This window comes from Coptis chinensis, chromosome 6, assembly GCF_015680905.1.
Source record: "Coptis chinensis isolate HL-2020 chromosome 6, ASM1568090v1, whole genome shotgun sequence".
NCBI lineage: Eukaryota > Viridiplantae > Streptophyta > Magnoliopsida > Ranunculales > Ranunculaceae > Coptis > Coptis chinensis.
Genome location: NC_141461.1, coordinates 85,538,766 through 85,610,854, shown reverse-complemented (window position 1 = coordinate 85,610,854; position 72,089 = coordinate 85,538,766). Strand labels below are relative to the sequence as shown.

The 72,089-nt window shown below is 37.7% G+C and overlaps 3 protein-coding genes, 3 long non-coding RNA genes, 1 other non-coding gene and 1 pseudogene across 22 annotated transcripts in view; 4 read left to right on the top strand and 4 right to left on the bottom strand.

Moving 5' to 3' along the window:
• The window catches only part of LOC147495026 (puromycin-sensitive aminopeptidase-like), an 8,945-nt gene extending 4,998 nt beyond the window's left edge, over window positions 1-3,947 (top strand). The window contains 9 exon segments of the mRNA XM_086569517.1: window positions 314-462; window positions 559-697; window positions 815-961; window positions 1,077-1,158; window positions 1,258-1,433; window positions 2,120-2,230; window positions 2,509-2,625; window positions 3,416-3,487; window positions 3,673-3,947. Coding sequence (XP_086425643.1) covers window positions 314-462; window positions 559-697; window positions 815-961; window positions 1,077-1,158; window positions 1,258-1,433; window positions 2,120-2,230; window positions 2,509-2,625; window positions 3,416-3,487; window positions 3,673-3,753 — 1,074 coding nt within the window. The 3' untranslated portion in view covers window positions 3,754-3,947.
• An 8,561-nt stretch (window positions 3,948-12,508) lies between these two features.
• LOC147495025 (Calcium-dependent lipid-binding (CaLB domain) family protein) lies at window positions 12,509-13,922 on the bottom strand. Its single transcript, XM_086569516.1, has one exon. It carries the CDS (start codon window positions 13,606-13,608, stop codon window positions 12,700-12,702), a length of 909 nt encoding a protein of 302 aa, XP_086425642.1. The 5' UTR covers window positions 13,609-13,922; the 3' UTR covers window positions 12,509-12,699.
• Window positions 13,923-16,326: 2,404 nt separating this feature from the next.
• LOC147495024 (small nucleolar RNA snoR60) lies at window positions 16,327-16,397 on the top strand. The gene has a single exon (XR_015200491.1). It is a non-coding gene; the product is annotated as a small nucleolar RNA snoR60 (small nucleolar RNA).
• Window positions 16,398-19,959: 3,562 nt separating this feature from the next.
• On the bottom strand, window positions 19,960-22,264 carry LOC147495023 (flavonoid 3'-monooxygenase CYP75B137-like). Its single transcript, XM_086569515.1, has 2 exons — window positions 21,054-22,264; window positions 19,960-20,747 (listed from the first exon to the last, which is right to left on the bottom strand). The coding sequence occupies exons 1-2, from the start codon at window positions 21,984-21,986 to the stop codon at window positions 20,121-20,123; spliced, it is 1,560 nt and encodes a 519-aa protein (XP_086425641.1). The 5' UTR covers window positions 21,987-22,264; the 3' UTR covers window positions 19,960-20,120.
• Window positions 22,265-43,817: 21,553 nt separating this feature from the next.
• Window positions 43,818-44,565, top strand: LOC147495022 (cytochrome P450 76C2 pseudogene; annotated as a pseudogene).
• A 412-nt stretch (window positions 44,566-44,977) lies between these two features.
• On the bottom strand, window positions 44,978-46,169 carry LOC147495021 (uncharacterized). Of its 2 annotated transcripts, none has more exons than XR_015198827.1 (2): window positions 45,555-46,169; window positions 44,978-45,458 (listed from the first exon to the last, which is right to left on the bottom strand). It is a non-coding gene; the product is annotated as an uncharacterized LOC147495021 (long non-coding RNA). The 2 variants fall into 2 exon arrangements; XR_015198828.1 differs by having other exon boundaries at window positions 44,978-45,434.
• Window positions 46,170-53,223: 7,054 nt separating this feature from the next.
• LOC147495020 (uncharacterized) lies at window positions 53,224-59,407 on the bottom strand. 2 transcript variants are annotated; one of them, XR_015200399.1, is made up of 5 exons: window positions 59,065-59,407; window positions 58,521-58,888; window positions 57,710-57,767; window positions 55,499-55,657; window positions 53,224-53,699 (listed from the first exon to the last, which is right to left on the bottom strand). It is a non-coding gene; the product is annotated as an uncharacterized LOC147495020 (long non-coding RNA). The 2 variants fall into 2 exon arrangements; XR_015200398.1 differs by lacking the exon at window positions 57,710-57,767.
• Window positions 59,408-60,263: 856 nt separating this feature from the next.
• Window positions 60,264-70,007, top strand: LOC147495019 (uncharacterized). 14 transcript variants are annotated; one of them, XR_015200395.1, is made up of 11 exons: window positions 60,280-60,536; window positions 60,682-60,813; window positions 60,955-61,347; window positions 61,525-61,683; window positions 63,058-63,110; window positions 64,218-64,409; window positions 64,601-64,825; window positions 64,972-65,065; window positions 65,171-65,292; window positions 65,639-65,709; window positions 69,043-69,575. It is a non-coding gene; the product is annotated as an uncharacterized LOC147495019 (long non-coding RNA). The 14 variants fall into 14 exon arrangements; XR_015200389.1 differs by having other exon boundaries at window positions 64,214-64,409; XR_015200393.1 differs by having other exon boundaries at window positions 63,058-63,114.
• Window positions 70,008-72,089: the final 2,082 nt, after the last annotated feature.

The following is a 72,089-nucleotide window of genomic DNA, read 5'->3' as shown; positions in this document are numbered from 1 at the left end:
TGTAGGAAAATAACTTTGCTTATTGGCGCTTAATGTTTGCAAATCCCTAGAAGAGTGAACTTGGAGTGAATAGGTGGTTAGGGGAGTGGAGTTTCTTTCATCATGCAGTTCTTTTTTCTCCTTAGGTTGATCTTTATTTCTACCTGTGTTATATGCTTTTGATTTCACAATCTAGTTAGCAAGTGGAATGTTTAATAGTCTAATATCTAATAATGAGAGATGACCCCATGTCCTCACTACTGATTTTCGTAGACCAAATAAGAGTTTTTTATTTTTTTTCGTTAATCAAACTTTTCTTTATGATGCAAAGTAGAAGGAAGAAGAGTTCATATTTCCAAATATATTTGAGAGACCAATTCCATCTATCTTAAGGGACTACAGTGCACCTATTTGTCTTGATTCTGATCTCACTCAAAGTGACCTGCTTTTTCTACTTGCGCATGATTCAGATGAATTTAATCGGTATGTCTTGTCTATTACCCTTTTCTTGATATTGTCAGGAAATACATAATATGTTAAAACAAAGCACATTGTGATGGGTATATATGTGTTATATAGTTGGGAGGCAGGACAAGTGCTGGCCAGGAAGCTTATGCTTAACTTAGTCGCTGACTTTCAGCAAAACAAATCACTGGTTTTGAACCCAGAATTTTTACATGGACTCAAAAGTCTTCTATCTGACTCCAGCTTGGATAAAGTCAGAGCTGTAACGATTACTTGAGATTTAATAGAGTTTTTGTCGAACCCATATATATTTATGTCAGAACCAAATACTGTTACTCATTAGTTCTAACTACTACTTGATAATTTTTAGGAATTCATCGCAAAGGTGCTTACTCTTCCTGGAGATGGGGAGATCATGGATATGATGGAGGTTGCAGATCCCGATGTTGTTCATGCTGTCAGCTCTTTCATCAGGAAACTTCTCGCTTCGGAAATGAAAGCTGAATTTCTTAGCACAGTATGACATCTTCAAATATAAATATCTGTTAAATCAAAACAGTATTTGCTTTGATTGTTCTTATTCTCTATTCATTTGATCTTCCTCGCTTCATTTAACGCATCACATGTTCTAGGTTGAAAATAATAGGAGTACTGAGCCTTACATCTTTGACCATGCTAATATCTCCAGACGTGCTTTGAAGAATATTTCTCTTGGTGAGTCTCCAAGGGTTTTGTTTGTGTAAGATGGATGCAGGAAAACTTGTTATGCTATCAAGTACATTATTTGACTGCCTGGTTTTGTTCCTTGTATAGCCTATCTTGCTTCTCTTGAAGATCCAGACATTGTCAAACTATTCTTGCATGAGTACAAGTCTGCTACGAACATGACTGAACAGTTTGCAGCTCTTGAAGCAATAGCCCAGAACCCCGGGAAAACTCGTGATGATGTTCTTGCGGACTTTTATAGAAAATGGGAGCTTGATGCATTGGTTAGTTCGCGACCTTTCAACTGAGTAAACTTGACATTCTTTTATTACTATATCTCTGTCTCATTAAACTCAATTGAGAGTAATACATCATGGTCATCGAAGTTTGAGTCTTCAAGCAAAATTGGCTAAGGTTCAAAAATTATCTTTTAACAGAAAAGTATGGTATATAACAGTGTTTTAAAATTTTCTTTTCATGGCTATTATTCTCATATTTCCATGTCAATCGAAGATCTAGACATTTTAACACTTGTTTTTCAACACCCCCCCCTCCCCGAAAACCCAAAACAAGTATTACCTTAGAGATGTTTGTATCCTGACCTTAACTACATACAGCAGATAAAATGTAATACAATAAATGTAATAACGTATAACGTAAACGTTCAGGTCATTGGGTTGTTTTTAAATTTTCTATAAGACATTTTCTAAACTCATATACTGTATCTGACGCATTGTCTGACACAATCTATTTTATTTCCACCTTTTGGATTGTTTTAAATCAACCTCATTTTCCATTTTCTAAAAGCCATATACTCATCACGTTTCATCTTCAATACTTGGTTAAAGTATTTGGATCATTTATTTATTTTTAAAAATAAGGTTCCTGGATCAAATTTACACTGTTCTCTTTCTTCTTTTCTTAGGCTGTGAAAAGTAGCAATTATCTGACATTTCTGTTAAACGTTCAGGTTGTTAATAAATGGTTTGCTCTTCAAGCCATGTCAAACGTTCCAGGAAATGTGGAGAATGTCCGAAACCTATTGAAGCATCCTGCATTTAGCATGCAAAACTCAAACAAGGTAATCAGTTAAAAGGTCTAGAATTAGCTTATATCTATGTTACACGGACACATTGTATGTGATATACCTCAATTCATGAAATTTCGCCACATCAAACATTTTGTACCTGTGTCCAATACGGACACACGTATCCGTGTCAATGTAACTTAGGCTTATATGTATATATTGGCTTTCCTTTGGCAAAGTTTGCTAGCATTATGTTTTGATAAATAGGATCTATTAATTTGATGGAGAATGTCCTTTGTCCAAGAAATGTTTCATTTCAACCAATGTACCAGGTATCCTCAGTCATCGGAGGGTTTCGTCGATCTCTCGTAAATTTCCATGCAAAGGATGGATCAGGCTACAAATTCTTGGCTGAGATTGTGGTGCAGTTAGATAAAACAAATCCGCAGGTCTGCAAGCAAAACCAGTTCACTACTTTTTCTAAGAAGTTCCATTATTGTTTGATCCGATATAATAGAGAATATCAAAAGATTGCTAAGATCATGATTTTACTTTTCCCAACTCTGTGTTTCCTACCTTCCTATAGTCCAATAACTCAAGTTTTGTATTGATATTGGAGATCTCTAGATTGAATGGGCAGAAGTTGAGACAATGTTTTAAATGATCGCTGTTGTGGGGGCTATTGACTCCAATTGTTTTTCACTTTCACCTTGGTCTAAGCTGGGGTGGATATGAGTTTGCCGCTTTAGACTAAGCACTTGGTGGGTGGCGGTATATAACCTCCCTGAGAGACGACAATTTTTAAATATTAGACTTTTCAAAGGAGCATTTAGACTTGGTCCTTTTAAATGTTTCCTCACATTTACCATAGGGCAACGGTGTAACCGTACCATTAAAAATGTTAGCACCCACAACAGCACTTTTATCTGATCCGAATCTCAGTTCCTGATATTGTTAGATAGTAAGGAAGAAGACTTTGGTAGTTTTTTTTTTAAAATTTATTCAACCATAAATTTATTTTATTGATTATTGGAAAAGATCATACAAAAGTGGTAGTAGACAAGCACATTACAAGTTCAGCTTGCCCTTTCTGAAAAGCAAACCCTAACCTCCTGAAAACACACACACACACACACACACATGTATATGTGTTATGTTATTTCTCTTAAATAATTAACTAATACTAGAGAGAGAGAGAGAGATTCTTCATAATCCATATGTTTATCATGCATCTTGCAGGTTGCCTCCCGCACAGTGTTGGCCTTCACGAGTTGGAAGCGTTATGATAAGGTCAGACAAGCTCTAGCCAAGGTACCGATACATTTTTTTTTTTCTTAATTCTCTTTTTTGTTTTTTTATTTAGTACTATTACTTTAGTTTTTCCTTGATTTTGTAATACAAAAAATATTTTCATCAGATAGTATAGTGTCTGCCATTCTATGTAGAATCCAGTGTTCTATATGTCATGTCCTCAAGATGTATTTGATTATGTACAGGAACAACTCGAGATGCTAATGTCTACGAACGGCCTCTCAGAAAATGTGTTAGAGATTGTCTCAAAAAGCTTAGCAGCATGATCTTGAAGTTGTTCTTATATATCTACATTATTATTAAATTTATATGTTTAAGTAGCTTTCTTAGACCTTGACAACACTGGATTCTCATGTTGCTGATAAGCCTGATATTGTTATTGTGAAAAACTGCGTGTAAATTTATTTTAGCTTGTTTTTTTGTTGGTAAATTAACAAAATAACTTATTTCTTTCCCCAAACTAGTGCTAAGAAAGGAGAAATTTTCAGAGCACCTTAATTGTTTATTTTTCCCCTGCTCGTCCCATACTCCCAGGTAATCTTGAAAACTGGCGGAATCTCGCTCGAATACTTCATATATCATTTTAATAAGTACGATTCCAGTTCAAGTTCATATATCTGTGCATACCAAACATCACAAAGAAATGGTATGCACAAGTGTCAGTGCATGCTACCTCTTGATATGGGAGGTATGCATAGACGTCATTGCATACTAAACATCACAAAGAAAATGGCATGCACAAGTATTAGTGCATACCATCTTTTGGTATGCGAGGCATACAAAATATTACAAAGAAAATGGTATGCACACATGTTGCATATTACCTCTTGGTATGCGAAGTATATACATACCTGTGCATACTAAACATAGAAGGGTAAAATTGGAAAGAGTAAAAAAAAAAAAAAAAAAGTCAAGTTTGTCCTTATTAATAATTAAAACGTTAAATCTGGTTTTTCTAGTAGTTATAAGTCAAAAAATGTCTTTATAAATAGTTTTAAAACCCAGTTGTCTTAGACTATGATTAAAATTGGAAATTGGGCATTTTGACTTATTTTTTGCATTAGTTAAGGGGATGGTTATATGAACTCCACTAAAACGAACTCCACCACTAAAAATAATGAATTGGAAGCTGATTTTTGTTGGAGATGTTCTCTATACAATAGAGATCATCTTTTATAACAAAAATAGAGATAGTTATACATCATTGATAATTGATCATTCTGCAAAAGTGAACTTCCATAATTTAGTCTGCATAGGTTTAAAAACATACAAAATAACAAAAAATCTAAAAAATATTTGATGCACATAAACAGCCAAAGCAGCATTGCCAACATAAATAGAGTATCTTAACAAATAAATAGAGTATCTCAACTAAGTAAGACATCCATTACTAAGGTTGGGATTGAGTAAGAGACTCACTGAACACAATGCAAGGTGTAGATTGTCTTAGTGTCGAGGGTGGTTGTGAATCTTCACCCAACCACCAGCTCAAGCCTTTACCACCTCCTTTGCCTGTACCAGTATTTCTTGTTCCATATCTCCTAAAATTTGCAGCTTCAACTCTACTAGTTCTTCCACCTCTCATTGCTTTAGGGACTTGCAGATTCTCAATTTCAGGTTCAAGTTCAGCTTCAGGGACATCAATCACTGGCTGCAAATTCACATGTTGGCCTGCACCTCTCCTACCACCAGCTCTACCAACTCTTCCACCTCTCCTTGCTTTAGGGACATCATTTTGTAGATTCTCAACTTCAGCTTTAGGGACATCAATCACTGGCTGCACATTCACATTATTATCCCCACCTCTTCTTCTACCACCACCTCTTCTACCACTACCTCTAGTTCTTGTAGGGCTATCATGCCCACCTTCTGTCACCACCTCTTCTGCCCGTTCACCTTCATTGTTCTCTGCATTCCCAACTTTAGGTTCAATGTCATTGGCTTCATATGCCTTTTTTAATTTATTTCTTTGATGTTTGATCTTTCCCTAGTGGACATGTCCTCTTATTGTGCCATGGTTCAAGACATTTCTTACACTTTCTCTTACTTGTTGCCTTCTCTTCATCATCACCTCTTATCCTCTATTTTTTAGGTCTACCTGGATGTCTCTCGAGTGGTGGAGGTTGTACAACATCTTCTGGTTTAACCTGTCATATAACAATACATAAGAATCCCAATGGAAAATTGGAAATATGAATGATAAGACAAATCCAAAGTACTTTGCCCTAATCCTCTTCATTGTCAAATGGAAATATATAACCACCATAAGTTGCTCTGAATGCATTCACATGATAAAATGGACTGCAATACCTGTTAACATTCAAATTTCAATTGGTATCTCACTTAAAACTCCATTACCATATCAATATCTTACTAAATAGCAACTAAAAATATACCTTGCCCAACTTTCTTTTTTTGGCCTGAATGGTCTGATCACAGTTATAGCATGCACACATGGAATTCCAGTCATTTGCCAAACTATACAAACACACTCTTGTTTAACTAAATCCACAACAAATTTTTTTTCACTTTTTATGTTGATGTCACAGTATGCAGTTTGTGATACTCTTGAAACCTTATACCTGGTGTGCTTCTTCTCAAGTCTTTCAATCACATCTCTAACAGCTGGTATCAACTCATTATCTGGCATCTCACATACAAACTCTCTTCTCTAATGCAACAAACCCATAACAGCCAAGCTGTATTTGTCCACAAACTAAATTAAGGGTTTGTCCTTAATTTTTAGGATCCAACTATTAAATGACTCACTGAAATTGTTTGTTATAGTATCACATTTTGATGTCAAATCAAAGTGTGATCTAGCCCAACAGTTTAAGGGTTCTCTTTCTAACCACTTCTTTGCATTTGGCTCATCCTCCTCCAACTGATCCATAAATATTACATGCTCATGTACTTTGTATGCCTTTGTTGCACCCTAACTCAAACTTTGCAAGTAATCATCCTTGAATTCTGACTTGAAATTCTTATACATATGTCTAAAACAAAATCTGTGAACAATAAAGGAAACAACTCATTCTTATACATGCAATCTGTAATAGGATAACAACTATAATAATTATACACAAACAAAATTGGTTGTACCTGTGATTTGCAAAAGGAAAGTTGAAATCAACAGCATCTATAAGCCCTTTCTGCCTATCTGATATGAATGTAAGTTTCTCTGGGTGTTTGTTCAAATGAGGTTTCAGATTTTTCAAGAAATCATTCCATGTACACTTATCTTTACCTCTGCATATATATATACCAAGAGGAAATAGCCCATTCATAGCATCTAATCCAATGACACTCAATACATAACTCTCATACTTACCTTTCAGAAAGCATCCATCTAGACCAATTACTGGTCTACATCCTTGAACAAATCCATCAAGTGATACCTTATAGGCCAGGAAAAAACCAATAAACTCACCATCTTGATCCCTATACCACTTTGCCAATGATCTTTCATTCCTCTTAAGTATTTGTGTTTTGAGTTCTGCTATCTTGTGGTAACTAGTTTCATAGTTACCATTGATCCTCTCAAGTACTCTAACTTTAGACTTCCAAACAGTATAATAAGAAATGTCAACCCCAAACTGATCCAACACTTCCAAAATTAGGTCTTTGGGTTTCATCTGTGGATGATATCTTAGAAACCCTTTCAACTTATCAGCTACCCATCCACATGTTGCTTGTGCATTCTTATTTTTTCCATCAGCCTCACAAGTGTGAGTCTCCACATAGTTCTTCAACTTGAAAGTGTGTTTGTCACTCATCACAGTGCAATATACCCTCCATCCACATTCTGGGTCCTTACACTTCAAGTGGATTCTGGTCTTATTATTTCTAACTTGTTCATAACTAAACTTCTGATATATTGTTAGGTTCTTCATAAACTTTCTACACTCTTTAAATGTCCTCCATTCCATTTTGGGCAGCAGTTGCAATCTCACTTCTGTGGTTCCATTTCCTTCTATTCTCTCCTGTTTTTCATCTGCATACAAATTCTTTGGTAACTTCACAAAAGCACTGATGTCATCATCCTCATCATTATTATCCCCATCCAAATCAGGTTGCTCATCTACCAAATTAGGTTCTTCACCTTCACTGTCCTTGTCTATAAGGTTAGGCACAAAATCAATATCTTCCTCATTAGAAGAAGGTTCACTAACATAAGCAGTACTTAACTTAATACTAGGACCATACTCATCTCTCACTTGTATAAACATATCAACCTCATCATCCTCAATGACTCCACCATCACAATCTTCCACTTCATTATCAACCAAGTCCTTAAATGCCACACCACTATCAATCACAGTTGTCCAGTCCTTTAGAACATCTTCTGCAGTGAGTTGAGGTTAAATAGAGTTTTTTGGCTTTCATTGGTGCTGTAGGTGTAGGATGAAGTCTTGGTGACTTTCTTAGCTGAGCAATAGTATGATTTGGAGCTTTTGGTGTTGTTGGGGGTTGTGAAAGGAACATGGTTAAGCCTAGGTGATTTTCTGACTTCAGACATAACCACCCTTTGTTTTTTTTTTTTTGGTGTTGTTGGGACTGTTGGGTTAAGGTTAAGCCTAGATGATTTTCTCACTTCATGGTTGATTTGGTTTGTTGCTTTTGGTGTTGATAGGATTTTGGGCTGTTTGTTGGATGTTGGGGGCTTCAAGGGCTTATTGACACTGGGCTGGGCTTCACTTGGTTGTAGGCTTTCTTCAAAACTTGATGGGGTTACAAACAAATGATACTTCTTATCCCTTTCAGGTTTAATCAAATTCCACATTTTCAACATATCCTTATCATTATTGAAGTAAGTCAGATGTCCCCTAACAATGAATTTGACACATGACACTGGTTTGTCATCCCCAAACTTCTTATGTATCTCCTTGAGCAAATCAAGATAACACATCTCTTCACCATTTACCTCATAGTCACACATATCCACACCCCTATACATAGAGTAATTAACCTTTCCAGGTGCAAAAAGCATCCAAAAACCATCATAGTGCAACTCAAACACCCTATCACCTCTCAGAGTTCTCATAACAGATACAACCACACAATTGGAACATAAAATGAAAATAAACTATATAAATCAGCAATGGAATAATTTGCATTTGATCACACAGAACATATGATAACTTCATTTTAATTTCATAAACTTTATAACATTGATAAACTTCATAACAATCCATAAAACATGACACATTACCGCCATTGTACCAAACATGACACCTTACATAAACATAAAACTAAATATAAAAAGACCCATTAAATGGATAATTTGCATTTGGTCACCAATCGTTTATTAGCGATTGGGCCAAATGACATTGACTTTGCATTGATCTGTGATTTCACCGTTAGGAAAAAAAAAAACATTTTGTATAATGACTAAAACACCCTTTGCTCGTCGTGTCAAATTTTTAAATTAAACATCAAATCTAAGATTTGATAAACATTATATAGTATATCTAGAAGTTGTCTTCTTCTATGCAAGTTCCAACTTTTTCTTCATAATGAAATACGCTTATCTTGCATGACACCTTCACAACCATTGTGACATTTGGGGAGACTATAAGAAAAAAAAAAGTACCTTCTTTGAGAATAAAGATTGTTGCGTGGCATCGTTCCTAAACTTTTGCCCCGAACTCCATCACATTAAGGAAAACGAAAGAATTTGGTAAAAGATTCTTTTAAGGACAAAGTGTCAAACCCCTTGCAACATATAATTATCTTGGTGAAGAATGATCTGTCTACTTATGACATGATTCAAATACTCGAACACACCTTCTTCTGGCTGGGATAACAAGCCCAACAATTCGCTAATTGTGCGTGGTCGTTTTATATACATCGATACGTATTCATTTGTGACTTTGGCGAGCCTATCAATCTGAGAAGGTTGAATTATTATAGATAAAACATTTACATCAAGGGGTTAATATCATCTAGATCGCCAATCATACTTCTATAACATTTGAAACAAACCAGCATTCGAAATCTAGTATTGTTTACGGAAGACCCCAACCAGATTAAGTAATTAAATAACCCGTTCAGTTATGATGTGAGGAAGATGATGTGACATCATCACTTATTAACATTGTTGGGCTTTAACATTTCAATTTTGTTTTGGGCTTTAACATCTCAATCACGTGCATCACATGTGTAAGGGGTAAATATGTCAATTTCTAAAGTATGGACGGATCACTGTCAATTTTGGCCCAATCGCTAATAAACGATCAATTGGTGACCAAACGCAAATTATCCAATTAATAATGGACCTAAAGACTAAATACCCCTAAATATAACAATCAAAAGCATGACATTACAGTCATTGTACCAAACATGACACCTTACATAAACATTAAGACCCTAAGCATAACAATCAAAAGCATGACACCTTACAACCATTGTACCAAACATAACACCATCACATTGAAACAAGAATAACATCAAAGCTTTATACTCCTCTTCTTCCTCTTATTCTTCAGTGTAGTCTTCATATCTTTATACTCCTGGGGACACATCAAAGCCTGCACAACCACTCTAGGTTGTGCTTGACTTCCCCCTCCAGCAGTTTGTGCTTGACTTGAACTTCCCTCACCCTTAACTTTAGCCTGAGCCTCATCCTTAGCCTCACCCTCACTGACCCTCCCAAGCAGCATTTGGATTACTTATTGCATCAAGCCAATCCAGATACTCCAAGTCATACTCAGATAGATCCTGATCATCATCAGAATCTAATGGAGGTAGTCTTACAACAACCCTGTTTGCTTCTTTCTTGTCCCTATATTCACATATGTGATCATGGACTTCTTCACGAGTTACATCATCACCATGTTCATCAACATAAGCTCTAGTAGCCCTAATCTCATCCTCTGCCCAATTGTTATACCCAAATCTACAAACAAACATTAAATAGTCTGGATACTCCTCACCTCTCCTTTGTTTTGGACCCTTGCCCTTGTCCTTTATACTCTTGCCTTTACTTTTTCCCATTTGATAGGTCTGTGAGACAACAACCAACAAGTGAACATTGTGTTATATTTTTTAAACATTGCCCAAAAGGTGCTACATTTTTTAAACAGTAAAATAATGTGGCAACAAACTACTATATAACTCTAATTGATCAATATAAAATATATTAAAAAAATGTACCTATAGTATTCCAGATTACTTAAAAAGCCCTAATTTTTTGTATTAAAAATTAGGGTTTGGGACCGTTGTTGTATTTAAGAATTAGGACTTGGGAACCACAACATAATAAAAAATTAGGGTTTAAGTCAATTTTTAAATTGATAATTAGGGTTTGGTCCAAAAAGACAACCACGTACTTCTTTAAACAAACAAACATTCAAACCATACAAAACAGTATAAACAATCGAACAAACGTAACTAAACTGAAAAAAGGTTTAGTTTTTACTTACAAACTAACTTCCTTAAGCTTGAATGCACAGATCAGATCTACAAGTCCAGTCTATCTTCTCAAAGCTACTACATTTACTACAAACTCTAGTGAAAGTTTATGGGTTTATTCCTAGCGTTTGAAAATGTGTTAAATTGGTTCTTAGTGTTTGAAAAATGCTCGATGATGGTTCTTCTCGCACATAGTAGGATATGTAGTGTTGTCTGAAAGAATGATGTAAGCGAGAAAGTGTTGTCTGAAAGAAGTGAGTGTGAGAGCGCGGTTAATTAGTGTTTTCTCCGCTAATAGGATATGTAGTGGGAGATTAGAACGCGTGTCACAAATAAACGGTCAGGATAAAACGTTATGGTGGCTGTTGATTTGCAAATAACTTTGATCTTAGCCGTTTATTTCAATCACGTGCAATACACGTGCAAGGATAAATGTGTCAATTTAGAAAATATGGATGGATCACCGTCAATTTTGGCCCAATCACTAATAAACAAACAATTGGTGACCAAATGCAAATTATGCATTTATAATGTGGCCCAAAAACTAAATAACAACCCTTATTAATATCATCTATAATAAGCCCTTGGAGTTGAAGTGGGAAGGAAGAAAGCCATGAAATTGGAAAGAGCGCCGTACCACTTTTACATTTGAGAATTTGGAGAAATGGATAAAAATGAGGGTTGAACTGAAAAATGAATGAGTAAGATGAACTGACGAAGAATGAATCTTTAATGTTTTTCAAATAATGCCACATGTTTGAATTTTGTCCTATGCTCTTTAATGTTTTTCAAAAACATCCCTAAAAACCCTACTAACCCTAAAATGTTAAACGTGAATAATAGTTCTATCAATTGTTGAAGCGGTAGCTTCCTTCAAAGTACATCCCTAAAACCCTCTACTAATGGGACTGAATAAAATGACTTTTAACTTACAAATGTTTAAATGATTGTTTAAAAATAAAAATAGTTTTACATATTTTTTTTAACTCAGTTAGTTCTAACTCGGTTTAGCAAAAAAAAGGACTTTTTTACAAAGTTTGTAAAATTTGTCGGTTTATTTAAACCAATACAAATGTTTAAAATTTTATTATTTCAGCTTAGTTCTAACTCCCGGCTACAAAGTTTGCATTGTCCTTATTTTTATTACATTTCGGCTCATTTTAAAAATTGCTTTCGGCTCATATAATTAAATGAGCGAGCTTGAGCAGAGTTTAAATGAGCCGAGCCCTACAAGTTTTGTTATTTTACACTACAAATATCTACAAATATACTATTTGAGCTAAACAAATTGAGTTTCATCAAACTCATTTGTTATGAGAGCTTTAATTTGAACTCAAACTCGAATTCGGCTCATATAGTTAAACAAGCGAGCTAAACAAACCGAGCTCTGAACTGCTCGGCTCAAATTCCACCCTTACAGGCCTACACCACTTGTTTTTGCACATTATGCAAAAAAATTCCTTTAATTCACTCTTGAAATGTGTATTTTTACCCATTAGATTTATTGTATAAATTTCTTTTAAAAACACATGTGACTCCTATGTCGATGTGTAAGTTTAAACAACCCATTGGTAATGCTCTAAATAATAGATATTCGACAGCAACCCATGGGTAATGCTCTAAATAATAGATGTTCGACAATGATGAAGTCACAAAACCATTGAAAATATAACAAAATCGTACCAATGAAAACAATAAACAACATTGACCCATTTCTATAGAACTTCTCAGCAGGATGCCAATATTTGTATTGCCCCACAACATAATGAGATACCGAAAATTGGGCCAATTAGTAATCATCATCCATATCCACCATATCCACCATCATCATAGGCCGAATCCTCCTCAACCTTCTCAGCCGCATCATCAGCAATCTTGTGCTCCACGTGTTCAACTCCCTCAGCTAATACTAGTCCACCCAATACCCCTGCTACTGCACCTATAGCTAGCCCAGTCCCCATTCCAAGCTTTTTATTTTTCTTCTCTTGCTGGACTGCACTATACTCAGGCCCAGGCCCAGAACCATAACCCTGTCCAGTCCCTTGAGGGTATCCACCTTGCACAGAACCATACCCTTGCCCAGTCTCTTGAGGGTATCCACCTTGCCCAGCACCATACGTCCCTTGAGGGTATCCACCGGGTGGATTATATGGGTATCCAGAAGGTGCTGAAGCATATGGGGATGGATTCGGGTTCTGGTTCTGGTATGGGTACGATGAGTGTGCTGATTGATAGTCTCTAGAAGTTGCTGGTGGTGGGACACCATAGGGTGGTGCATAATATGGATCGGGGGCCCGATAACGAGGCCTTCGGACCAAAATGTTGACATTCAATTTACCGTGTGGGCGGCCCGATGGACGTTTGAGTTTTAAGCTACGTTCGGCCCACTCACCAATACCAACATCGTTGACGATTTCGCTTATCGGGATTCGTGCTGATCCGATCAACGGCTTAACATCTTCGGCTGCGTACGCATGTATTATGTCAATCGATAGCGTAGAATCTTCGATTGGAGAGTATAAGGGGATGACAAGGGTCTCGTTCCATACTGGGCATGTGTCACCATCCTGGTCTACCTTGATTGAGAATTTGGACGTGGGGTCGACCCAAACAACAGCATAAGGCTTGAGATCACCATGTCTCCAGTTCACGTTTTTGAGATCTTTGGCTGAAGAAATCGTAACTTCAAGTTCAAAGGGAGAAGCCATTTGAAAAATAGTGTTGAGAAATGAAAAATTGTGTGGGAAGGATAGTATAGTTTGTTAGTATTTATAGGACTTATTAGGAGGAGAAAAATGCCAGTCACGACCTTGAGAATATTTCTAAATTATACCCTCGTTTGGAACATTGTAGAAAATTTTGCATTATGCTTACGCTACATTGTCAGACTTTTTGAGGAAGTGGTTGTATGTGCCCACGGGCGTGCTAGATTCTTCTAGTCGTCCCATTCTCATATGGGTGGGGGAGGGCTTTTAGTGGTCAAAATATTAGGCCCATAAGTTGAAAGTATTTCTTTCTTGGCTGCTATCTAGATTCTAGAACAGTAGCACTTGAGGCCATATTTACAGTAGCGATGCCAATAGTACAATATCAAAATAATTCAATTTATAATACTACTTCAGGACCTGGTCATACTATAATGTTGATATCATGAATAAAATCTGTATCATCCAGTCCAAATTCAGATTGTTCACAGAAAAGAGCAGTTACGAATCCTTAGTGGGATTAAAAAAAAAAAATTTTGACTCGGAAAGTTTTTGTTTAATTATTACTGTTAGCTACTTCTTCGTGGGTGCCTAGGGTGAGGCTAGCCTTAATAGGCCTCTACTCGTCCATTTTTATCTAAGGGAGGGTCTTTTAGTGGCTAAAAGTCAAAACCCAGAACCTTCTTTGATATTCTCGAATGTAGATCTTCTTCATCGAACTACTCGCCTACTCCTACTTAAAATTCAAATTCATCAATTTAACAAGTTTCACTAGTTATGAGTTGAATCCTTTCAGGGATAACTGGATAAGTGCAACTACAAAATTTCAGAACTACTCTTTGTTTATTGGGCTTTTGTTACAATCCTATTGGGCCTTATTATCTCAAATCCAGCCCAAGTCTAAAACCCTATCTATTAATATTCTATTCTTATAAATACTTGTCAAAACCCTGGCCCTTGCCTTCACTCTTCAAACCCTTCCTCATTATTGAACTACACAAGAAACTTGTCATCTTCTTCAACTCTCTCACACATTCATAGGAAGCAAAGTAATGGAAAGAACCCCTTCTAGAGGTAAAAAATCTTGAATGTGTTTATTTAGGTTTCTATTACTAGCAAGAAAGTGTATTATTCAAGTAAATGTTAAAGGTTCTGTAAATCTGTAATGTACTAAATACATGTACATGTGGTGAGAAGTTTGTGTCAAATGTTTGAAATGACGGGTAATGCGGATAAGATTGAAGATAAAGTATTAAATGATACTGATAAAATAAAGGCATTCAGGGGTTTGATCAAATCTTCACAACAAAGTTCCATTGATTTTGCATCATATTTGTTTGTGCATTTGGTTGTTGGACTACTTAATAAGAGACGTACAGTGTTATGAAAACACCTTTTCTCAACTTGCAATTTTTCGGACAAACGTGTTCTGAATTTACCTTTTCCCAAGCATCAGCATTAGCACACAATCATACTCTCTGGATTATCTTCTATTACTGTAGATGGAAATTACTTGTTTCTTGTGCAAGTCGTGTGTATTTTAGAATCTAAGTTGTATCCTATCACTATATGCATATAGTATGTTATAATCTTGACTTTAACTATATCAAATTGTATGTATTAATTGTTCAATTCAAAATGAATGCCAACTTTATGTAAAGAGATCCAAAATAAGCTCAGAATCGTTTTTGATGATCCTTTTTTGTCCTGATATTACGAGGTAAATTGCTTAGTATTGAGCCCCTACATATTGTGACCTTTTTAGTATAATTCTTGCATTGCAGTGCACTGTCTCCACATATTTTATATTATAACATATCAAATCTGCTTATTCAGGTAAACTTTATGTTTGTTTGATCATGTGTCCCATCATTATGTCTAGCTACCATTAGCATTTTTTGTGGTACATTTTTGCTGATATGTATTAGGTTATTATGTTCTACATTTATTTTTTTTTGTTTTTTTTTTGTAATGGTGGATGCAAGAATTTGGATAATCTACTTTTTCATAATGAGGATGGGACAAATGTTGAATACAGGGTATGGAGCCCTTTCCGTTCAAAGCTGGCATCTGCCATTATTGTTGGTGTTGACGCCGTCTGGATTGTGAGTTATTTTTACCGCTTAAGAAGTATTAAAAGAATAAATATTTGTCCCTTTGTCATTGTTGTTCACTTAATTTTTTGATTTCTATTTTTGTGCTATTATTAAAGATTCCCAAATCCCGTTTTCTCTATGTTGGAGCTGCCTCAGGCACTTCAGTCTCTCATGTATCCGACATTGTTGGAACTGTAAGTAGAAAATTAATATTGGAGTATAAGCTTTTTGTTACTTTCTTTCTTCTTTCAGTTTTTAGTATGATACAGACATGTAGTATTTTAATTATCTTGTCCTGTTTTTAGACAGGAGTTGTCTATCCTGTAGAGTTTTCTCATAGAAGTGGCAGGGAAGAAGAGAACTAATGTAATACCTATCATTGAAGATGCTAGACATCCTGCCGAGTATTGAATGTTGGTTAGCATGGTGGATGTTATATTCTCTGATGTTGCTCAGCCCGACCAGGTTTGCCCACATTGCATTATAATTACCAAATTTTCACTCCAATGAGAGCAGACTCAGTTCTATAACTGTTTGTTTGTTTGTATCTTTTTTGATGATCTGTAATTTTAGAATGACCTATGTTTGAACATTCTGTCTTGCATCATACTGTTTCTTGACCATCAAGCAAATGATGAACTACTCGGATTCCCCTTCATGACAGTATGGGTGATGAAAACTTGAGTTTCTGATGCAATAAAGATGTGGAATTATCATGACTAGGTATTTTGAACTTTTTTGTGCACTTCCAACTTACTACCCCTGCTTTGCTTTAGTGATCTCGTCAAGACTCTCAAATGAATGATCCGAGATGAAAATTATCAGATTATTTTCACAATATATCGGCTTATGCCCAATTAATATGTAATCATTTTTAATCCTAATCGTCTGATATATTTACAAGTGCTTTCTTATGTATTTGATCATGTTGTTTGAACATTTTGTAGTGCAATCATGCTTTTTCCTGCCCATCATGACAGTATTGTGATGAAAGCTGGAGGTTTCATTATCTGGCGATATGGATAGCTTGGACCATGGTTGGATCATAAACAGTGTCTTCTGTAGAGCCTGGACAATGAGGAGCTCATTAGTCTGAGATTGTGGAGAAATAGCAACTTTCTTTCCTGAACCTATTGCAATCGTATTCCTATATGATACAATACCAAATTTCATGGTCCCTGGGGTTTTGGGTCCTTTTTGTCGATCGGTTTGATAACTCATGTTAGTAGTTGATGCTTAGCATCATATGCTTTTATAGATTTGTGGATGTGATGAGTTTTTGCGCTTGACTCTGTACTGTATTCCTATCTTAATTTCTTTCATCAACTGCAAAGCGCCATAGAAGCTTTGCGGAGTAGTCTCCCTGTCCATCCTCTTAACGCTAAGCATAGGTGACCTGTGAAGCATACAATTAAGGAAAAAAGTTTGGGCTTTGTGGAAGGATAGGACTGGAAGGGTGTTTAAGAATTTGCAAACTTTAAACTTGGCCTCCGGAATCCAGTGTTTTTTTTTTTTTTTGTGTTATGGCATTCTGTAGTGTGATCTAGTCTTCTTTGTTTTACAGGGGTGCATCACTCTTCTTGGTGCCTTGGCAAAGGATGGATGGGTTGATGGAGATTGTGTAGTTGGGACATTCATTAGTTACGAGGCAGATGCCTACTACCCCCCTCATTCTATAAACACCTCATTCTTTGGAACAACTATGTGCATCCCAAAACCTCAGGCCTTGCATGGAAAATTTTACACAAAATTATTCCAACTGATGACAAGGTCATGAGTAATGGCATTAAGTTGGCGTCTAGATGTCTTGGCAGCAAAGAGGAGGAAGAAACTTATGACCACTTATTCTGGAGCTGTCTCAATTCTCAGTCTTTATGGGAATGGATTCACCACCTGTTCAATCGGAACTCACCCACATCAAGTGAGACTCAACATAAAAGACTTAATGCGAGCATCACCACAACTAAGCCCTCTTATTAGGGAGTTGTGGGCATCAGCAGTTCTTAGCTTGCTGGTGGCTATGTGGAAAATGCGAAACTCTCAACATTTTCACTGCCAGTAATTTCAACCACTACACCATTAGAAAGCAAGTTTGGCAAGGCATACAAACCACGGGCAGACTGAGTAGGAGCTTTATGTTCAACAACACGACAGAGTTAGCCACGTGAAGATAAATTGCGATGGCTGCTCATTGGGAAATCCTGGAAGAGGGGGTGCTGGTCTTACCTTCAGAGATGAACATGCTCAGTTGCTTGGCATTCTAGCCCGAGGACTGGGAATAGTCACCAGCTATGAAGCCGAGGACTGGCAGTTGCAAGAAATTGGAGGAGTATCTGGATAGAAGCAGACTGCCTTGCAGTAGCTCATTCCTTCTCTAATGGTCCCATACCTTGGGTGAGATGGAACAGGGCCACATCTGAGCTGTCATATTACAGGATCACTCATATATGGAGGGAAGCAAACTTCAGCGCGGACTTGGCTGCAAAGCATGGGGCCTCATTAGCTAAGGAGGTTTATGTGTGGTCTGACACAAGACCAACTTTTGTACCAAAACTGGGAAAACCCGGATCAGTTATACTTCAGGTTCACCTAATGTGTACTTAGGTCCTTTTGTTTGTATCTTGTTTTAAACTATGGGTACATAACCTGTACTCGGAGGACTGTACCTCCTTCATGTAACCTATATTATTAATATATAATACACAATTTTCCTGCAAAAAATAAAAATAAATAAACACTACCTCTGCGTTAGTTGATGCTATATAATTTATACCTTCGAGCCATATCAAATATCAGTCTATCGTTTTCAACTGATTTACTGTCAAATTTTTATTTCCAGAAGCTTGGCTTGCTTTAGTTTTCATTATAACCTGAGATACGTTCACCAAGTGTTTTAGTGAAAATTCCTGGATTTATCTTGGTTCTTTCTTTTGTCGAAAGGAACCATCTGCATTTGTTTTGATACACAGATATACATTTCTTCCAATGTGGTTCTTCTCATCTTAGGAAGTTATTTGGCCATAAAGAGCCTGTAATTGTACCATCTCCATGTTTTGGCTCCTCGAATCATTACGCTGAAATTCTCTTGTTTTTCATGATTCCATTGATATATTAGCTTCCCCATTAAAATTTATATATTTTTGAATCCGGATTGTTTCAGAAATTGCGGATATTGTTTGGGAATAGTCGAGACAAGTCAATTTGTACCTTATCTCATACACTAGTTATGATTTACTTCATTGATAGGGCATTTTGTGATTTCAATCAAGGTTCCGTTAGCTTTTTCTAACTGTTGGCCCTGTAATTTTAGTTAGATGCTTTCTTTCTGAAAATCAAAAATCTTTTGTCTGTAGGCTAACTGCATAGATTCTACTGTTCCTGCTGAGGCAGTGTGCCCAAGAACTGGTGAAACTGTGAGCAGACCAGTTTAAGGCATCAGAGCAGATCACGCTTGAGCCCTATGAGTGAGACTATGTTTGCGTTGTTGGTGAGTATCGAATGCCGAAGATGGTTAATCGAGCGCCATAGATGGATAATCGTTCCACTTCCTCCTTCCATGCTGGATTCTAGGGATAATGGCTCATGTTGGTTGGAAATTCCAACTTGGAATACAGCAAAAGTATGTCGAGCAAATTCTGATCATTCTAGCAAATCATTGTTGAGCCTTTGCGGATTAGTGTGGTCTTCACCTATATTAATCTCATTGCAAATGAGTTGGTGGTAAAATCCAAGAACAACCTAGGGTTAGTCATGATATTTGGATATTTGGAAGCTGATCGCCTGCTATGACAATTACTGCTTTTAAAACTCATTTCTTTACTTCTACTTTTTTAATGATATGATGTGACAGTAGGTTGTTTAAATGCCTTCTTAATTTTCTTCCCCTGTAAGTCCGGGTAATTCAGGTTGGACGCTGATATTCACGAGTATTGTGTTTTAGACTCTGGCTCGTTGTCTAGACAACTACACTCACGACGACTGATGCTCAGCGGAAAGCCCTGAGCTACTATACGAAGTGGGAACACAAATTGTTAAGGAACAAACAGTCAATTATCAGAGAAATATAGTGGATGACCCCTCAAAACAGTATGCACCTACTGACTACAATCTTAACCTTGCCTAGTGCCTACCATTCTCTTTCCCGTGAAATTTCGAATCAGATACTTTTAGCTGACCTTCACGAAGCATTATGCAAATCGGTCTCATTCTGATAATCTGATCTTGGTCCCAAATATGAGAAGAAAAAAAGAAGCAGTCAGGTCGAAACTATTACAAGGACTCAATTATTGAAAGCATATATTCCATAATCATACAATGATGCAGAAATACAAATACAGATACGCTTATCTAGCATGGTACAGATTAAAGAATATCCTTGAAGAACTAACATAAAATGCATAGACTGGCACAACATTCCATTCAAATGTATAACTTATGACCGGATAATCTTGGCGTTGGGATGGCGATCAATGGTATTGTTTTCCTTAATTCCAATCCGAAGGTCTCGGACATATCAATCTTCGTGCCATCTGGCAAACTCCAATTAAATGAATGCAAAAGTGATGCTAGTAAAAATGGTACCATCCTCTCTGCCATAGGAATTCCAACACAAACTCTTCTCCCAGAGCCAAAAGGAATATAACTGTGTGTTGTGCCAACAAAATCCCATTCACCATTCGAACCCAAAAATCTCTCTGGTTGAAACTCCAAAGGGCTGTCCCAATATGCAGGATCCCTTTGAATTGCCCAGGCATTCACAAATATTTTAGTACCCTTAGGGACCATATACCCACTTATAATACACGACTCACTTGGACATCTAGGGACTAAGAGAGGACCTACAGGGTGTAAACGTAAGGTTTCTTTGACTATTGCATTTAAATAAGGCAATTTTGGACAATGAGACTCTTCTACTATGTTGTTCATCCCCACAACTTGTTCTACTTCTTGTTGAGCTTTTCTCATCAACTCCGGTTGTCTCAACAACTCTGTCATTGCCCATTCTACGGTGGTTGATGATGATTTGGTCCCAGCTCCCAACATGTCCTGTTTAGAAGACAACTTTATATGTCAGTACAAATTCCTAAAATAAAACTAATGCTCTAAAGAGTAGACACATTTTGTTAACTACGCCATGATCGGTTGGACGCAAAGCAGATTTGAAACTGGATACACAAAGGTCATGTGTACTTAGTTGGACCTGAGATTACTCAAAATACTGTGACATAGATTGTTGGGCCGGGGGGGGGGTGGGTGGAGGGATAGTTACTGAATGATGTCAATAGATTGATATGTAATATTACCTTATTCTATGGATTTTTAAATAATAGTTAAGGGAAGAATAATGCTCACCAAGAACAAGGCCTTGATGTGAGTTGTAGTAAACGGTGTTTTTTGATCTCCATATTCTTTAAACTGCAGCAGAACCTGTAGAAAATCCTTCATGTCCCCTTGATCCTTCATTCCAAGCCTTCGATCGATAACGAAATCAAACTTTTCTCCGAACCACATATTAATTTTCTTCACCCTCCTTGCCAACCCTTGTATATCAAACATGGCAAGAACAGGAAAGATATCAGATATATTAGGTGCCATTATATAAGGAATAAGACTCTCCAGGGTCTCTCTAAACTCAGTTGTGAAACGTTTCATCTCTTCCCCTTGAAGTGTACCACCCCACAGCATGTTGCTCATTACACGGAACATGGTAAGAAAAATGTGATCACCAATATTAATTGATTTGCCAATATTTGAATAGATCTCGTTCACCATGTGGCGGACTTCTCGTCGTCGATGATCATATAGAGCGTCAAGTCGAGGATTGCTTAACAATTCGCGAACACATATTTTACGTAACATTCGCCAGTGTTCACCATGAGGAGACCAAACTAAGTCAGTACAACCCCATGAGCCAGCAGAGGCCACAGCTGAAATATCACGGTTAGCGAAGATTGTGTCATAGTCTTTCAGGACCTCTTTAGCAACTGAAGCGGAGTTTATCACAATACAAAGCCTAGTCCCTATTTTTAGCTTTACGATTGGACCATAAGGTTTGGATAATTTGGCTAAGCAAGAAGGGAGATTAGGTTCAAGAGAGAGGAGATTTCCAATTAGTGGTAAACCCCATGGACCTGGTGGTAATGGTGGGATCTTTGTCTTGGATTTCTTCACCCAATTGAACCATAAGATCACACATAGTGCTAACAAAAGCATGGATATTGTAGTAGTATATTCATCTGCCTGATTGCTTGGTTCCCACAACCTTGACAAGGCCTTAGGAATCATGGTTTATACTAGATGCATTTCCAGGTAGAACTGAGATTACTTATAGGTTGTCGAAATAATTTTCTTTTACCACCTCACAAAAAAGACAATTTCCCCCATGGCATGGATCCTTTGGTGTATCAAGTCCAATGTAGATCCATATCCCGACCAATGAAATTTTTATTTAATTTATTTTTTTACTTTCCACACCTAGGTGGAAAGTCCATATGTAATGCACTCAATCTATAAGTGCACACTCAATCCCATACTTGTTTATTTATTTATTTTTCACTTTCCACACTTGGCATAAGTGCATAAAGTCCATATGTAGTCATAATTTTTTCATAGGAACACTCAATCTATGTAATGCAGTTATATGCACCAACTCGAATGAGTCTGCCGTCCAAAGTACCAATCTCAATCCTTCCACGAAGAACATGCCAAGATTATCCCTTGATCGAATCTCATGTCAGGCGGTACACCCGCAATTTGTATGTCATGAGCAAAGCATTCTTGGATTAACTTGGACCTTAATGCAATCTGTCCCAGTTTAAAATGCAAATCTATTGGCATAGTCAGGTACTCTAACTATGCCATGATATAGATGTTTACAAAGAGAACAATATTGCAAAACGAAAGAATTGAAGATAGTGTTTGTTTGCATATGCTGCCCTGTATGCCTTGTGGGAAAACCAAGAGAGAATAATCAGTCTTTCTGCTTCCAGGATTGCCCGAAGGATTTGATAAGGAAACGTGAACTGAATTGATTGCATTTGATGGAAGTTTAGGACATGGTGGTATGACCAAAACAACACGTTGCCACATCTTATTCTCGTTTCTCAAGTATATTAAACTGTGTCGGAACTCACTTCTTGGTTACTTAATTAATTTTACATCACATTAGGATTATGCAACATTAAACAAGTCCAGTTTCCCTTTGGCACACAAATTAACATTACAACTCTCTCTAGAGTAATGGAGATGAGCTTGTCAAGAAACTTATAGACAGAGCTATCATCAATTCTGACTCGCGTACCTTATTTCCAAAGGGTTAATGAATATTACCCCCCACTAGATGAGCCAATTAGGATTCCCCTCCCCTCCCCCCCCCCAAGAGATGAGAAATTAGGGTCCCCCAATACACACAAAAAAAAAGGTCAACTCAAGTTAACTTATTTCTTGTGTATTCTTAGGGGGGAGACCCTAATTTCCCCATTTAATAAAGGGGAAATCCTAATTGGCTCATTTGGGCCAAATGCCCGCACTAAAATTTGCCCATCATTAGGTCGGACCATGGCCCTATCATGGTTTATCTACAGCCTCCACCAGCCACTAGCCCAAAGCCGTTTCACTTCCAATCTATGTGGACCTCATCAATGCAAAGTCATCATTAACAACTCTTGGAGAGATGACTTTCGGGGTTCTTGCACTTACCGCATTTCTCAAAAGCTCAAACTGGCCAAGAAAAATCTAAAGAAGTGGAATTGAAATGTATTTGGCAACATCCACTCCGCGAGAAAAAATTTGCGTGAAGAGATCAAAATTGTCAGCAAAATCGAAATTATGATATCAGGATGGAGAACAAGTTACAAGAAGACTTGGAACATGCTCTACAACTTGAAGAGAAACTCTGGAGGGATAAGTCTACATGTCTACTCACGGCTCTACATGTCTACTGTTGTGCGAAGAAATCACATAGGCATTAATAAGATCGAAGACAATAACGGGAACTGGGTTGAAGGAAGAGAGAAAATTAGCTCCACCATTGTGGAGCATTTCAAAAACACTTTAATTTACCTCATCATCAAAACCCGATATACATATCGAGGAGCTACACATCATCGAGCCTGTCACCTTCGAGGCAAATAACCATGACATTACTCGAGAAGTCACTATTGAAGAGATTCGTGATGCCTTATTCTCGATGGACCCGCACAAAGTTCCTGGACCAGATGGCTTTACGCCCCTGTTTTACCAAAAATACCGGGACATCATTCACTTGGACCTCCTACACATGGTGAAGAGTTTTATGAATTCTGACCACCTCCTTAGGGAGCTTAACCATACTAACTTAACCCTCATCCCTAAGATCTAGGGCCCAGAAAATCTTAATCAATTCCGACCTATTAGTCTATGCAATGTTAGTCGTCTTAAAATCATCACTAAGACCTTGGCGAATTGCCTCAAACTTCTTCTTGACAAGATTATCTCTCCTTCCCAGAGTGCTTTTATCAAGGGGCGACAAATTTTTGATAACATTATTTTAGCACATGAGGTCATTTGGACTCTCAAACAGAAAAAAGGAGCCGCTGGATGCATGGCCTGATGGCCATCAAGCTTGATATGAGCAAAGCTTTCGATTGGGTTGAGTGGGTGTTAGGATATATATCAAGTTTCCTATCATATAATTACGTGATAGGAAACTTCCCATAGAATGGTATCAATCCCTTATTCTTCTCCTAGAATTATGGGATTTACTTGTAACAATTAGTCTATATAAACTCATGTAATGGTTACAGTAAATATACAAGAAATAATACTCTTACATGGTATCAGTATAGGTATCGATCCACTCTACAAACCCTAGCCTCCATCTTCTTCGTTCTTTTTCCGATGCCTACACACCATGTCTACACCTGAAAACGCACCCGGTGAGAACCAGTAATGGTTATCGGAAATATTATCCTTGTTTAACCCTTGAACGCCTAGATGGCATGAACTACATTGAGTGGTCCTTAAATGCTCGGAATAAACTTCGAGGCCGGAAGCTACTGGGATTCATCTCCGAACTAAGGTCGCTCCAAATCGACACTTCCTCCCCCGAATATGAGGTTTGGGAGGACGACAACTGTATGATTAAATCATGGTTGCTTGATGCCATGACTAAGGATATTAGATCCTTGTTTCTCGATTATCCATCGCAAAGGAAACGGGATATCGCTAAGCTCACCCTACTGGTCGGTCAAGATGCTTCCAAAGCATACCAATTGCATTGTGAGGTATTATCTATTTGTCAAAATAGTGGCACTGTTATTCAATATTTTGGGAAGTTATGCAATTATGGCAGGAATATGATGCCATTGATGACTGTATTATGGAGTGTCCCACTGATATTGGGCGATATACATCCAAAGTCAATTCCCAACGAGTGTATGCCTTTCTTGCTGGTTTAGACTCTTACTTGGATGGGGTTCGCAGTCGCATTCTTTCCACAGTCCGTCTCCCAAATCTTCAAACGACTTATGCCATGATATGTGCTGAAGCCAACCGGCATGATGCTATGATGGGCAGTGCACCTGTGGATAGCGTCGCTATGGCTGCTCGCAGAAATTTATCTTGGCCTGACTTGAAGAAAGGAGGGCCCAAATGTAGCCATTGTAATGGAGATAATCACATTATTGAAACATGTTTCAAACTCCATGGCTACCCGGACTGGTATCCTAAGGGTAAGAAGGTATCTGGTACAAGTTCTACTTTCAAACATGCTGTTCCTCCAACCCTTCAACCGAGTGAACCTTCTGCAGGTTTGGTGGCATCAACTAGTATGTCCAAATATGTTCTTAGTTTTTCTACTTGTACTACGTCTAGCGATTGGATAATTGACACAGGTGCTACTGATCATATGACATGCAACTCATCTAACTTTAGCCAATTATTTGCTTCTAATTCTAAACATGCCATTACTACTGCCAATGGCGCTTCAGTACCAATTGTTGGTATCGGTACAATTATTTTACCTACTTCATTACCTATCTCTGATGTTCTATATGTTCCTTCTCTTGCATGCAATTTGCTCTTGGTAAATAAATTTATCCAAGCTTATAATTGTGTTGGTTTGTTCTTTCTTACTCATCGCTTTTTCAGAACTTCCATACCAAGGAGAGAGGATTGGCAAAGTGGTAAGTCTAGCGTGATGGATTGTACTATCGGAAGGTGATGCTCCACCGTTAATAAAAGCTTGGCACATGCAGTAAGTTCACAGAAATTGGAAGACAATATAGACCAAATATGGCTGTGGCATAAGAGATTAGGTCATCCGTCACTTGGTTATCTTCGATGGCTTTTTCCTTCATTATTTATTGGCTGTAATATTTCGGATATGGTTTGTGAAACTTGTGCTCTGTCTAAAAGCCATCGTACTCATTTTCCTTCATCAACAACTAGAAGTATAACTCCTTTTTTATTGATACATTCAGATGTGTGGGGGCCATCTCCAGTATCTACCCCCACTGGATTAAAATGGTTTGTTTCATTTGTGGATGATTACACTAGAATGACTTGGGTATATTTGATGAAACATAAAAGTGATGTCTGTATGATATTTCAACGTTTTTATCAAATGATACTCACACAATTTGGTATATCATCAAAGTTGTTCGCACCGATAATGGAGGTGAATTCTTTAAGCAAGAATTGACTGATTTTATGCATTCTAATGGAATCATTCATCATACTTCATGTCCAGAATCTCCTCAACAAAACGGTACTGCAGAACGGAAGAATCGCCACCTTCTGGAAATTTCTCGCTCCTTATTGATTGGAGGTAATACTCCAAAATACTTATGGGGAAGTCCTTAGTATTGCTGTGTATTTGATGAATAGAACACCATCTAGTGTTACGTCTTTTAGACGACCTTTAGATGTCTTTGGCAGAACACTGTACTCTTCCACCTCATGTTCGTTTGCCTCCACGGATTTTTGGATGCGTAGTTTATGTGCACTTATCCTCCAAACATCGCACTAAACTTGATTCACGAGCTATACGATGTACCTTTGTTGGATATGGAACAACTCAGAAAGGATATAGATGTTACGATCCCATTACTCACAAATTTTATATCTCTATGGATGTTGTATTCCATGAATCCGAATTGTATTACTCCACCAAAGAAACCTGCACCGCACGGAATTTCGGAACTTTGATCCCAAACGGTGTTGAGAATACTCTAGAAGGTGTTCCAGAAGTCAGTATTGCCGGTATTGAGAGTGGCCCTAGTGGGGAGAATACTCCAGAAGACAGTATTGCCAGTGTTGACCATGCTACTGATCTACCACCAGATAGTCCAATCCATCATGCAACTTCATCACCACCGCCCTTTTCGGCATTACCTGAGGTATCTCTTTCTCCTTCAACTGAACATATTTTAAATTCTCACTACACCCTTCCACCACGTACTAATCGAGGTATACCACCTATTCAATATGAACCTGACCCCAAAGCCAAGATCAAATACCCAATAGGTAATCATGTTTCCTCATGCAAACTCTCGAACTCATATGCATCTTATGTGTGTCAATTATCATCTGTCGCTACACCTAGTACATTGCAGGAAGCTTTGTGGATACTCAATGGACAAAGGCTATGGATGAGGAAATGGATGCTCTTAAAAGAAATGGCACTTGGAATCTTGTTGCTTTACCATATGGAAAAAAGACTGTTGGTTGCCGATGGATATTTACCATCAAACACAAAGCAGATGGTACTATTGAAAGATTTAAAGCTCGCTTGGTGGCAAAAGGATATACGCAATCCTATGGTGTGGATTATCAAGATACATTCGCACCTGTGGCTAAGCTCAATACAGTGCGAGTTCTCTTATCCTTGGCTGTTAATAAAGACTGGCCTCTTCTACAATTTGACGTTAAAAATGCTTTCTTACATGGCAATCTTACTGAAGATGTGTACATGGATCCCCCTCCGGGAATTTTGGAATTCGAGAATACTTCATTAGTATGCAAGCTCAAGAAGGCCTTGTATGGACTCAAGAAATCTCCACGGGCATGGTTTGGTCGATTCACACAATCTATGGTCAAGTTTGGGTACAAACAAAGCAATGCTAATCACACTTTGTTCTTGAAGCATAAAAATGGTAAAACTCATTTGTGTTGATCATATACGTGGATGACATGATAGTCACAGGTAATGATGCTGATGAAATTTCATGTCTACAATGTCATTTGACTTCTGAATTTGAGATGAAACAACTTGGCAATCTCAAGTATTTTCTCAAAATTGAGGTTGCCCGCTCTCAGCATGGTATATTTCTATCTCAAAGAAAGTACATCTTAGACCTGTTGACCGAAACAGGGTTTCTCGGGTGCAAACCACCTAATACACCCATTGAACAAAGACCACTCACTTTCCCATTGCTTGAGTGATCCAAGTACAGACAAAGGACGCTACCAAAGACTTGTTGGGAGATTGATTTATTTGTCTCATACTTTCGACTGATATTGCCTATGCGAAGAAGTACAAGAAGCCAATTTATGCATGATCCACGCCAGCCACATATGGATGCTGTAGAGCGCATTCTGAGATACTTAAAGTCGACTCCGGGCAAAGGTCTATTATTCTCTAAACATGGACATTTGAATGTGGATGGATTTACAGATGCCGACAAGGTGTTCGTTGATAATCGAAGATCTACCTCTCGGCTATCTAACTTTTGTTGGGGAACCTTGTGACTTAGAGGAGTAAGAAACAATCAAGAGTCTCGAGATCCATCCAAGCAAGTTGAATACCGCGGTATGGCATTAGGAGTGTGTGAGTTACTATGGCTGAAAATATTACTAACTGAATTGGGATTTCCTCCTCTACAAGCAATGAATCTCTATTGTGATAACACGCCCGCCATAGAAATTGCTTATAACCCCCGTTCAACATGATGATGAGAACCAAGCATGTAGAGATAGGCGGGCATTTTATAAAAAAGAGAATCTTGATCTTTGGCATAATCAGATTTCCCTTTGTCCGTCATTTTCAACAACTTGCGAGACATTCTAACTAAAGCTGTGGCAACAAATGTGCTTACCGATTCTCTTATCAAGATGGGCATGAATGACATCCACGCACCACCTTGAGGAGGGGTGTTAGGATATATATCAAGTTTCCTATCATATAATTACGTGATAGTAAACTTCCCATAGATTGGTATCAATCCCTTATTCTTCTCCTAGAATTATGGGATTTACTTGTAACAATTAGTCTATATAAACTCATGTAATGGTTACAGTAAATATACAAGAAATAATACTCTTACAGTTTTCTCCTGAAAACACTCGAAGGCTTTAGTTTTTCCAGAAGTGGAGGAATTGGATACACTAATGCATTTCCACTACATCGTTTTCTTTCAAGCTAAATGGATCTCCAACTGGTTTTCTAAAACTTGAAAGAGGCATTAGACAAGGAGATCTTTTGTCGCCTTTCTTCTTCATTATTTGTGCAGAAGTTCTCTCTAGACTCCTTGCCAAGGCTGAAGCAGAAGATTATATTTACGGTGTTAAAATCAGTCGGACTGGCATCCCTATGTCTCACCTCCTTTTTGCAGGGCCAATATAGTGGAGTCTCACCACTTAAGGGATATCCTTGACATCTTCAAAAAAGTCTCTGGCCAAGAGGTTAATTTTAAAAAATCTGGCATCTTTTTAATAAGAACACTCATCACAAGCACCAAAGGATGGTCAAGAGAATTCTAAAGATCTCCAAATGTATTACTTCTGATAAGTATTTGGGAGCACCTCTCGTCCTAAATAGAGAAAATACACAAGATTTAATTTCAATGAAGTCACAACCAAAGTGCTCAATAGAATGGAAGGATGACGAGTGAAACTTCTTTCTCAAGCAGAAAAGGTGACCCTCGTAAAAGCAGTTACCTCGGCCATACCGTCATACGTTATGTCGATCTTCCCTCTACCAGTTGCAACATGCTCCAGACTGGACTCTTTGAATAGTAATTTTTTCTGGGGGTAGAATGAGATAATAATGCAAACAAGACACTTATTTGTTGGAAAAAGATATGTCAACCCAAGTCCTTGGGAGGACTAGGTACTAGACTTGCGTCTAACCACAACGTAGCTTTGCTAGCCAAACTCCTTTGGAGGCTCATCAAAGAACCGGAGAAACAATGGGCTTCTAGCTTAATCAAGAAATACTCGCCAAGAACCCCCATTTTGAGAGCAAAATGTCCAAGAAATGCCTCAAAAATATGGAAAGGCATTATAAAGGCTCGAACTGAAATCCTTCCACATAAGTGCTGGCATATTGGAAATGGAGCTGAGATATTGATATTTGGTTGGACCCCTGGATCCCCACCTTACCTACACTTAAACCTATTGGGCCACTACCCATATCAAATCACTATTGTTTCATGGCAGACCTTATTGACCCTACATATCATACCTGGAATGCTGGGGATTATAAATGACCTTTTCATTAGTCCGGTCGTTGAAGAAATCCTCAAGATACCTCTAAACTAGAATACCTATGAAGATACCATCAAGTGGTTGGGGGAAAAAGGTGGCCAACTTATTGTCAAATCCGTGTACAAGTTTATCATTTGAAATCTCGGTGACAATCAAGGTAACGAGCATAGCTTCTAGAACTATATTTGGCACATCAACACTACACATCGTGTGAAGCTATTTTTATGGAAAACTGTCAGAAATGCACTCCCCGCAAGAGAGAACTTGAGGAGTCGAAACATAATCAAAACTTCAATTTGCCCAATTAAGATGCAACAATCAGGTCGAATCTATTGACCATGCTCTCTTCCATTGTTCAACGATCAGGAATATTTGGTATGTATCTAACCTTGGTATCATAACTGAGTACTAAGACCCAGGTGAAAATCTCAACTCTATCATCAATAGTCTTATAAGCATGCATAATGATAAGCATGATGTCATAGACATGCTTAGCTCTTTAGCTACAATTATGTTTGCTATATGGCTTGCAAGAAATGACCTTATTTTTAGTAACAAACAAGAAACCGCTATAACTGTTTTTGTTAAAGCGAGCTCATACCACACTAAGACTAACAAACCCTTTACTAAAAGTACATGCTTGGACTCATGACCCCATATAGAAAATGATTGGTTTTATATATCTACAGATGCCTCGTGGATTGTTAAAAATACCCAGGCGGGGCTGGGTTTTGTCCTATGGACTAATTCTGGTATTTGTATTGGTATAGGACACGACAGAGCTGGAGATGCAGATCCAGAAGAGGTAGAGGCCCGAGCCATCCAAAGAGGACTAGAGTTGGTGAGACGATTGCTGATAAAGAATGTGGCAATACTGAAGGACAGTTAGAATTTAGATGCAATTTTGAAGTGTAGAGAGACTACACTTTCATGGGGAGCGACTGTTGGAATCTCTATAAGTATTTCTAAATACTAGTGTGTGTGTGCAAAGTGGAGGAGATGAACAAAATGTGTTCTCTCCAATTTAGTGCATTGTAGATAGTCCCACATTGGTTAACCACCACTAGCAAATGAAGTATAAGAGACATTCCTCTACCATAAGGACGTGCCCTTAGGGTACAAAATGATTTTGTGTTAAGAGGGAGGACTTACCCAAAGCCACACACGCGCGCCCGCCCGCCCGCACCGCACCGAGTCGTGTCGGGTCGAGTTCGGGTTTGGGCTTGGGCTTACTGTCTAAACTTGTTTTTGCTTTTGCAGCAAGTTTCGGTGTCCTATCTCTAGTTGGTTTCTTCTTACTTATATGTTTGCGAAACTGACTTAGAGTTTGAGGATGAGTCTTTCTCCCATTTGGAAACCGACTACCTTCCTTTATATATTGAGGACTGTGCATCCATAGAGAGGTATCTAAATCCAGACATACAGAGAAACACTTTTCACTTCATCAGAACTCGTGAATTCCAGAGACTGAACTTCACACCACACGAAATCAGAGAAACAGAACTCGATCCCATCATATTCTTCTTCTCTTCTTCCTCTCAGCCGCCAGAGAGAGTTATATTGCTGTTTTAGAGGGTAGTTTGTTCTAGTGCAAAGTCAGACTGTTGTTAACCGTTGAATCCTGTGAGGAAGACGTCACTGCTGCCTTTCTGCACCATTGGAAGGGGCAAAATCTTTCCTTAAGGACAGCCTAATCCGCGCCTTGGTTATTACCTGCTAATTCTTTCCTTGTCTCTTTATTGTTTTCTTTATTCACATATAACAATCTTAAGGAAAGAATCAAGATGTCTACACCAGTTGACACGCCGAATAAAGAAACCAATTCTGGAGTCTTGGAAGTCACTTCGACTATGAGAGATGTTGTACCTCTACTAAATGCTCGCAACTTACCCAATGTGTCAAAGATTGAATCCTTTAACGGTTCACACTTCAAGCGATGGAGAGAAAGGGTGCTCACAGCCTTAGATGTACTCAACTATGCAAAGTATCTCACTGATACATCACCCGTGGAGGGTTCTAATGATTTCGAAAGAAATCAAGCTGTTTGACTCAATGGGAATAAGGTATGTCATCATGCTATTTTGAGTACCTTGTCCAATGAATTTTTTGATATTTATTGTTCAAATAAGAATGCACATGATATATGGGAGAGTTTGAACAAAAAATACATAATAGAGGATGCTGGTACTCAGAAATATGCTATTGGGATTTTTCTAAAGTTCAAGATGAGAGAGGATAGAGATGTAATGTCTCAAATCCATGATTATCATGTGCTGATTAATGATTTGAAAATTGAGGGTATTAATTTACCCGAAACCTTTGTTGCTGGATGTTTGATTGAGAAACTCCCCGAGTCTTGGAAACAATATAAAAATAGTATGAAGTAGGGCTGTTCACAAATAACCGAAAACCGAGAAATCGCACCGAACCAGCCAATTTTTTCGGTTTTCAGTTCACCCGGTTCGGTTTTCAATTCTCAAAACGTAAAACCGACCACTTTGATCCGGTTTTCAGTTTCATGCATCAATTAACCGTTATAAACCGAACCGAACCGGACTTGTTTATATTTTGCATTACTCAATTTTAAATATTTGACTTTCCATACATGTTTGACCAAAAGTCCCTTAGTCAGCAACTTGGAAACACAACTTGCAGCAACTATATTACTCATATATATATATACTAGGTATAACCCGTGCCTTCGGCATGGTTGTCTTTACATTTCTTGATGCACATTGTGGTAAAAAAAAGAAAGTTAATATAATTTAGTAAATTCACTCAATATCATTTGTTTAGTGTTAATGGAAAAAATATATATTCGTAAGAGACGTCAATTTTAATATGTAGTTTCTTTTGTAATTGAATAATTTTTAATTATATTACTCTAAGCTCTTGTGGTTGGCACATTTTTATTCAGATACTTTAGCATGCAAGTTTACACTCAAGAAAGAAGAACAACTTTTAAATAATATGTAGGAGACAAATATCAGTCTAGACTCCATACCGTATTATTGTTCAATTTTACACACAATTCTGTTGTCATTCTAATTTCAGATACTAATTTTATTCCCAAATTAAAGCACTGTCCAATAACCACCAGTTGCGCCCCTATCACAAAATCTGAAGCAAAATATTATACAATTTTCGACACGGAATATATTTACAAGTCTTGTATTCCATTAACTCTGTAGCAAATCTCAAGTCATTATCAAACAATAAAAAGTCCAGATGAATTTATTCAAATTCCTTTAGGCTATGTTTGGTTTGAGGAATCGAAATTCCTGAAAAAATGGTGAAGAATACAGAAATGAAGAGTGAAAAGGAGAGATGCAAAGAATTTAAGATGGGTATGTTTTTTTTTTTCTCTTATTAAAAAAAAGAGAGTATAGGTTGAAAAAAAAGAGACTAATCAAACAATTACACCAGTAGTACTTAAAATACGGACACTATGCATTGTTTTTAAATAAGTACAAAAAATTAATTACAAAGTTTTAATTAGAGAGTTGTATACCCCCTCTCTAATTGCTTTACAAATTTCAAGTATGGTGTATATGGCACTTCCCACCTAGTAAGCCAAGTGGGTTTACCAACTGTAATCTCATGATTTTGCTGGCCAAGTGTGGCAGCCGTAAAGTTTGTTTTAGACTTTTAGGCCAAGTACTTGACAGAAAAGAGAATTCTAGCCATCTTCAACACTTTAACCATTTAGGCTTCACTAACTACAGTAGCTCCAAAGATCCATATGCTCTCACAGCAGCCATAGAGTCTTATTCCACCCATAGCCTCCTCAACCCTTTGATGATGCACTCCTCGATGCACTTCAAAATCGCCAAACACTCAACAATAGAGCTTGTGTTAATACTAATATTCATACATATCGCTTGAAGTATGGCAGTCACAATCTCTATATATCACTCCAAAACCTGCTATGCCAGGATTGTCATTTGATGACCTTGTTTACATTGATTGGTCAAGTAGTTCCCATTTAATCTCCTTGACCCTGACTTCAGCACCATGTCCTGCAACCCCCACTTCTTAATGTCATAGTGTCAACTACAATGTTAAATATACAGCCCTTGAGAGCCTGAAAAAAATTATATATTCACATGCTTATTTTGAATTCCTTTATGCTCCTTCTAAAAAAAAAAAAAAAATCCTTTCTGCAGAAAACTTGCCTCCAGTTTCTTGCCTTCTAACACCGTCTGATTTATGCATTTCGAAAGTGATACCATTCTAGAAATAATTGCAGCTACCTAAAGATGTTTCATGTTTTTGTTATCATCCCCCTCACAATGTATTAGTGCCTCTTCTTTCATGTTCATTCATAAAGTCGGTCCTAAAGCCAAAGATCTTTACAACCCATTTCTACAACCAGCAGCCACCTCGAGATGAATATATTTATTATCAGCCACCTTTTCATGCCAAGATCAATGCCTTTCATGTGTTTGAACGTAATCAAATACTACTTTGAATCGGTCAGCAAATATCACGTCTCAATCTGAATGATAAGAGATAAACAAAGAAGAAGAGGATTTGATAGTTAGGTAAGACTTAATAGGCTTCTAATAAAAGAAAACATGAAACTGCAAAAGGCATTTTCCTTGATACATCGCACCTTGCATATCAAAAGTTCAAAACACCAAAAGCACAAAGAAAAACAATAGTTCGAACTAAGAAGACACTAGACTACTAATAGAGTTTAATTATCTACCACCGCTAGAATTTAAAGGTTGTAATCATTAAGACATGCTTCATGAGGTTGAAAGCCTCAAAATCCAATTTGATTAGAAACTATTCCCTGAAAAGAAATTTTCGTGTCGTATTTCATATAAATTAGTGCGTCTAATAGTGACACACATTTGCAGTAAACAAATCTATCCTTGGCAAACTCTTCACAGAATATATAAAGGAAAAAAAAATGAGAAGTGAGGGAGATTTAGCATAGCCTAGCAACGCAATCATTGCTCAGTTGATGTCGTCAATTTGGTGATATCCCAACCAAGGCATGAGATGGCATTCTAAAGTTAAAAGCTAGATGATGCCATTGCCATATCGGAAATGGTTTTCAAAGAGGTTTTATACTTTTATGTCAGATCTATTAAACTCAAAAAGTTTATAACCCATTTGGAGCTCAAATTGACATTGACAATAGTAGCCATTCTCCATGAATTTCCAACAACAACCATTTTAAAAGTTTTCATTGAAAATTTCAATATCTTTGTTGAAAGTTTAGCCACCCATTCTCTAACCATAATTGACAATAAGATATTGCAGCTCACCATGTTAAGCCAATAATATATGCAATGCTTATATTACAACCCAAAATAGTAAATAAAAATATTACAATCCCCTATTCTGATCATACTTAAGGCACTTAATAACACCAAAATTTGTTTAATGTGTATAACCAACAATTAAAGATGAAACAACCAACAAAATTTCGAGATTTACATACCATCCAATATCCAAAATGGACATAACCACATTCCAATAATAGCCTAAGTTCTCATCCATTTGATATTTCAAATAAAGAATTAATAGAAAAAATATATTCATGATTGAGAAATGAGGGGTTCCAAAGTCGTACCTGAAACCTGATGCTTAAATTGATAACTTTGTACCTTGAAATGTATAAGAACCCCAATACTCGACCAATCATCTCGATGCAAGAAACAACAGTTATTATAGAATACATACGAAAGAAAATATCTAACAATAATAAAAATAGAAAAGAATCCCTAACATGGTTTTGTCCGTGAAAAGATAGAAAACCCAAAAACAAAATTATTAAATATATAAATCAAATGGGCTATCCATAAAGCAGTGCCATGCCACTAGAAGGCTGCAAACAGCAGCGAACTTGGATAGCACCAAAGACCACCAAAAAATACATTAAAAGGGAAACAATATTAAATCTACATAATAATGCTAGAAAAATAGAAAAGAATCTCTAACATGGTTTTGTCGGTGAAAAGATAGAAAACCAAAAACAAAAATTATTAAATATATAAATCAAATGGCGCTATCAAAGCAAAGGCGATTGCCATGCCAATTGGAAGGCGACAAACACCGATGGACTTGGATAGCACCAAAGACCACCAAAAATCCATTAAAAGGGGGAAACAATATTAAATCTACATAATAATGCTAGAAAAATAGAAAAGAATCCCTAACATGGTTTTGTCAGTGAAAAGATAGAAAACCCAAATACAAAAAATTATTAAATATATAAATCAAATGACGCTATCAAGCAAAGGCAGTGCCATGCCACTGGAAGGCGGCAAACACTGACGATTTTGGACAGCACCAAAGACCACCAAAAATCTAGTAAAAAGGGGAAACAATATTAAATCTACATAATAATGCTAGAAAAATCTGATGGAATATGAAACTACTTGATCCAAAAGTAAGATTCCACTATGAATAACAAAAAAAAAACAATTCTAAATTGAAAAACTATATATACCATAACACTCCTGAAATTGTCGGATTCTCAAATGCAAAGAATAAACCTTTTCTCTTATCATTCAAAGAAAGAGTTATTCACATGAATACCATCCGTATAAATAACATAACATCAAAAAACCTCTTGAGAAAAAAAAAAAAAAAAACTTTATTAGAAACTATAATACCAACCGTCTAATTCAGTTCAATGTTTGATCACACATAATTTCTTATTAATCGTATAATATTTTCAATGTAATGGAAATGAAAGAGAGCTTATAACAGTGTAGGTAACCTGAATCTTCTAAACCAATTGGCAATGATGCAAATCTAGCAGCAATTGTCTATGAAGCAACTGAGGGAGAAAATATATCATGAGGGAGTATTCTTATGGAGTATTTAAGAGATTAGTAACCTATAGAATATTCTTAGAACCCTAAATGAAAAGCGGAAGACATACCTGGAAGAAGATGGAGTCTTCCTTGCAATTTCAAAAAAAAAAAAATGAAGTATTCATAAATTGAGTAATTCATAGTTGTTACAAATTTAATTAAACAAATAAAGTGATTGGGATTTGGGAGAGAGGAGTTGTGGATGTTTACACATTTTTTTTGCACAAAGAAAAAAAAATGCCTCATAATAATAAATAAATAAAATGTAATTGTTTCAAATGAAACCTCTCAAGTCATTAAGTGTGAAAATAAAGAAACCATTTAATCCATAACATTTAATTCATTCAAAACAATCCCAACCGCGTGTCCCCCACATTAATTATTGTTTTAAATAGTTGAGATTTAAAAGTGGGCTTAATCCCTAAGACTCACCATGACCATCAAACCCAACCATTAGAATTATTATAAAGCAATACCATGTATGTAGAAAATTTAATACAACTCTTTAAAACCATACTATTTATTAGTAAGCGTGCTTTTAGTATGAAAATTAAATAATAAATTAATTAACCATTATAAATTAATACAGTCCATTGAAAAGGTTTATACAAATCCTTTTGCACATTTAACTCAGATCCCCACGCAATCTCCACCACCCTTTGTCTATCCATTGTGTTTTATTATAATAGATGGACATCACATCTTTTGTTAGGCATATGCGCTGAATATGGGACTATAGCAAAACTGGTAAAAGGTCGTTCCACCTTCAAGAAACTCTCAGCTCTCACACACCCTTTCTTCCACCTTACTGCCTCTTGCATCTCTCCTTTATCTTAGCTTGAAAGCTTTCGGATATATTCATCATACAATAAGCACAAAATGAAGAAAAATGAACAAGTTCTAGAAGTCATAGAAACATTTAAAGCAAGCTTCTCAAATTCTAACAACCATCTCACAACCCCACTTCACAAAACGATGATTCCAACTCAAACCAAATTAAAATTTTATTAGAAATCCAAAATGAAGGAGAAAACATTCTCAATAATTACTAGTTTAATTGAAACATAGATTAGAGCATGGATCGATCAATTAATCTTAAAGTCATCTCATGTTCTTAAAATTAAATCAAATGGAGCAATTCCCAAACTCATAAACTTGATAAACTCTTAACATTATCAACCAAAGTGATAAGAATAGATAATGCGTTTGAAATTAGATATTGGGAGAAAGAAACAATAGAAGCTATGATAGAAATGGGGGTGGGGGTGTTGAGAAATTGGTGGAGTTGCAATTTGGTGAAGAAGAGACAGTAGTGATGGTAAGTAAGCAACTATTAGTTTTAGTCCCATATTGCTTAAAAAGACCAAAAGTAACACTAAAAGGAAGGTATAAATACATTATTTTGGGACACGAGCTTTCGTGGGTTGCACTTGACGGCTTCATTATATGGGCTTGTCGGTGAGACAAATAAATTATTTCAAGTTGTTGGCAAAATGCGAGAACTGAAATTTCAAACCGAACTAAACCCGAAATTTTAGTTTGGTTTTCAATCGATTTTAGACAGTTGATTTGTTCGGTTTTGGTTGCTACTTTACAGAACCGAGTACTTTGATTCGGGCCATGTTTTCACCTTAAACCGGACCAAACCAAACCGTGGACAGCCCTAGTATGAAGCATAAGCGAAAGTAGATGACTCGAATGATGTGTTGCTAAGGAATTCCATTCTAAAGCCAATATCATTGAAGGTAATCCCAGCAAATCTAACAAAACCTCTAAAAAGCAAAAGTACAACAAAAATAAGAATTTCAAGGTCAAAAACACTTCTTTTAAAAGGAGTGGTACTGGCAATGGAAATTGTCATGTTTGTGGTAAACCTAGACATAGGGCTTTTCAGTGCAGGCACAAGAAAGACACTGATGATCCTCCCAATACTAATTTAGTTGAGGGACATGATATTATTGCTGCTGTGGTGTCACAAGTGTTCATGGCCACTGGGAAAAAGAACTGGGTACTAGATTCTGGGGCCACCCGCCACGTCTGTGGTGATGTTGAAACCTTCTCAGACTACATACTAGTGAAAGATGAAAAGGTCTATATGGGTGACTCAAGGTCTGTTCCTGTTGAGGGAACATGCAAGATTCTTCTGAAGTTAACTTCAGGGAAAACCCTTTCACTTAGTAATGTTCTTCATGTTCCTGAGATTCGTCAGAATCTAATTTCTGTGTCCTTATTGGGAAAAGCTGGCGTCAAGATGACTTTTGAGAGTGACAAGTTCAAACTGACGAAGAATGAGGGTTTTGTTGGGAAAGGTTATTGTAATAACAGTGGTCTTTTCATGTTGAATATACTTGACAATATTATTATTAATAAGAATGAATCTGCTTCTGCTTACTTGCTTGACTCTTTTAATATATGACATGGTAGACTAGGACATGTGAATGTTCAATATATGAAAAGAATGAAAGCATGTGGTTTATTGTCCGATATTTTTTATTTTTCTAATGATAAATGTGAGATATGTGCTGAGACTAAAGCCACAAAGAAACCTTGCAAAACTGTTTCTAGAGATAAAACTAGATTGCTAACTCTTATTCATACGGATTTGGGTGAATTCAGAAGTACCATGTCTAGAGGGGGGAAGTTTTATTATATTACATTCATAGATGACTTCTCTAGGTACACTATGATATATTTACTTAGAAACAAGCATGAGGCAGGTGAGATGTTTCTCAAGTACAAAGCTGAAGTTGAAAACCAACTTAACTGTAAGATTAAAAGACTTCGGTCTGATAGGGGTGGAGAATATGAGTCTAACCCCTTCTAGGACTTTTGTGACAAGAATGGCATTATTCATGAGACTACTCCAACATACTCTCCTGAGTCTAATGGAGTAGCCGAACGGAAAAATAGAACACTAAAAGAGATGATGAATGCTATGCTTGTAAATTCTGGAGCTTCCCTGAACTTGTGGGGGGAAGCAATCCTATCTGCTTGCCATATACAGAATATGATACCCAACAAGAAAACAGGGAATAAGACACCATATGAATTATGGAAAGGTCATGTACCTAACCTGAAATACTTCAAAATGTGGGGGTGTCTTGCAAAGGTTCTAGTGAACGAACCTAAAAAGATAAAATTGGGACCTAGAACTGTTGATTGTATGTTCATTGGTTATGCTCGTAATAGTGCTGCATATAGATTTTTAGTAGTAAAATATGATAATAACCTTGTCGATGCTGACACTATTATAGAGAGTAAAAATGCTGATTTCTTTGAGAATATGTTTCCTTTGAAAATTAGCATTGAGAGGTTGGTTGCTCCTAGTGAACAACAATCAACAGATCCTGAAATTTCTGAACAAGAATTCGGAAGAGTAAAAGAGATAGAAAATCCACCAATTTTGGTGATGACTTTTACACATTTCTTCTTGATGATGATCTTGTGACGTATAATGAGGTAATCAGTTCTCGAGATGCACCTTTATGGAAAGATGCTATAAACTCAGAACTAGATTCGATTATATCTAATCACATATGGGAGATAGTTGATCTACCTCCTGGGGCGAAACTTATATGTTATAAGTGGATCTTCAAAAAGAAACTGAAGCTAGATGGTTCCATTGAGAAATACAAGGCTAGACTAGTAGCCAAGGGATTCTCCCAGAAAAAAAAAGGCATTGACTATTTTGATACTTATGCTCCTGTAACTAGATACACTCATTGTCCTAGCAAAGTCGGTAAAATCTTTGGGTGATGATACCAGAGGTCTGGGGGTCGGACCCTGCCAGTATCAAAGAGTTACTGATCTCATTTAAAACAGGCATGCCAAAAAAAAAAAAAAAAAAAACTAGGATTTCTTCTATAAGAGTTCTAATGGCTCTAGCTGCTATTCATAATTTATTTATTCATCAAATGGATGTAAAAACTACATTTTTGAATGGTGATCTTAATGAAGAAATATATATGATGCAGCCTGAGGGAATGAGCAAAATGTATGCAAATTAGTTAAGTCTTTATATGGGTTGAAACAAGCGCCAAAACAATGGCATGAAAAGTTTGATAGTGTCATGATGTCTAATGGATATCAAATAAATGATGCTGATAAATGTATTTACTTTAAATCTTTTGATGTGAATATATATGTGATTATCTATCTATATGTGGATGACATGTTAATCATGAGTCCTAGCCTTGATGTTGTGAGAAACACCAAGATGTTCTTATCCTACCAATTTGAAATGAAGGATTTGGGAGAAGCTGATGTGATTCTTGGAATCAAAATTATCAGAAACAGTGATGGTTATACGCTTTCACAAGAGCATTATGTTGAGAAGTTTTTGAAGAAGTTTAACTTTTATGATAGTAAGCCTGTGTCGACACCTTATGAGGCAACTGGTGAACTTCAGAAAAATGATCAACATAGTGTTCTTCAGTCTAGATATATCCAAATTATTGGCAGTCTCATGTACTTGATGAATTGCACTAGACCTGACATTGCTTATGCAGTTAGCAGGTTAAGTAGATACACTCATTGTCCTAGCAAGGAACATTAGAGTGCGTTAGAGAGACTAGCCAAGTACTTGAGAGGAACAATGAATTACGGCATACATTTTAGACAAACTCCACCTGTGATAGAGGGTTATTGTGATGCAAACTGGATATCTGATTCTCATGATATCAAGTCCACTAGTGGTTATATTTTCACCCTTGGTGGAGGTGCAATCGCTTGGAAATCTTCTAAGCAGACCTTGATAGCTCTTTCAACCATGGAGTCCGAGCTTATTGCTTTAGATAAAGCAAGTGCTGAGGCTGAGTGGCTTAGAAACCTCTTGACAAATCTTCATACTGGTACAAAACCGCCTCCAGCTGTACCTATGCATTGTGACTGTCAGGCCGCGATAGCAAAGGCAAAGAGCAAATTGTATAATGGGAAAAGCAGGCATATCCGTCTGAGACTACAGTCTATAAAGCAGCTGCTGGAATCTGGAGTTGCGGCTCTAGATTATGTGAGGTCAGAGTTAAATTTGGCCGATCCTCTGACAAAACCGCTTAATAGGAGACAAGTGGTTGAAACGTCGAGGAGAATGGGACTTTTGCCTTAGATAGAGGGCGACACTGACGGCAACCCCACCTATGTGATTGGAGATCCCATGAAGTAGGTTCAAAGGGAAAAACAAATCACCACGTTCGCCTCACGGTATGCTATTGTCTTTCTTTGAGACGTCCCACCCTATGACTAGATAGCATTTTTTGTATACTTTGTATAACTTGAATTGCAATGAGAAAGGATGAGTTATTTTACTTTTATTGGAATCCATAATCCATTATATTTTATGAGATAATGTATTTTAACTGCAATGTACACTTGATGGATATCCACCTATGTGAATGTAGAACTGGGTCGGTTCTTATGAGTATTCGGGCAAGTACTCTAGAGCATTCATGGAACACAGGCAGCGCAGGGGCCAAAAAACGCAACACCGCAGAACATACATATAATGAAAGAGCAGTGTGGGTGTATGCGATATATTTTACTACAAGGGAATGTTGGTTCAAAGATTTTTTAATCCACCACTTTCACGTATTATAAGACATGTTATCCTATGACTGGTTCAAGCCCGTAAATCATCAGTATCTTATGCATTGTTTTTTCGATGCTCTCTGGCATTTCGTTAACCCATTCCTTTTGTAATATCCTATTCCAAAATAGTGGGGGACTATTAGTATTTTGAAATAGTGGGGCATTGTTGGAATCTCTATGAGTATTTCTAAATACTAGTGTGTGTGTGCAAAGTGGAGGAGATGAACAAAGTGTGTTCTCTCCACTTTAGTGCATTGTAGATAGTCACACATTGGTTAACCACCACTAGCAAGTGAAGTATAAGAGACAGTCCTCTACCATAAGGGCATGCCCTTAGGGTACAAATGTTTTTGTGTTAGGAGGGAGGACTCACCCAAAGCCACACGAGCGCGTGCGTGCGCTTGGCCGCACCGCACCGCGTCGGGTTCGGACTTGGGCTTACTATCTAGTGGGTAGTGGCTAACCAAAAGCCTAAACTTGTTTCAAAAGCCTAAACTTGTTTTTGCTTTTGCAGCAAGTTTCGGTGTCCTATCTCTAGTTGGTTTCTTCTTACTTATCTGTTTGCGAAACCGACTTAGAGTTTGAGGATGAGTCCTTCTCCCATCTGGAAACCAACTACCTTCCTCTATATATTGAGGATTGTGCGTCCATAGAGAGGTATCCAAATCTAGACACAGAGAAACACTTTTCACTTTATCAGAACTCATGAATTCCAGAGACAGAACTTCACACCACACGAAATCAGAGAAACAGAACTTCGATCCCATCCTATTCTTCTTCTCTTCTTCCTCTCAACCGCCAGAGAGAGTTATATTGCCGTTCTAGAGGGTAGTTTGTTTTAGTGCAAAGTCAGACTGCTGTTAACTATTGAATCCTGTGAGGAAGACGCCACTGCTGTATTTCTGCACCATTGGAAGGGGCGAAATCTTTCCTTAAGGACAGCCTAATCCGCGCCTTGGTTATTACCTGTTAATTCTGTCCTTGTCTCTTTATTGTTTTCTTTATTCACATACAACAGCGACTAGTGTTGCACACGACATTTACGCTTTTTTGGCTCAATTGGATGATTGTAATTTTTATTTTGAGTAATCTCAGGTCCAACTACGTACACATGAACTTTGTGTATCCAGTTTCAAATCTGCTTTGCATCCAACCGATCACGGCGTAGTTAACAAAATGTGTCTACTCTTTAGAGCATTAGTTTTATTTTAGGAATTTGTACTGACATATAAAGTTGTCTTCTAAACAGGACATGTTGGGAGCTGGGACCAAATCGTCATCAACCACCGTAGAATGGGCAATGACAGAGTTGTTGAGACAACCGGAGTTGATGAGAAAAGCTCAACTAGAAGTAGAACAAGTTGTGGGGATGAACAACATAGTAGAAGAGTCTCATTGTCCAATATTGCCTTATTTAAATGCAATAGTCAAAGAAACCTTACGTTTACACCCTGTAGGTCCTCTCTTAGTCCCTAGATGTCCAAGTGAGTCGTGTATTATAAGTGGGTATATGGTCCCTAAGGGTACTAAAATATTTGTGAATGCCTGGGCAATTCAAAGGGATCCTGCATATTGGGACAGCCCTTTGGAGTTTCAACCAGAGAGATTTTTGGGTTCGAATGGTGAATGGGATTTTGTTGGCACAACACACAGTTATATTCCTTTTGGCTCTGGGAGAAGAGTTTGTGTTGGAATTCCTATGGCAGAGAGGATGGTACCATTTTTACTAGCATCACTTTTGCATTCATTTAATTGGAGTTTGCCAGATGGCACGAAGATTGATATGTCCGAGACCTTCGGATTGGAATTAAGGAAAACAATACACCAAGATTATCCGGTCATAAGTTATACATTTGAATGGAATGTTGTGCCAGTCTATGCATTTTGTGTTAGTTCTTAAAGGATATTTTCTTTAATCTGTACCATTCTGGATAAGCGTATCTGTATTTGTATTTCTGCATCATTGTATGGTGTGGGAATATATGCTTTCAATAATTGAGCCCTTGTAATAGTTTCGAGCTGACTTCTTTTTTTCTTCTCATATTTGGAACCAAGATCAGAATGAGACCGATTTGCATAATGCTTCGTGAAGGTCAGCTAAAAGTATCAGATTCGAGATTTCACAGGAAAGAGAATGGTAGGCAAGGTTAAGATTGTAGTCAGTAGGTGCATAATATTCATCCACTATATTTCTCTGATAATTGACTGTTTGTTCCTTAACAATTTGTGATCCCACTTCATATAGCTAGCTCAGGGCTTTCCGCTGAGCATCAGTCGCTGCGAGTGTAGTTGTCTAGACAAAGAGCCAAAGTCTAAAACACAATACTCGTGAGTATCAGCGTCCAACCTGAATTAGCCGGACTTAGAGGGGAAGAAAATTAAGAAGGCATTTAAACGACCTACTGTCACATCATATCATTAAAAAAGTAGAAGTAAAGAAATGAGTTTTAAAAGCAGTAATTGTCATAGCAGGTGATCAGCTTCCAAATATCATCCTAGGTTGTTCTTGAATTTACCACCAACTCATTTGCAATGAGATTAATGTAGGTGAAGACCACACTAACCCGCAAAGGCTCAACAATGTTTTGCTAGAATGATCAGAATTTGCTTGACATACTTTTGCTGTAATCCAAGTTGGAATTTCCAACCAACATGAGCCATTATCCCTAGAATCCAGCATGGAAGGAGGAAGTGGAACGATTATCCATCTATGGCGCTCGATTAACCATCTTCAGCATTTGATACTCACTAACAATGCAAGCATGGTCTCGCTCATAGGGCTCAAGCGTGATCTGCTCTGGCGGCTTAAACTGGTCTGCTCACAGTTTCACCAGTTCTTGGGCATACGCTGTCTCAGCAGGAACAGTAGAATCTATGCAGTTAGACAAAAGATTTTTGATTTTTCATATCAGAAAGAAAGCGTCTAACTAAAATTACAGGGCCATCAGTTAGAAAAAGCTAACGGAACCTTGATTGAAATCACAAAATGCCCTCCAGTTTTCAGGAAGTATGACGCATTCAGTGCTAATCACATCAAGAGCGACGGACTGTTGACTAGAGGTGTGCTACTACCTCCCTTCACGACACTTTCATTATCGAATCTGTAGGAGCTTCTTGTAGCCGTTGTAGGTAGCTTTTGTAAGTTGAAGTCCCGAGTACCTGCACCGAAGTCCAAGGAGATCTTTTCGAGTTCATCATTAATCCCAAGGCGATTGTGGAAGGCAAGTACGTCATACTGCCAGTGACTATTGGTTAATCAAGAAATTGGGCTAGAGAGTCCCATTTAAAAAAAAAAACTCAAAAGCCCTATCCATAATTTTTCAAAAGCCCTATCCATATTTTTTTTGGGTTTTAATACCCCTCCATTGTTTTTATCCGCCGCAAGTGTTTTTTTATAGAAAATCTTTAGAATCTAAGCTTTTGACTCGAGACAGGTGCCACCTGTTATTTTTTAATATAAATTATTCTCTTTTTCACCCTTCCAATATAACTACCATAATAAAATTGAATAAGATAACTACTTTTAGATAAGATAACTACTTAGAACAAAAAAAGAGTAAATTTTGGGTTTGAATAAAATTTAGCAAAAGTACCGAGTGTATTGCTCAAAAGTTAAATTTGACACTACTGTTTTTCATCCGAATATGGGCGTTATAAACTTATACATTTTAAAATGCAGATGCACCATGTTATAAACTTATATATTTTAAAATGCGAGATGCACCACGTTATAAACTTATATATTTTAAAATGCAGATGCACCACGTTATAAACTTATACATTTTAAAATGCATACACACCACGTATTTTAAAATCACGGATACAAAATGCATTTGATTATTTATTTTGTGGGTTTGATTAACTAATATTAAATGAAACGGGTTGGTTTAGGGTTTAATGTTTATAAATTTAGGATATAGGGATTAGGGTTTAGTGTCTTAAGGTTTAGGCTTTAGGCTTAGGGTCTAGTTTATAGGGGTTAGGGTTTAGTGTCTTAAGGTTTAGGGTTTAGGCTTAGGGTCTAGTTTATAATGATTTTGGGTTTAGTGTCTAGTGGTTTGGAGTTTAGACTTAACGACTAGTGTCAAATGCCTCCACAAAATATTGGAGGCATACTATTTTTAGTTTTTTCATTACCTAAAAAGCTAGTGTCTTGAGGGTGTACTTTCCATATAGCATCTGGGCCACTCATATAGGCACAAGATTGGTGTATTTCAAAGAAAGAAGTCAAATCGAGGGCTCTCATTCATAGCAAGACTCATACACTCACGATGCACCCTAGATGTTCTCTTTTCATTATATGCATTTTTAAATGTGAAGGCGGTAGTTATAAGTGAATTTTTGTGTGAAATTCAATTTTTGTTTTGTATCCCACTATATTTTGGGTAGATAGTCGGTTATGTTTGTTTCCAAGTGAGGATATTTTCGTCTATTTCGGTAAAGTTGGATAATGGTGGTTAGTTCCATATTCGGTCAAATTGGGGTATTAAATTCTAAACAAATCTAAGAGGAGTCATTATGACTACTAAATATTTATAACTAACTCCTCTAGACTAATTTTTGCTTAATGTCAATTTAAATGACACATTTGACTCTTTTTTATTAAATGAAACACATTGAAAAGTAATTTTTTTTTTTTTTTTTTTTTTTTTTTTTTTTTAGTCTTCTTTGATTGATACACGCTTCATTACTACAATTACCTTCACCGCTATGTGAGTGAAATTATGGTTGTTCTTTGCGTGGGATCGCATGATAGATCGTAAGGCTCTTAGACGCGTTGGTTCTCGGCGGTTAGTATTTACATATTAATTGAAAACATTATCTAGTTGCTTTAATTTGTTTTATATCTAATGTCATTTGGAAGTGTTAGTTTTGAAATTGAATCAAATGATGATTCTAGTTATAACTATCCGCTGAGGAGATTCTTGTTGGGGATTACACCAATACCAATCGGTTCCCCACTACCTGAGATAACTTGTATGAACACACTTCAACTCGGATAAATCTCAAATATCAACTACAACCTATACTAACATACTTGACTTCGCTAAACAACTATTAACAACGGATAATAATGTAAAGCAGTAAAAGCAACAAACCACAACACAAAGATTTACCGTGGTTCGGCCAATGATGCCTACTTCCACAAGAGCCAGTTCTTAATAAAATGGGAAGGAAGATTACAATCTCTCCTTTCAGTCTCTCACCTTACTAGATCACTCTTATCTCTTTACAGGGTTGTATCTCTGTAAAGGTTCTCTCTTTGTTTTAGTCTGGATTCCAATCCTTCTGACTTGTTTGGTTCTTTTAGGTTAGGTTTTCCAAAACCTTGATTTTGGTTTTATCTTCAAAAACCAAATTCGCGTCTTGTAGCAAAGGGCCCAGAAATTAGACTGGCGCTGGCGCTCTGGCCGAGGCCGAGTCGCTGAAGACTGGAATTTGGCGGTGGCTTCACTTTGGCTTGTGGTAAATGCCTATGTTTCTTGGAACTCCGGAGGCTGGTATACTCCTGGCCGGCGCTTCTTCGACTTACTGGCGATGTCGAAGTTAAGCCCGTTTACGTCGGCTCCGGTTTCTCTGCTCATGTGAGGGATAACTCAACAATCTCCCCTCGAGCGGTGAGGGAGGATACCTCCATGCAATTGCCAAATCAGCGGGAGTAGTGGCCGCCATTCCGCAATAGCACAACAACATCAAACTTACCTTTCGGTAAGACTTTGGTCATCATATCCGACCCGTTCTTGTCGGTATGGATCTTCTCGATACACAAATGCTTGTCTTCGAAAGTACTTCTCTAATCGATGATAACGCGGCGTGTATGTGCTTGGATCTAGAATGAAAACTTCGGATTCTTGCTCAAGTGGATGGCGCCTCGACCGATCACATAGAACTACAAACTGTTTCGCTTTTTAGCCCCGATTCGTTGAAGAACCTCTTCATCCATAGCAACTCTTTGCAACACTTTCGATTGGAACGCAATATACTTTCAAACTACGTAGTGGAGAGGGCAACACACTTTTGCAACTTAGATTGCCAAGAAACTGCTCCCCCCGCAAAAGTAACGGATAACCGGAGGTGGACTTCATCGAGTCAACATCACTGCCATGTAATCGCATCGGATTAGCAGCTTCAAGTAAGGGCTTACTTCCACCAAAGCACAAACATGATTTGGAAGTGCCTTTGAGATATCTCAATATCCACTTAACACCTTCCCAATGTTCTTTACCCCGATTTGTGAGAAATCGCTTACCACCCCAACGGCGAAAGCAATATCCGGTCTAGTACACACCATGGCATACATCAAACCGCCCGCTGCGGATGCATAAGGAATCTTTTCCATCGACTCTGCTCATGCTCACCCTTAGGACACATCTCTTTGGTCATGCGGGGAACCGCCACCGGCGGATTAACCGACCGAGGCGGCTTGATCCATGTTGAATCTCTTCAACACTTACCGATGTAGCTTTCTTGAAAGCCACAACTTTCCACTCTTTACGTCGCGAGTGATCGATCATCAAGTATCCGCTTTGCTTGACCCAAATCCTTCATCTCAAAGGACTTACTCAAGTCTTTCTTGACTTGGATATCTTGTTGATGTTTGGGCCAACTATCAACATATCATCCACATACAACGCAATAAAGACAATGAAATCCCCATCCGGAAATCTCGAACAAAACACAATGATCGGAGGCGGACTTCTTGTATCCTTGCTTCACCATAAAGGAGTCAAACTTTATGTACCAGCGTCTCGGTGCTTGCTTCAACCCATACAAGCTCTTTATCGGCTTTGCATACTAGGTGCTCCTTGCCTTTGACCTCAAACCCTGCGGTTGGTCCATGTAGACATCTTCTTCAAGGTCTCCATGAAGAAAAGGCGTCTTAACATCTAGTTTGCTTTCAACCTCTAGGTTCATACTTGCGGCCATACCCAATACCACCCGGATAGAAGTCATCTTCACTACTGGGGAGAAAATCTCATCAAAGTCGATCCCTTTCCTTTGACCGAATCCGCTTCACACAAAGGCGAAGCTTTGTGCCTTGGGTGAGGATTGTTCTCCTCATGCTTGACTTTGTATATCCACTTATTCTTGAGAACTTTTCTCCTGTGGGTTTCTCAACTAACTTCATAAGTGTGATTCTTATGCAAAGAATCCATCTCGTCATCGTGGCCTTCAACCACTTTTCTTTGTGCGTACGCTTCAAGTGCCTCTTGATAGTACATAGGTTCTCCACCATCCGATAGTAGCGCGTGCGTATGTGGTGGATACTGGTTGAAGCTATTCTCCTCTGTCGGACCTCTTTGCCCCATCTGGCTGGTGCCTCGGGAGGATGCACTTCGCTTTGCTTTCGGTGGTGGTTCATGCATCTCATCATCGCATCTTCTATACGATAGGTTCTATCCCATCATGAGCAATAGGATTCTCATCATGAGCTTCAAACTCATGGTTCTCGCATTCTCAATGCCTTTCGCGACGTTCCACGGTAGGAACTTCGGTTCGAATCAACAAGATCATTGGTGAAAGCTTCGTAGCTTCTCACCCTCCTCAAAAGTCTGCTATGGTTTGGTCTTCCAGAACACCTGACATCTCGACCGGATTACCTTCTTGTTAATCGGATCATAGAGTTTGTAACCAAACTTTTCATCTCCATAACCGAGAAAAATGCCTTTGCTTGGCTTTGTCATCAAGCTTGAATCTCTCATCCCGGAATATGCACAAATGCCCCGCACCCAAATACCACCAGTATCCATAATCAACATCTCTGCGACCATACTCTCTGCGGATAATCACTATTCGGAGGCTTTCTTCGGTGACGGGTTGATCACATGCGGGCCATGCGCATTGCTTCTACCCGGTAGCTTCAGGTAGCTTAGAGTGAGATAGCATGCATCTTATCCTCTCTACTGATAGTGCGGTTCATTCTCTGCTATTCCATTACATTGCGGTGTCTTGGGAGCGGTGCGCTCATGATTTAATCCCATGACTCGCAATACTCTTCAAATGGCCCAATGTACTCACCCCCATTATCCGGCGAATACACTTCAACAACTTCCCGGTCTCTCTTTCCACCATCTTTGTGGAATTTCTCAAACACGCCAAGTACTTCATCCTTGGTCTTGCGGACTATAGACCCATATCTTTCTTGGCGCGATTATCAATGAATGTCAAAGTCACGAAACTCCCACTGGTGGGACTTCACTCTCATAGGACCACATAAGTGCGTATTGCACTAGTTGAGGGCGGTGTCCTTTTACGTGAGGCGGGAATCTTTGGAAAGACACCCGTGTTGCTTTCTACCAAACAATGAGTACATGTACTTAAATGTGTACCTTTAAATGCGGCATGGCCTTTTGCTTAGCAAGAACTTCCATCCCTTTTATGCCCGTATGACCACGATCTCTTGTGCCACGGTTCGGATGAAGCTTCTTCTTACGCGATTCGCTTACGCTTTACACAAACTAGCTCGCGTGTTTTGTAAAGAGAGCAAGTTTTCTTTCCTCGCAGGTCGCTACAATGGAACCTCTCGCTTTCGTTTCCATTCCCGTTACCAAAGCGAGTTTACAAAGCCATCATCATCTAATTTCGGCCCGAAGTGGAAGGCTTAACCAGATATGTCGGGGACATGTCTTACATCCTTGAGTGTCAAGGTGTAGCCGACATTGGTTTCTACATGAACATCTCGATGCCTATAATCTTGAGACGCCATGCTTGTTACCCATCCTCACTTCACCATATTCACCCAACCGTAGGTAGTGAAGAATCCCTGTCGCGGTGTGGCGTGATAGGATGCTCTCAGTATCTATCACCCACGCTCGTATCGACATGAGGTACTTTCGGCGGCCGCACACCACAATCGACCACAATTCCCACTAGGTCATCGACTAGTGCGGTAGTATCTCTGCGCGTGTTTCCGTTCCTCCGCACCATGTCTTCATGTACCACGGTTATTCTTCTCATCCCTGCTTGATTGTTCGCGACTCATATCCGAAGTGGCCTTTGGTGGCACAATAGTAACATTGCCTCTGCGCCTTAGGAGTTCTAGCTTCACCCCTAGATTTATACGTCATCACCTCTAGAGCGAGATGGTTTTACGCCCGACCTCTCCCCGTTTCTGCGTGAAAAGGACCTGCGAGTTAGAAGAAGAGCCGCTTGCACTCTTCTAGTCTCCTCATTCAACAAAGGCGTGGTAGCCATCTCCATGGTAACAATTCCATCCTTGGTCGCTCCATGTAGAGAAAGCGCTAATGTCTCCCAACTTTCGGGTAGTAGAGCCTAATAGAAACAAAGCACCAACCGTCTCCCAAATTGATCTTCATCAAATGCATCGATTGATGATATTACGTACTTCATTAAGATCTTTCGGACATTGAAGAACCTTCTTGGTGCCGTAATGCGCAAACTTCTTAACGACTAGCACTTTGTTTCCACCCGACTTCCTCTCATAAAGGTCTTGAGTTTCTTTCCAGGGAAAGGTGTAGTCTCTTGGGCACATGGTGAAAGACAACGTTCGCCTATCTATCCGTTGTCGAATGTACCCGATAGCTTTTTCGTCAAGCTTTTTCCACTCGGCCTCATCGATCTTTACGGTTTTACTCCCTCATTCTCGATGGGAAGTGCAAGTCCTTGCGGTAAAGCAAGTCTTCCATCTTGGCTTTCCGGATGGTGTAGTTCTTCCTATTCGGACATCATAAAAAGTGTTCACGGAATGGTCCATCTCTACAAGTTATTTAACCTCAAATCTTCTCCGGGGAATTTCGTCAAACACCTTCCGACAAAGATTCGGATAACACCCCAGGCTATTCGAACCAAGGCTCGATACCACTTGTTGGGGATTACACCAATACCAATCGGTTCCCCACTACACGGATAACTTGTATGAACACACTTCAACTCAGGATAAATCTCAAATATCAACTACAACCTATCTTAACATGCCCAACTCGCTAAACAACTATTAACAATGGATAATAATGTAAAAGCGAAAAAAGCAACAAACCACAACACAAAGATTTACCGTGGTTGCCAATGATGCCTACTTCCACAAGAGCCGGTTCTTAATAAAATGGGAAGGAAGATTACAATCTCTCCTTTTCGGTCTCACCTTACTAGATCACTCTTATCTCTTTCTGGGGTTGTATCTCGTAAAGGTTTCTCTTTGTTTTAGTCCGGATTCCAATCCTTCCGACTTGTTTGGTTTTTTTAGGTTAGGTTTTCCAAAACCTTGATTTTGGTTTTATCTTCAAAAACCAAATTCGCGGCATCTTGTAGCAAGGGCCCACGAAATTAGACTCCGTAGCGCTTCGCTCTGGCCTTGAAAATGAACAACCTGGAAGCCTGGTGGCTTGGCCACTTTGAAGCTGGTCGCCTCCCATGTTATGGAACTCTGGAGCTGGCGCCTCCTCGAAAAGCCTTCTCGACTTCTAGCGATGTCGAGTTCGCGGATTTCTGTCGACTCGGTTTCCGCCGCTCATGTGAGGGATAACTCCAACAATTACTTCAAACGAATTGTCCTGGGAAAATTGGAGGCTGTTAGACATCGTTTGCTGGGCAAAGAAACTGATGTTTACTTGTACACACAATTTAGCCACATAACCAACAAAGAATTTAAGAGGGAGTCCAAATAGGCAAATACAAAATAGCAAGCCAAATTATTCTAAGCCACTAATGCATGTACAGAAACAACGAGAAACGAAATCCTTGCTTTTTCGTAAACTAGTCATACGTATTACACTATTACATTATATTAGGATTGTCAGAGAAAAAATAGCATTGTTCAAGAGGGAAAACTGATAGCTAGCGAAACTGCTCAGGACATTCAATGAAGACAAGCATAATGCAATATGGTCTACTTCAACTGACCCAACAAGCAGGAATCTTGAATTTTGTTGTTGTCACTGAACACATACCTGATACAACTGGCTGCACCTACTAAGTACTATGGTCACGCCAGGGTGCTAGGTGAGACAGATTTCTGAAGTTCCTTCCTGCTAGTGATGGATAAGGGGCACGGAGTGATGAAGAACTTCCCTGAGGATTTCGACAATTAATAACAGAGTAGTTTGTAGATGTAGGATGTCCTCAATCACTCATTTAAGAGGGCGTACCGCCTACGCTGCAAGGAAAAATTACATGGAACTCTGAATGATTAAGAAAAAGTGAACGAATGTTGGACACCAGTATCTCAGTAAACGTTCATCATTCAGCAAGAAATTACCATGGCAACATTACCCACCAGCCAATACCTTAACGATTTCCCCAACAAAATCGTTAGGAAAGAAATGGTCAGCAATTCATTATTCATCTAATTCATAGAAGACTTCTTAGAAGACATGATATTCACAGACTCACTATGCTAGAACCCTCCCGAGTTTTGGCTTGCCATTTGGAATGCATGTACGTAATTAGTTATGTTTACCTTATGGATGCATTTTATCTGATGACCAAGAAGGCTTCTCATAGAATGATATTAATGCTAATAAGAAACCAGAAAAATGCAGAGAATCATATTCAAACTGTGATTAGTGCCTGTGGAACCATATGCCTAATGATAGCACTAAACTTTTAGTATTCGAGTTTTCCTTTCATTTTCTTTAACATTCTGGAATTCAAGCCTGTTCACAATTTCCAAGTGTACTATTTAATCTAGCTTTGTAATAGCGATCTATCACTTAGCAAACAAAATTTATTTACCATATCTGGTATAACCTGCAGATACCAAAATTCTATCTGCATCCAAATGTATTGGCTGGACAAAAGTAGAAGGGCTTGAGCAAGAAAATGTGGTCTTGAGGGCAATGAAATGCCAACTCAGTCTGCCTACAAATAGGAAGGCGCCTTAGCAGGTCCACCAAACAAGTCGCAGACAACAATTGACAGCCATGTATATTCTTCATTATGAAGCCTAGTAAAATGCTAATAATTCTTGTGTTTACATCTACCCAAAACTATTAGCAAACAAAATTGCAACAGGAGTTCTCTTTCCTCTCTGATCTCTGTCCTTGCCCTTTTGTTCACCTTTATCCTTAAGACAGCTCTTCTTGGTCATTTTTTTGTCCGTACGCTGTTCAAGCCCTTATTGCACGATACAATAGTTAGCAATCAGTGTAGTAACAAGGAAATGGATGTGGACTACCTCTGAGCTAACCTGTTCATGTCGTGCGCTGTTTATGCTTTCCATTATGCTTGCCCTTGAATAGTTATGAGAGAAGCCCTCCCATGGAGGCACACAAATTAGCTGGCGCACTGAGTTGCTTATTACCACCACTTGGTCATCACTCATCAAACCATGTTCAAACAACTAGTCCTTGCAATTAGAGGATAATTAATCATACAAACTATTTTGATTTCTTCCAGCTAGGTTGTGAAATGATGATCCTGATCCTAATATCCAATTAGGACAACCTTCTGTACTATCAAAAGATTAAAGGGAAATAGACGTTCCCTTTAATTAATTACTATACTTGGCTTTTCATTTCGAATTTAGTCGGTCTAGCTAGAAAAACAAACACTTAATTAATTACATTACACCGTACCGTTGAAATGTTATTAAAGCTGTTGACGTACAATGATAAACTGAAAGTGAGTGTCCGGGGTGTGGATGTAAATTCAATAGAATTCTTTATCCCAACTTAAAAAGAAGACAAACGTAACATTGACATATAGATCATCTATGTGTTATACGCGTACGGCTTAGATGTAGATTGTAGAAATCAAGTAACTGTCTAAGTCTATAAATTATTTCATTCAAAGGTTAGTATATACTTAAATATTTCCTTTCATTTGAAGAATGAATATATATTACTAAGTAATACTAAGTAATTCAGTACATTAAATCCATGTATGCGCTAGGACCAACTAATCTACAACTACAAAGAATATAAAGCTTCACTAAACAGGAATTCACGTTCTTACCTATTGAACACTGGTATTTTCAAGTTCTTGCATTCGATAACCATAGATTCTACTACAGACAATTCTCTGCATTCTGGTATGAGATGCCACTGCACATTGCCACCACTCCAAACCATTTTCAGTTCAACTAATGAAATGGACAGCATATGTTTACCTACTCTGCAGACAATAAAGTTGAAGTAGAATTGTTATGTGATTGTTATATTTGGAAAACGTCACAAACAAAATCATCCCATACCGGCTGGATCCTGAATTTGAAAGAGACAAACTAGCTGCATGCACTAGCTGAGGGCCGCTATTGCCAATGACCAAATTAAATAGCACAAAACTCTGAAGATGAATGCGGAACCTCAAAACTAAAACAGGACCTCAATGTTTATTTAGGTTTACATAGGTTCTGACTGTGCATCAGAAACATAGTCCGAAGTCATAGCAAGAGAACCAGGTGTCTCAGGCCCCTTCTAAGATAAATGATATTTCTCTAGTGCATCATTATTTTCAATGAGCTTTGTGGGCAAATATGTTTCACATACATTCCTTCGTTAGGATATGAAATGTTTAACTCGGTCAAATTGGTAAATTTCCTCTGGAGTATGTAATGAACAGACCCCTGCCTCGAGATGCTCCTAGTGAGATTGTATGCTCGCCTTCAGTTATTGGCAGAAGCTATGAAGATGCTTAAGTTATTTCGCCCTATATATTGCCAACATAATTTACATTGATCCCCTTCCCAAAATGGTCATAGTCAATGAGGCAGGACCATGGAGGGGCAACTTTCAAGCATGCACTGGTCTTTACATCCTAAAGACATATAACATCTGAAGTGTCAGAATTTTGCAAGTGATTCTTGCATAGACATGCTAATTAACCTCGACTGTAGTATGTTTAACAGACAGTCTTTCCACCCACAAATTCTCAAAGGAAAAAAGCAACACAAGAATCCTCCCAAACAGAGCGAAATCATTCCCAGGGCAATCACTACAGGAAGGGATAGGATAATTTCTCACACAGAAGATATGTGTGATAGTGCATCACAGTGACGTGATCACCAGTATCAAAATCCATATACAAACTAAAACCCAGCTGAAACTAAAACCGGTTTGACATTTTCACCCCTATGAGATTCTTAGCATACATTATATTAAATGGAATGGAATGTGTTCTCCTGAAAGTTTAACTCAGATACACAGGTTTCATATCCTGACATGGACTCCTAGAAGAATGCAATTACTGAAACGAAATCTCAGAATTTACTACTTCTATATCGGTGCTATAGAATCCATAACTGGTAGCATATCTGGCATTCAGGCCCAATTCAAAAGCATTCAAAAAGAACCACCGAAGATGACATTGTTTCCCTTGGCTCCACAAATTTATTGGCATTTCTTGAAACTATAAGAATATTATTCTGAAAAGTTTCCTGAATCTCTTCATCAGTGAGTGTTGTAGTAGCACTACTTCCACAACTCAGTTATAGGGAAAAAAATGGAGTTCTCAATCCAGTCACCAAAAAGATCCACCTTCTGCAGGCATTTTCATTGTTTGGACCAACTTTCCTTTGGCATCATTTTGTTGGGCCATAACCAGATAGATATTGATGTGGGTTTTTCAAAACTAATATTCTGTACCTTTTTTTTTAAAGAATTAAGCTGGGGTGGTTAGGCAGACCCCTACCTGTTTATTGATCAGGAGCGTCTTACATAATTGATAAACCATCAAAGACTTTGTCCTCTTCGGTATTAGAATTCTTACTCACCTCCACGGTGGAATTCTGTTCTTTAGTTGGTAAGTGGTCATTGAACACATTGATTCTATACGAAAAATACAATTGATCATCTGACATACCTAATGAAAAGTTTCACACTAGGAGGAAGATAAACTACTGGGATCCAGTGGACAGGTCCAGTTTAAAGGCGTTTTTCACACTAAGAATGCCGGTATCTAGGGACCTACATTCTTTGTCACATTCTACTGTACTTTCCCGTAGGAGATACTATTGTAAAGGAAGACCATCGTCGCAGTGGAAGTAAACCCACTATATCCTAGCTAATCAGCCGAGGATATAATGAGCCGGAGAGCCCAGCTACTTAACCGTCTCGACAAGTGCCAGAGCAGTCAAGTAACCGGTTTACAAATTGAATCATTACAAATAGTTAAATACGGGTGATAAATAATAAATATAAAATAAAAACAGAGAGTTCAAACTCTAACCGAATAATATCTCAAGCCTTTACTCGTCTCTACGTATAATATCACACACCTGCAAAATCTGTAAGGGCGTAAAAACCACGCGCCCAGCAAGTCAACTCTACAAGCATGTCTAAAGAACTTTCAAGGGTGTGAGACCCGTTGCAACACATACAATATCATGTTAATAGATACCCCATTTTCATCATTATGAATATTTACGACCAATCATAAAAGTAATACTAGTAATCGACTTAACCAATAAAATATATGATATAGGTAAACACTAACCTTAGTATTACACGTCTCATGACCAATTAGTATACAAACAACAACTTATAAGAACTTCATAACATCAGCTCACATGGGTATACAATAGAGTGATAGATTACTCACACCCCCTAAAATACAATGGAATAATAAATAGCAAACACACTTATATGTATAACAATCAACGATATCAATATAGCAACAAAATGAAGGGGACAAACAATTCATAAAAAAAATCACATCACAAGTCACACGTTTCAAAGTAATAGCCAATCTCTAATATCAACGTATAAAGTTGAATAACCAACAAACCAAAATCTACATCCTATAAAACAAAGTAAATACAAAAATCTATTCCAACATGTTTACCTTAGACTTCAACCTAAACTAGTCCCAATTCATCACTTAATTAATATATGAACACACTGTTTCAAGCAATAAAAATTATCCTTAATCATGGGAATACAACAAGTCAATATGAAACATGGAAAACACCCAAATATTTACACAATCACAAGCACTACACCCAAGTAAGAAATAAGACAAACAAGTAGAGAATACTTGCCTTGGTTACCAGAAAATAAGAATAAGAAAACGCCATGAAAAGGTTCCCAACGAACTGATCAAAGGCTCCCCACCAATTATCGTTGCTACTGCACTCTGTCATCAATCTTTGCCCATAAAAAATCTGAAAAACTGTATCTTAGAATGGGTTATTGGGGCGGACCTAAAGTTCATTAACCTCAAAGCCCAGGCCCAAAAATCACAGATGACACTTCGATGTACATGCCAGAAGGATTAATAGGCTAATAGCCATTAACTTAAGTGGTGATAAACTCCCAGGAAAGATAGTTCATTCGAAAAAAATTCAAGACTACAAAATTCAAGTGCAAACTTTGTCCAACCCTTTCCGTGTTGAGATTCTTTGATCACCTAGCAAAAATAAAAAAATAAAAATCAACAATAGATCCATAATCTGAAAATTTGAAGAATGGAGAGAAACACAACAAGCAATACAAACATATATTGGCTAATACAAATAAGTTATTAGTGCATCATAACCCAACTCAGACACCCAGTTGTAAAGGTTCTAATTGGGCGAACTTTACCTGTGTAGGAAATTTAGAGAGAATGATGTTGTGACTGAGTTCGAAAGGTCGAACTGTCTACGTATCCAATTCTCTGACGAACTGGAATCAAGTCGAACGTAGTTCATTGTTTGGATTCTATAATCGAATGATCGATGATGAACGGAGAAGATAGAGAGTGGAGAAGAAGCATCCCATCCTCCACCTTATTTGTTAGAGAGTGGAGAGAAAATATATAGAATTCTCTCCCCCTTTTGGTGCTCCATTAGTTAATGACATTTAGTATTGCATTCATAGTTATTATTGCTCTATACATGTATTCATATTCATTTTGTAACTCATGACTCTTGAGATGACCAATTGTAATGATCCAATGAATTAGTCTCAAGACATAATCAATGACAATGACACGTATCGTAAATATATTGATGACAATATATGTCCCTCACACCAGCGCTACTATGCTAGGTTGGACTCTTTCTAAAATATGCACGCACTGCAGTTTTACTACATGTAAGACTGAACTAACATGATATTTGACTAAACCTTTATCCTTATGGCTCAGACTATAACAAGTAGGTTGTGTCATGGTTGATGGAAAAAGTTAGCCCAAGGCCCAGTCGTCTGCAAAATAGACTTCTAATCAAAGACCATTAATACTGAGTAGTTGAGAATGCTCCCAGTGACCCACGTCAGCCCCCCTCTTTTCTCTAAGACTGACACATCAGATTTTACATAAAAAAACGAATTCTACGTCCTTTTTTGCCGATTTCAATTGTTCGTTAGATAAAAACCTCTTCCATACTCTTTTTTCAATTCTCTAAAACACTCCCAACTTTGCAAAAAAAAAAAATCATCTCTTCAAACCCTCTCTCTTATTTTTCTCTTCTTCCACAGTGACCCACGTCAGCCCCCCTTTTTTCTTTAAGACTGACATATCAGATTTTACATAAAAAAACGAATTCTACGCCCTTTTTTGCCGATTTCAATTGTTCGTTAGATAAAAACCTCTTCCATACTATTTTTTCAATTCTCTAAAACACTCCCAACTTTGCAAAAAAAAAAAAAACATCTCTTCAAACCCTCTCTCTTATTTTTCTCTTCTTCCACAGTGACCCACGTCAGCCCCCCTTTTTTCTCTAAGACTGACACATCAGATTTTACATAAAAAAAACGAATTATATGCCCTTTTTTGCCGATTTCAATTGTTCGTTAGATAAAAACCTCTTCCATACTATTTTTTCAATTCTCTAAAACACTCCCAACTTTGCAAAAAAAAAAAAAAAATCATCTCTTCAAACCCTCTCTCTTATTTTTCTCTTCTTCCAAAATTAAACTAAGAAATTGTTCAAGATGACGAAATTAAGTCTATGGACGAGGTCAAAAAGGATGATAGAGTAATGTCAAAATTACAGAAGATGTTGTGTTCTTCATAAGAAATTGTTCAAGATGACGAAATTAAGTCTATGGACGAGGTCAAAAAGGATGATAGAGTAATGTCAAAATTACAGAAGATGTTGTGTTCTTCATAAGAAATTGTTCAAGATGATGAACAATTCTATACTGCAATTTCAAGATGATGAACAAACAACTTATGGCCTGGATCACTCATTATTTGTTTTTCGGTTTTGGTTTGAGAAAGAGCGTGTTGCTAGAAATTCTTGATAAACACTGTTTTCAAGAGAATGAAAAGATTAAGAAGCAAGAGAATGAGCACTCATCAAACTGTTTCTCAGAATATGATTTTCTGTATTTACCTATGGTTTTCCGGTATGTATACACTCTTATTCACTTATATAACCCAATATCTTTTTTTCGTCAGTAAATTAAAACTTTGGAAAAAAAAAACCAACTAATTACAAAATCATCTACCCTTCAAACTTATTCTTCAACAAACATGATGTCGGGAAGGTCATGGAAGTGATGTAGATTGGTGGACATTCGGCATTTTTCTATACAAATTGATTCACGGGAAGACGCCATTCAGAGGCAATGGTAATCGTGAGACATTGTTCAATGTTGTTGGACGACCGCTCAAGTTCCCAGATGGATCCACTTTCAGTTTTGCTACCAAAGATTTGATTAGGGGTTTGCTTGTAAAGGACCCAAAACAAAGATTATACAAAATGGGAGCTACAGAAATCAAGTAGCATCCATTCTTTGAAAATCTTAATTGGGATCTTATTTGTGGAACTCAGCCTCCAGATATTCCAAAACCAGTTGATTTAAATTGTGTTGACCAAAGTGTTAAATGTTCTGTGCCACAAAGTGAGAAGGGAGCAAGTGATTGAGACTGTTCATCAGGTCCATACCTCGACTTTGAATTCTTTTAGATATATTAACAAAAAATAATAGTGTACATTATTTTCCCCATCAATGAAATTTTGTTTCCATTTATTTATTTTTCTACAATAAAAAAACACAGGGAGAAGGTACCAGGTTTCTGCATAAAATGGCTGCTCTATGTTTTGATCTTTGCAGAATTCATGAGAGTTGCTGGGATGCAGTGGCCCTTTTCTAGCAAGCTTTCATCAAACACACTTGAATTAAAACTCCGTGCCTCCTCCTTGCGTGAGTAAGGTTAAGGTTCTTATAGTGATCAATACTGGAAGAGATCTAACAATATCTGATTCTACTGCGGTGAGTTTCCTTCATTTCTAATCCTTTTCATTCACAGTTCAGTTTTTCTGAGATTTCTTTGGTATCTCTGTTGCTATTGTGATCTGTAACTCTGTAAGTGTACTTATATGTATGTATTTTCTGATATACTTTTATAAAAACGTATGTCTATGGTATAGCTGACTCTGTAGCTTTAAAGCATTTTGATTTGGTGTTTCAAGGTTATCTCCCGTCTAGATGTCTCTGATCACCTGCATTCATTTTTCAACCTGAGCTTTATTTGGTTAACTTTCTGTTGAAGAATGCAATAACCTTGGAAAAGATGACTATCATTTCTTCTTTAAAGTTATCGGCTGATTACATCTATTTTTAGGACTATAGTCCACAGAGACGTATTCATCTCTTTGCGAGTTTGAGTTTGAGTATATGCGCATGTCTGACCAACCTGACCAACGAGTATTCAAACTATCGCCATTGAAATATTGATGGATTTGCCACTACTAAAACACCTTTTCACTACCACCCTCCACTCCATCGGCGCCATTCACTATTTTCACAATGATGGATGTGGGACTGTGGATACTGTTAATCAAAATTGATCTCCACTTGCTATACAAATATCACTACTAACATGATTATTACAAATACACAGCCTGTGCAGACACACCATCGATATGATCAATATCTAGCACCACAGATCTAATTTCTGCCCCTACACGACTCACGTGTTCGCCATCGGACGATATTGGGTACAGCTACCAGCTCACATGCTTCCTAGAAGCTTGGCCTCTATCAACTGAACCTACAAGTTTCACAATGGCTTCCCTAAAGAAAGATGAGTTCAATGTTGTAATGAAGCAGGGCGTTAGTCCTAGGGTCGGTAATGTTGTGACCAAATACTACACTAGACCCAGTTTTGTATTCAATTTGTGAAAAATGCCTCTACCTTGAGTCGAACTTGGGTAGGAATAAAGCAAATGTAAAGTTATATCAAGTAGATCACTCACATTTTGATGTTTAAATAGCCTTAAGATACTTATTACCTATAAACAATATGCATATGATTGGTCTTTTTCTTCTCACCAAACCTTATAACCAAAAAAAAAAAAAAAAAAAAGAAGAAGCAAAAGACTCTTCGTCAAAGACCCCAGTCCAATCAATCCATCCGCTGAACTGAACTCCTCTGCGGATCCAAGAAAAAAGGCGCCTTTTTGGTTCTTATTGTTTTTTCCTAATCTCTTATTTTTGTCTCTATTGTGTATTAATTTTCCTATGTGACCCATTATTTGTGCTTAAATATAAAATGGGTGGTATTACTATATGTAAGTTGTTAAGGAAGTTCAATGTTTAGGAAATAGATTCACAGTTAAGACTGAGAATTAGTGTTTCTATCAGTTAGCATTGGTGTTCTCCAAAGCAGCCTCATTGAACTTCAATCTCCTTTATCTGTAAGTTATCTTTGAACTCTGTAAGACTTCAATCTCCTTTACTTCGAACTCTAAGGTGCATGATTAATTTAAATAGCTCGCCTTTTTTTATGATTGGATTTATTTGATTGGTCATAGTGTAACTTGGTTAGTTGTATATCTTACTAATTCTAATTGGCTATTTTCAAATTTGAATGGAAAAGAGTTGCTTGAGGTGCAAGAGCATGCCTAATATCAAGATGCTCCATGATTCACTCAAGAATTTTAAAATCATGTATTATTGTGAGAATCTTGAATCAATTACCCAATGATGGTTATGACTGAACTTAGGGAGCTGGTTCAAAACCCGGCCATCTATATGAATCTTTTGATTGATACCCATCTATTTGGGTGTTTATAGATAGATATATTTCTCCTAAGCAAGTACCAATTCAATATGGTGGTTTGAACAAGGATGGCGATGCGTAATTACTGCTTATGCAGTACTGAGGTTATTATCAATCGAGACATTCAAGTTCTTTGTTGTACTAAGTCCTAATGTTGCAGTGATCTCATTTTTTTAACCAGTTATTTAACTGCTCTGGCATTCGTCGAGACGGTTAAGTAGCTGGGTTAATCAATGAGAAGTATATTGTTTTAAATTTTCAGGGTTATGGCCGGGTTTTATATTTATGAAATGTCAAAAATCTGAGAGGAGACTCTGTTGAAATGTTTCTAGAAAAGTCACGTACTTTAGGTATATAATTGTTCGAGTTTTGGGGCGTTGGACTCGACAAAAAATAATTTGTCAGCCCCTTTTTTTCTTTGAGACTGACACATCAGATTTTTTATAAGAAAAGGAATTCTACCCTTTTTTGCCGATTTCAATTGTTCGTGGGTAACCCAAAATAGGTAAAAACCTCTTTCCATACTCTCTTTTCAATTCTACAAAACACTCTCAACTCTGCAAAAAAAAATTCATCTCTTCAAACCCTCTCTCTTATTCTTCTCTTCTTCCAAAATTAAACGAAGAAATTGTGAATGCTGACGAAGTTAAGTCTATGGACGAGGTCAAAAAAGATGATAGAGTGATGTCAAAATTGCATAAGATGCTGTTCTTCATAATGATGAAAAGTCTCTTGCAGATAGCTGTCAAGAAAGTGAAGAGATTGAAAGAAGAAAGAGAGCACAACTCAAAAGTCTTTCAAACATACACAGTCACAAGGCTCCAGGAGGGGATGGGTTTACTTCTTCTTTTTTTTCAAGAAAATATTTTCTATTTTGTGAAGGCAATTAAGAATTTCTTCATGAGACAGGTTCTTGATAATCCTTCAGAGTACGGTAATTCATCTATCTCTGTCTACACCTACTCATGATCATATATACTTTTATACTACGGTGTTTGAAGTTTATTAATGTGGTCATATATATATGGGATAATGGGAACTGTGGGAACTGGTGTGCATGTGAGTAACTCTTTTAGCATAGAATGTTTGGCTGATACATTTCAAATTTTCTACTATATCTATTAGGATTCAAGTATTCACACACTAGGTGTTGCGACTATATAGTAATATGTTTACCTGGGAATTTGGTGTCCTGATCGATCTCAATATGTGTTCTGGGATGATTTCCACCCTACGGATGTAGCAAATGAAATCTTGGCCAAGCAAGCGTAATACAGACTACTTATCCCATGAATGTGAAGCAACTTCTTCAACTCTAGCTGCAGCTTGATCAATTCTTTGGCGCTAAATGTGAGTATGTGACACAACCACTTCTGAGTCCTGAGTCCTGACGTACTGCTCATTGGTCATTTTATGGTTATTGTGTATACAGCTAACTATGTACACAAAGTCTTGGTCCTTACAGAGTTTTCTTGAAAATTTCTTTTAACATTCAGACAAGCACGCACAATTTCAGGTCCCTCAAATATCACCTCATCCTTATCTCAATTTTATGCTTCCTAATTCCTCAAGGACAGACTTCGCTTCAGGGTACAACCTCTTACCGACATCATGCTAATTCTAAATATAAAATGAGCATTTCCAGTATGTTATTCAAACCCGGAAGTAAGTCTAATTGTTGTGTGCTTTTTGCAGGGTTTTGTTATCTCGGACTGGCAAGGTGTAGACAGGATTATCGACCCACCTCATGCAAACTATTTAGACTCATCTTTATGTGAAGAATCCATTGGCAGGGTGAAGAATCCATTGGCTTTGAGGTGAGGTTCCGTTGATTTCATCTTTATGTTCGGTACGATGTTACGTTAGTACCCAATATTTTGGGATATGATGCTTCCGATTTATATTCATTGCCATTGCACGATAGCTCTAATTTTTTGAGTTAGGTTCATTCCGTTTTTTGCCTGAAACTTTTGATCACAATATTGCCATGGCATTAAAGTGGCTAAATGGATTATATGTTGTCGAGGATAATTTTTGCATCCTTAATCACAAATCCAATCCAGTCGGGCATTTCGTCTATTGCCTGGAGCAATCCAAGCGTTAATTTGAGATATTGGTAAATGATATGCTCCCTAATGATATGCGTGTCTTCTTTTTTTGCAGTAAATGAGATGAAATCCAACAAATGTCCTTGCATGGATTGTATAGTATTTGGCTGCGTGTCAACTGTTGAGGTAAGTTTCTCGCCAAATGCTCGATTCTATATTAAGTACAAATATGGCTGAGCAAGAAAATGAGGACTTCCTTATTGTTACATGAAAAGATTAAAGTATAGTATCATTTGCTCATTTGACTTCCTTATTTTTTAAGGAAGTGGGATATTTTTGTGGGGGCTGCTTTCCTATTATATTTGACTTGAATCCATCCTGCAATACTACAATGATATATCAACAGTCCCTATTGAAGCTCGATTCATTTATGGCTCGCAAGAATGTATTACAAGACGACTGGAGCCTTAACATATTTTTCATCCCTTTTGAAAAAAGCGACTCCAGCTTGAACATAGTTTTTTTTTAGATCATAGAACATAGTTACTCTATAGTACGAATCCTAGAGTTATTTTTAAAGTATAGTATCATTTGCTCATTTGACTTCCTTATTTTTTAAGGAAGTGGGATACTTTTGTGGGGGCTGCTTTCCTATTATACTTGACTTGAATCCATCCTGCAATACTACAATAATATATCAACAGTCCCTACTGAAGCTCGATTCATTTATGGCTCGCAAGAATGTATTACAAGACGACTGGAGCCTTAACTTATTTTTCATCCCTTTTGAAAAAAAACGACTCCAGAGTTGAGAATGCTCCTAAGAAGCCACGTCACCACCACTTTTTTCTCTAATGTGGACACGTTAGCCCCCTTTTTACTCTAACGTGGACACATCAGTTTTTTTTTAGATTCGGCAGGAAAAAAAGGAATTCCATGCCCTATTTATGTATTTTCAATTGTTTACCCCTATTCTAGACCTATAAAACCTATTCTAAACCCAGACTTTTGGACCCTAAAAAATATAACCGAATGGTCTTCTTCCTCCCATAAAATAGCATTCCTACGGATTGAGATTAAGAATTAAGTATTCAACTCCATATTTACATTCTCTCTATTCTTCATCCAAAATTCGAAAAATTCATCCTCGACAAAAAATGGTGTATGAAAGTTCATTCTTTAAAAAAAAAAAAAAAAAGAGAGAGAAACCTATTTCGATGGATTATTTGTGCTATGTCTCGATTGATCCAGAAATCTTCAAATCCGTCAAAAGACTTTTATTTCTAGCTTAGGTTGAGCTTATTTTCTAAAATATACAAGGTTTGTCTTCTAATTCAAACTTTTTCTTCAATCTTCAATAGTGTTAACTAATGAGCTAATTTTAGTATATGGGGCTGTGCAAGTTTTTGAACTTTGGTGGTTTTATATTGATTTCCAATTGATTTATGAGGCCTTTTTTTTTGAAATTTTATTTATTGTGATTTTCACTTCATTCCTTAGCTTTCTGTGATTTGTTGTAGCTCATTATAATTGAGTGATGCATGTTAACTCAGATGCATAAACAGCCCACATTTGATCGTTTTTAATACAGTCTTCCTATCATTGTCAAAAACATAAAACTCTATATCAGACACTTCAATGCTGGCATTTGACTTACACGTGTCATCAATTTCGATTCTTCATCATTTTTCGAACTCACAATTTCTTTCTCGCTTTGCTCTTACATGGTTCAACATTGGCATACCCATTACGAGAGATTTGTTCCAAAGTTTCAAACCGCTCTTTTGGTTTCTTCAATTTCCTTTCCTTTTGAAATCAACTGGAAAACCATCCGCTTCAGCTTTTTGACCCTCTTCTTTCGAAGTTGCTTCACTCGATTTTCTACAACCGTTGATGGTTTAGTGTGCTTCCGAGAACCCACAAGGTCATTATCACTATCTTCATTATATATAACCCGGCGCTGACGAAAGCGGACCTCGAAAGTGTTGAGGTCTACGGGGATTCCACAATTTTGGTCCCGCGGCTCACTGCCTTCTACATCATTGAGAACTTCAATATCATCACCGCCTGCCGCTACTTGAAGTATCACAACTTTCACTTGATTTCGATTCGACTTACTCCCTCTTCGCCCGCATTGCATATACTCCGCTTCAAACTTGCGCCTTCCATTTTTTTCTTCCATATTCGCATCCCTATCTTCTTTGCCTTTGGTTTTAAATACACCATTAACATTGGATGTGCCTCGCTTTATGCCCTTGAAATCCCATGTTTGGAAAATCGGAAAGCGATACTTTGTGATCGCGACTTTATGACCATCCCGCCCAACCACATTACATTTGGGGAGTTGTGAAATCGAAAGTACGTGGAGCTCCCCGATGGTACTCCTCCCGGTACACCTTGGACATTCAAATGATAAGCTATAAAGGGCTTGAAGCAATTTTGACATCGAAGAGCTCTGTTCGATTATATCATTGTAATATCGATATCTCATAGTACGAAAGGATTGTGATCCGAGAAAGTCGGTTGCTCCTTTTTGGTTGGTCGGGTTGTGGCGGTTGCGGTGAAGGTTAACTTTTGCATATTGTGTTCTACCCATATTCCCATAACTGTTACCTACCACGGGTTGCTTACTTAACGGGACATGGCCGTTGTTGGGGCAGTTGCGATCTTCCTTTAAAGGCCTTATATTTCATGTCAAAGAGTGACCGTTTCGCTCGATCTGTAAGCACCCTATGTGCTTCTGTAAGCACCCTATGTGCTTCTCCAATTAACTTAAAAGCAGCTTCTACACCATGCAAATTGTCTTTATCAGGATGGAACAGGAGGGCAAGCTTCCTGATCGCTTCTTAATGGATGCCTCATCTGACGTCACTTCAACTTGAAGGATACCATACCAATCCATATCATTACCGCAACCTTTTGTTCAGCAGAACAGTGTACATCACAGACTGTCATTATTTGGGAGATGCCATCTAGATACACCCATACCCCTTGCTTAGTATAAGCGTGTTTAGTAATCCCTCAAGATTTATTATGAATTCAGGTACCTCATGTTGTTTCTCAAGTCCTAATATGTAACCTTTTCCCAGTCCTTTTCCCATATAATGTTTCCATATAGCCATGAGTGTTGATATTCCCCTTTTGATGTTCCATTGTTTTACTTATACCCACCCACTGACCATGTGTTGCTATAGGTTGCGCCAAGTAATGTTCATGTGACATGATACGAAATGTGGGTATGTAGTCTTTGATATATATTTAGTAATGAAAATAAGCTTGGTTAGTATACAGTCCCAAAGCAATTGATCTAATGCAATGTGTTTAATCACTATGTTTAGTTTGACATGTATTTCGTACATCTAATCTAAAGGTGAGGATATTAACATTTTATTTTTAGCAGGAGAAGACCTCATAGCTCTTATGAAAAAGTTTGTTATGCGGATATGTTTGAAAGTTAATAGACTGAAGAAGGCTAATTGAATTTATGTTAGTAACTAAATCATTTGATCTGTGTTGTAGATGAACGATGTCGCAACTCGCAACTGAGGCTGATCAAGGTAAACTTTGTAGTTTATAGGCTCATTTTTATATGTTTTCAGAATATACGATTTTATGCAAGGACGTTTGAAGAATGATCTAAGTGGAGAATAATCTAATAAAGTGGATGGTGGTCTAATTCAAAAGGGCGAAGACCACTAAGTGTGATAGTAAAATTTTCTTTTTGCCTATTTTTTTATGCGTAGACCAATCAGATTAAAATTTTAATATTTTTTATCCTTACTATGCAAATTTTGGGGAGCAATGATTTTCCAATTAAGAGCTGGAGAGGAAAACTGAACATGCATGCCCAATAGAAAGGTTTTTTTTTTTTAAAAGTTTCTATTTGGAATCAACAGTTAATATCAACCTGAAAACAAATTGGAAACTAGAGGAAATTTGGGGAATGGTAGTTTGGTCAAAAAGTTTGATTATTTCACTGAACCAACCTTCTAATTCAATTAAGGCTGTTTATGTTTACCTGGATATCTTTCCATGTAAACTTGAACTATAACAGAGGATGTTTAAGTTGTTGATTGTCACATGCATGGCCATCTTTTATAATTTTTCTCAGATTTACTGACAAGGCCAGCTGTCACTAGAAACTCCAGTGCAAGTTTATACATGAACAAAAAGTTATTAATAAATAATACTCTGACCAAACATGACTATGGGCAAAGTTTGGGCTTTTGTAAAATACATACCTAATTAGAAGACTTTGGCCTTTTAACGTTCTTTGTTCTTTAGCATGCAATTTCCTTATTTCTTGACCACGCAAGCAATACAAATGTCACTGAAACGCATGCTTTTGGAGTGTGTGAACAAAAACGAGGGTGATATTCATTACCTGATCTCCACTTATCACTATGGCTTATGCAGTGATTTCTGGTGTGTTGGAGCAATTGGGTACGATCCTCCAAACAAAGGTGAATCTATTGGAGGGTGTAATGTGTAAAGAAACCCGAAAAACTTCGATAATACACTATCTCTTTGATGTCGACGATGTATTGGACGAATGGAAAACCGAAATTCTCTGCTCACAGATCCAACAACTTGATGACAATGATGCTCCTGTCAGTGACAATGTTTGGTCCTACTCAAAATACCAGGTAGTGATCTTTTGGCGATATGCAAAAAGTAAGCATCCAACATCAACTATAGCATTTTTCTGGGCTTACCCTTGCAAAGATGCAATCACATTTTTTCTTCATACTTTACAACTTCAATTTGATACACCTAATTAGAAAACTTTGGGTTTTTAACGTTCTTTATACATTTTTTTAACTGGATACACCGTTCATTTTCACTATAAACTACATATGCGTTGATAAATAGTAGTAGATAAATAATAGTTCAATTAATACCAAATTTTTCGTTCTAATTCGTTGATTCTTCTTCCATCACAACTTAACGTTTCAGTATGTAAATACAAGTTTACACACGAACTAAAAGTTCTTAATGGCTTTCATAAAATACTTACATATTTATAAAATTTATTCAACCATATATTGGACTATCAAGGTAGCAGGCCCGACCATAGGTCGGGCTTAATGGCTAGTTGGATTAGGTAATTGATCTAGGATGTCTTCTAAATTGGATTAGGAAATTGATCTAGGATGTCTTCTAATTGGATTAGGAAACAATGTACACAGTACAAAGGATTTAGTCAGTGTACGAGCTCATCCTTTCTATAAATATGTAATAATTTCTTTGAGTTGATCCCGCCTACGCACGCAAAGAAATAAAGATGGAAGCTCAGAGAACAGAAATCCCTCCCCTCGTGCCATTGCCAATCTAACCCAAGCTGCTCACAAACATCTGGGTATCTTTCATCTATGTTTCTCTATCACTTCTAATTATTTCAATTATGTCTTTAGTATCATCCCAAGATTCTGCATCCAAGCTAAACTATATTAAGCTTCTCTTTGGAACTCTAGGATTATTTTTTGGTTTACTTGGTGGGCCAGTGAAATTCATTAAAACTCATCAGATGAGAGTATGAGAGATTATAGAGACGATCAAAGGTGGATTGGAACCTCATCTTGGATCAAGATTGCTATCGATGCAGTTGCGATGCTCATTGTAAGAGATATGGTGAAAGACAAGGGCTATTACGATGCTAGTTGTTTTATTCTTATTGGAGTACATATTAGTATACACTCGATAATATTCTCATTGGAGTACATATTAGTATACACTCGATAATGGGGGCTTTGATGAGAAAACCCATTACAGTTTTGTTTGGCCTCTCTGCGTTTGCATAACTAATTGCATAGAAAATCTTCAAACTATAAGGACTCGCACCTAGGAGTGTAAAAAACAACCGTTGACCCTGTTAGGACCTGGGCACACCCGCCAGGCCTGGGCCTCCGCGCCCATGGGATAACTAGTACCGATATTGTCCCCCACTTAACCACCCATTGGGCTTTGGGCCACATCTTGGCCATGGGTGTGGGGTTTTATCTTAAAAGGCCTCGGTACTAGTTAGTGAGCTTCCCACTTTATCAACCCATGATGAACTCCTTTCTTGTTCAATGTGGGACTATTTCTTTTTCGGTCCACACACTCTAACAATCTCCACCTTGGACCGAACTCCAAGAGAGTATCTCTACCCGAACTCGGGAGTATCTCCACCTTAGACCGAACTCCAAGGGAGTACATTCGTTCATCATCAAGCACGATCCAATGCCAGAGCTCTGGTGTGTCTGGCCTCTGAAGGAGGGGGCTTTTTCTCAACCCCAGAGCCTACTCCACCTCGAACATCATTCCATGTTGTTAGATCCAACTCGAGTTACACCCTCTCGAATCTCTACAACATCCACAGGCACCAATTTTCGGTGTAACGGGCACACTTCGTTAAGCAACTCCACCTGAGTTGCGGCCTTCGCTGGCGCTCCGGCTTGAATGATTTTTGTCTCTGATTCTGCATGATCAGTGCCTTTGTCCCTGCCGAACCATCGGCTCTGATACCAGTTGTTAGGACCTGGGCACACCCGCCAGGCCTGGGCCTCCGCGCCCATGGGATAACT

Coding starts and splice junctions, on each gene's coding strand:
- LOC147495025 (XM_086569516.1), bottom strand. CDS start 13,608: ATGGCTTCTCCCTTTGAACTTGAAGTTACGATTTCTTCAGCCAAAGAT.
- LOC147495023 (XM_086569515.1), bottom strand. CDS start 21,986: ATGATTCCTAAGGCCTTGTCAAGGTTGTGGGAACCAAGCAATCAGGCA. Junction 20,748..21,053: donor ACATCAAGGCCTTGTTCTTG/GTGAGCATTATT, acceptor TCTTCTAAACAG/GACATGTTGGGAGCTGGGAC.